General features: G+C 33.5%; 9 protein-coding genes across 14 annotated transcripts in view; 5 read left to right on the top strand and 4 right to left on the bottom strand.

Moving 5' to 3' along the window:
• Positions 1 to 7,324, bottom strand: part of byn (T-domain transcriptional activator brachyenteron) — a 15,323-nt gene extending 7,999 nt beyond the window's left edge. The window contains exon 1 of the mRNA XM_013322300.1: positions 7,228 to 7,324. The gene's annotated coding sequence lies outside the window, so the exon portion shown is untranslated. The remainder of the gene's footprint in view (positions 1 to 7,227) is intronic.
• An 8,235-nt stretch (positions 7,325 to 15,559) lies between these two features.
• LOC106125413 (coiled-coil domain-containing protein 6) lies at positions 15,560 to 19,977 on the bottom strand. Of its 2 annotated transcripts, none has more exons than XM_013322607.1 (11): positions 19,692 to 19,977; positions 19,480 to 19,609; positions 18,750 to 18,840; positions 18,408 to 18,557; positions 18,082 to 18,225; positions 17,731 to 17,870; positions 17,407 to 17,484; positions 16,848 to 16,962; positions 16,660 to 16,752; positions 16,355 to 16,477; positions 15,560 to 15,981 (listed from the first exon to the last, which is right to left on the bottom strand). In XM_013322607.1, the coding sequence occupies exons 1-11, from the start codon at positions 19,714 to 19,716 to the stop codon at positions 15,760 to 15,762; spliced, it is 1,311 nt and encodes a 436-aa protein (XP_013178061.1). In that variant the 5' UTR covers positions 19,717 to 19,977; the 3' UTR covers positions 15,560 to 15,759. The 2 variants fall into 2 exon arrangements, with proteins under 2 accessions (XP_013178061.1, XP_013178062.1); XM_013322608.1 differs by having other exon boundaries at positions 17,407 to 17,475.
• Positions 19,978 to 20,473: 496 nt separating this feature from the next.
• On the top strand, positions 20,474 to 35,499 carry LOC106125383 (uncharacterized). Of its 4 annotated transcripts, none has more exons than XM_013322563.1 (29): positions 20,474 to 20,613; positions 21,217 to 21,362; positions 21,591 to 21,803; positions 22,975 to 23,085; positions 24,171 to 24,287; positions 24,636 to 24,863; positions 24,947 to 25,129; positions 25,379 to 25,534; positions 25,786 to 25,881; positions 25,988 to 26,613; positions 27,059 to 27,156; positions 27,278 to 27,429; positions 27,831 to 27,953; positions 28,088 to 28,190; positions 28,421 to 28,541; positions 28,678 to 28,776; positions 28,927 to 28,996; positions 29,113 to 29,226; positions 29,688 to 29,775; positions 31,259 to 31,365; positions 31,476 to 31,677; positions 32,141 to 32,375; positions 32,761 to 33,230; positions 33,493 to 33,614; positions 33,790 to 33,893; positions 33,968 to 34,064; positions 34,139 to 34,261; positions 34,442 to 34,613; positions 34,805 to 35,499. In XM_013322563.1, the coding sequence occupies exons 2-29, from the start codon at positions 21,231 to 21,233 to the stop codon at positions 35,314 to 35,316; spliced, it is 4,974 nt and encodes a 1,657-aa protein (XP_013178017.1). In that variant the 5' UTR covers positions 20,474 to 20,613; positions 21,217 to 21,230; the 3' UTR covers positions 35,317 to 35,499. The 4 variants fall into 4 exon arrangements, with proteins under 4 accessions (XP_013178017.1, XP_013178015.1, XP_013178018.1 ...); XM_013322561.1 differs by having other exon boundaries at positions 29,110 to 29,226; XM_013322562.1 differs by lacking the exon at positions 20,474 to 20,613 and adding an exon at positions 20,657 to 20,877 and having other exon boundaries at positions 29,110 to 29,226.
• A 1,311-nt stretch (positions 35,500 to 36,810) lies between these two features.
• LOC106125127 (transmembrane protein 242) lies at positions 36,811 to 37,834 on the top strand. The gene is made up of 4 exons (XM_013322208.1): positions 36,811 to 37,026; positions 37,086 to 37,187; positions 37,429 to 37,565; positions 37,635 to 37,834. The coding sequence occupies exons 1-4, from the start codon at positions 36,963 to 36,965 to the stop codon at positions 37,782 to 37,784; spliced, it is 453 nt and encodes a 150-aa protein (XP_013177662.1). The 5' UTR covers positions 36,811 to 36,962; the 3' UTR covers positions 37,785 to 37,834.
• On the bottom strand, positions 37,809 to 39,486 carry Zfrp8 (Zinc finger protein RP-8). Its single transcript, XM_013322207.1, has 6 exons — positions 39,228 to 39,486; positions 38,981 to 39,160; positions 38,748 to 38,903; positions 38,553 to 38,651; positions 38,106 to 38,405; positions 37,809 to 37,974 (listed from the first exon to the last, which is right to left on the bottom strand). The coding sequence occupies exons 1-6, from the start codon at positions 39,405 to 39,407 to the stop codon at positions 37,822 to 37,824; spliced, it is 1,068 nt and encodes a 355-aa protein (XP_013177661.1). The 5' UTR covers positions 39,408 to 39,486; the 3' UTR covers positions 37,809 to 37,821.
• A 259-nt stretch (positions 39,487 to 39,745) lies between these two features.
• Dus4 (Dihydrouridine synthase 4) lies at positions 39,746 to 41,317 on the top strand. Its single transcript, XM_013322119.1, has 2 exons — positions 39,746 to 40,002; positions 40,267 to 41,317. Exons 1-2 carry the CDS (start codon positions 39,881 to 39,883, stop codon positions 41,315 to 41,317), a joined length of 1,173 nt encoding a protein of 390 aa, XP_013177573.1. The 5' UTR covers positions 39,746 to 39,880.
• A 2,712-nt stretch (positions 41,318 to 44,029) lies between these two features.
• LOC106125030 (uncharacterized) lies at positions 44,030 to 45,210 on the top strand. The gene is made up of 3 exons (XM_013322118.1): positions 44,030 to 44,140; positions 44,303 to 44,947; positions 45,169 to 45,210. The coding sequence occupies exons 1-3, from the start codon at positions 44,030 to 44,032 to the stop codon at positions 45,208 to 45,210; spliced, it is 798 nt and encodes a 265-aa protein (XP_013177572.1).
• Positions 45,201 to 48,084, top strand: LOC106125219 (gastrula zinc finger protein XlCGF7.1). Its single transcript, XM_013322328.1, has 6 exons — positions 45,201 to 45,454; positions 45,551 to 45,718; positions 46,302 to 46,522; positions 46,719 to 46,804; positions 47,426 to 47,593; positions 47,818 to 48,084. The coding sequence occupies exons 1-6, from the start codon at positions 45,335 to 45,337 to the stop codon at positions 48,021 to 48,023; spliced, it is 969 nt and encodes a 322-aa protein (XP_013177782.1). The 5' UTR covers positions 45,201 to 45,334; the 3' UTR covers positions 48,024 to 48,084.
• Positions 48,085 to 49,616: 1,532 nt separating this feature from the next.
• Positions 49,617 to 56,834, bottom strand: Blimp-1 (PR domain zinc finger protein 1). Of its 2 annotated transcripts, XM_013322813.1 has the most exons (8): positions 56,804 to 56,834; positions 55,605 to 55,868; positions 55,253 to 55,369; positions 54,974 to 55,015; positions 54,350 to 54,498; positions 54,128 to 54,228; positions 51,814 to 54,042; positions 49,617 to 51,593 (listed from the first exon to the last, which is right to left on the bottom strand). In XM_013322813.1, exons 1-8 carry the CDS (start codon positions 56,810 to 56,812, stop codon positions 51,253 to 51,255), a joined length of 3,252 nt encoding a protein of 1,083 aa, XP_013178267.1. In that variant the 5' UTR covers positions 56,813 to 56,834; the 3' UTR covers positions 49,617 to 51,252. The 2 variants fall into 2 exon arrangements, with proteins under 2 accessions (XP_013178267.1, XP_013178268.1); XM_013322814.1 differs by lacking the exon at positions 54,974 to 55,015.
• Positions 56,835 to 70,276: the final 13,442 nt, after the last annotated feature.

The following is a 70,276-nucleotide window of genomic DNA, read 5'->3' as shown; positions in this document are numbered from 1 at the left end:
ATTCTCAATTAAAATACTTTACTAACTTCTTTCTACTTGACCAAAGACCTCGTTAAAGAGGTTAGTTAGGGCGAAAAAACTTAGTGAGGTTAAAAACTGCACCCGAAAATTATAATACTTATTTGCCAACCTTTCCCAAAATAACAAAGGTTAAAATAATGTTAAATATAAATACAATTATGCAGAAATAAATTCTAAGAATTTTAATTAAATCAATGTAAACAAATTATTTATGATAATCATAAACTTTGAACTATATGACAAGTGATATTAAATATATAAAATATGACAGATTATATTTTACTGGCTATTAATTACAATTAATTTACTTAGTAGCAAAACAAAGCGTACAATATTGTATACAAATAGCTTATTAAGTTTATGTGCAATTCTTGTGATCGAATAACGTTAATTTTGACCTCGCTATTACAAAGTTCTAAGAAAACAGAAGGAATTTGTCTAAGGTATACTATATTAAAATTAAATTATTAATTTGACTTTGATCTCAATAAAGTTGTAAATTAAATCAATTTATAACATACTATAATATGTTAGTATAAAATACTTATTTGGTACAAAAATAACATGAGTTGTATAATTTTTTGCTTTTTCAGGTAATATTAATTTAAGTTTAAGGAGTGGTCGCTCACTGGTCGAAATTCAACCTTAATTCATAATCAAAGCTTTGTTTTTCAAATTAAAATCAAAAAAGTTGTTTTTTTTTTATTAATTTATAAGTATTTGCTCTTCTTGTACGCATTAACTTTAACTGTTAAATTTTATGTTCAATTTTAAAGGTGTTAAAGGTTTTTATTTAATGAATATTTTGAACATCGTCCGTCTGTTGATAAACTTAACACTTATTTAGTCTTTGCACATAATGATTTTATGTGGTATATAGTTTATTCTCTTACATAATTTAAAACAACTTTAACCTTATCTTTGTTTTTCTTATCTTGTTTAGTAAAATCGTGTATTTTAAATATTAACTTTTCTATGAAATAATATTCTAGATTTTATCACCTTTTTTAATTTAACTCGTAGGCTTACGTCAATCCTTTGATTCAAGATTACCGACTTAAAAGGTCACCGAAAAGAGGTTCCATGTGGTGTGTCATATAATTATATTGTCACACATAAAATGTGGTATCCAAATGTCATCAAGGCTTTTTTGTTTTTAACGTATGTATCTACTGTTTTTAGACTTTCAAATGTTTTGATAATAATCTATATACAGAATAGAATCTATTTGACTTTATTTTTTATAACTTAACCTTTGTTTTTCAGGAAAATCGCGAAGTGAAATTTTATCGAAGAAATGTGAAAGAACGAAAAAGATTTACTAAATTGTAATTTTTTGAACATAATAATAAACGAGTTTTATTAATATTTTCAAAACATAGGATAACGCAATAATATGGAATTTAGAGATAGCTTAATACTAACTGTATCCTGCGTCTTCGCGCGAAATTCCATCTATCCATCCAAACTTACGCATTTGTATTATTAGAAATAAGGTAGTAAGATTTTTAGGCGTCCAATAAAATTCCACAGATTCAACAGAAGCTTCTGCGTGTGTGATCTGTTTGTTTTGTTCAGATAGAATAAAGAAGTCAAACATCAAATACTTAACCTTTTAATCCTTTATATAACAAACGTCATCGTATCTAAACTTAAGATAAATCAAATATTTGTGATTGCAAGCTCATGTTTGTACAATCAGTATATGGTTTTGAGTCTTTTATAAAGTAATAATATGGTTTTAAGCGGATTACCAAAATAATGAAAAAGTGAGATCTGAGGAAAACGTACGTAGAGATTTTTGTATAGATTCTTTTACGATATAATTCGTTTCAAGGTAATTTTTTGATAGAACTTAAAATTTTGCCGAAAAACGCGCAAAACCCTTACTTGAGACTTTTGACCTTAGCATTTTATCCAAATGCGGGACCGATGACTTTTCAGCGTTCAATTTACTGTTCTTTGCGAATTATTGTAGCATCACTACTTAATTTCGCTTAATTTAACTGGCCTATGTCGAGAGTTACGTGCAATGGTAACAAGAAACGGAAACAGTAACATGTATCGTAAACACACCCCCGACACTAAATGTTGTGTTATTTGCTCCACAGTTTTTACACTTGTCCATATATGTTAAGTTTCACACTACACAAAATGTCGGTGTGAAATGTATTGCGATAAGTTCATTTACTATTAAAAGTCATAAGTGAAGAAAATAGTATTGGTAAAATGGTTTCAGAATTTTCAGTTCTTATGTTTAATACTGTTTGTATCCTGCAAACAGAAGGTCACCTGATACAGGTAATAATACTATACAGCTACGCCGTAGATTCAATGTTAACAAAACGGTTGCACAGATGTTGTATAATTGTCGATTGTTATTTTACACACCTAATTTATGTTATTAAATCGTCGCCTAAGATTTGACGAAACTTATAATACAAACTAGCTGTCGCCCGCGACTCCTTCCGCGCGGTATTAAAAATAGATGTTGGCCGATTCTCAGATCTACTCAATATGTACACAAAATTTCATGAGAATCGGTCACCCATTTCGGAGGAGTATGGGAACGAAAATTGTGACTCGAGAATTTTATATATTAGATATTACAGTTGTAAATGTAACGAAAAAATCGCGAGAGCAAATAACGTTAGACTTACGTATAAATAAATAGTCTAGTGTACACAGTTTACAATACACGTATCCACAATTTTAACTGAAAGCATCACGAATCATGATAGCAAATACGAGCCGGACATTTATTGTAAGTTTGGCTCACGATCTTCGCTTCCAATGTTTATCGTGGTCATTATCGTCGGCCGACTGCGCCGGTGTCGGTTACCAGGTTCCCGGCTATGTTAAATTTTGACAATACCGCCGGATTTTAATTTCTACTTAAATTGTATTTTTACTGTGGATTTCAATAGTTTAAACATTTCTACAAAAGTATTGTTAACCACCGCATTCTTTTTGGAAACTGAGTCAACAATATTTTTATATCAATACAATCATCATGGCAGTAGACTTCCACGGTTACTTTCCCATTCATCATCGTCAGTTAGCTGACGATAATGAATGAATACGTCCTCACTGAGGGGCTCGGAGCCTACCCTAAATCAAGGGTGACTAGGCCATAGTCCACCACGCTGGTCTGATGCGGTTTGGTTGACTTCACACATATCTTTGAATTTCTTCTCAGATATGTGCAGCTTGCATCACGATGTTTTTCTTCACCGTAAGAATGTCGGATAAATGTACATATGTCAATCGGAAATCGAAAAACACGTTAGTACAAGGCGGGATTCAAACCCAGGACGTCCAGATTGCAAGTCAAGTGCTTGACGACGCTCACATTTAAATTAAAACTTAAGTCGCAGTTTCATTAGTCGTTAGGCCGCATTTTTTTTTATATATCATAAGGTGGCAAACGAGCGAGCGGCCACCTGAAATCGCTGAAATAGCGAAGTAACCGTTGGCCATAGACATACGCAATTGCATATGCGTTGCCTATCCTTTAATGGACGGAGGAGAGGATGCAAAGAAAGAAAATATTTTCCCTTCCCATGCATCCTCTCATCCGGAAAGTCCACTTCCACTTCCCATCCTTTCCTTTTAAGAAAAAGGGTGGGAAGGGAAAGAGGACTAAATTAGGTCTCCGGGACGCACACTCATCAGACGAAACGGAATGGCTTCCACTTCACGCCTGTCTTCTGTGTGGTCGTGGTATTTCACCGGGCGAGCCGGGCCAATTCGTGCGAAGATGTTAAAGCGGGCTCTACCACTGTTATGCAAGCGTTTCACGATAGTTCATACTTTTTCTAAGATTTACTAAATTGTTTTCGTATGTGTCTTATTTGAAAAATAATTTTCTAGTTTATAACCGCGCATCAAAGATATATTTTAGAAATTTCTTCTAATATTACATCTCATCGAATAAAAAATTGTGCTTGCGGTTAATTTTTTCTTACGTATGATAGATAAATGTCTTATTTATATATACGTCCTTTTTAATAGGGAAAATATGTAAGTAATAAGAATTGTTATCTAAATTATCCTTTATTTAATATCACATAAATGATTCAAAGCATGTGTACTCATAATCTTAAGATACAATCACATTTGTTAATTTTATTACATTCTTAAAGGACATAAACATTATGGTGTCTGCTAATTCAAATCATGGTCTAATTTCACCGTTTTCATATTATAAATATGTAGATATTATTAACCTTATACTTGTTCGTAGAAAAAGTTAAAGTTATTTGTGATACATTAATTTTCTAGAAATTAAGTCGTTTTAAAATTTGCTTTTATGCAACAATTTGTTGTAGCATTTATGTATATCACAATGAGCTTTGGGCCCTTTTGATGGTAACAAAGTTTTACGTTTATTTAGCTTTTTTATAAAACAAGGTAGCTACTGAAACATGCCATTTGTTCCTATTCGGGTTCCGACACGTTAAGTGTTCGTTACCGCCCATACATTTACAATATAAATGGAACTATAGAAGCTCTTTTTTTAACGACGTTATGTCCAATTGGTACAGAAATACCGCTGAAAGCAGATCAGTACAATTGCTAGTTGTATGAGGTAAGAAGTTATGAAAAAACCGCGCAATAGTAAAATAAATTTGCAACATTAAAGTGTTTGGTGTTAAAGACACTGTATTGTTTTAAGTTTATACTTTGTAGTAAAATTGTGATCGAAATAAGTAAAGGCAATACTTTATACCTGTTCGGCTGATATTTTGTTACTGTATATTAATAAAATGTTGCTATTTTAGATTATAAACCTGGAACAAAAACTGATGTTTGGCTAAGTATTTGTTTTATTTCGAAGCATTAAGAATAGCAGCGAAGGTTCCTATCGTATGGCCGCAACAGGTACGAGTAAGTTTTAAACAACAAGAAAGCACTAGGCACTAGCGTCAAGGCGAGTACCAACAAGTGTATAAAGGCAAAGTAATTACAGCACTAGCCCACTCGTCTGCATCGTCATTATTCATCGTTTTACGACTCCATGAGGTATAAATATTAAAGTCGAGTCGTATAGATGAATTGCGAACATTTTCTTTTTAATGGTGAAGTTAAATATGGTGTGCGAGCCGAGGTCTCGCCGGCGTATCTAACTCTGTATGCGGATCTCAACAAAATATACAAAAGCGAGCGGACGCACTCGTAAATTTTTATCGCCTTTTAATTAGGGACGTGAAATTACGTCGGCGCGCGATCGACGGCGCAGCATCCGGGCATCGCTTCCCCGCGCACCGAACATCGAAATGGACTCGTGTCGACGGACACGTGGAATGTCGCTTAATCGCTTTGCAGTGCCGTCGTTTTACTGATCCCTATAAAATATTGAAGATAACAACGAGCTCGGACGGCTGCGACGAAAGGAGCAGCCATCACCCATCGAAGGTTTATGGCACTCGCTTCGATAAAGCGGACGCTATGTGCGTGTTGTATCGGGCCAATTGTCCCGCTGCCGCGGCCGTAGGTATGTAACGATGCGAGCCGGGAGGTGCTAATTATCAAATGCAAGACCGACTCGACCGAAATTGAAACCATTGAAACAATATAGCTCGTGTTGGCTTTTCCAATTTCAAAGTTTGCAGAACGGCTGCGTAATGAAGGCCGAGGAGGCTATGCAAATGGAACGATGCCGAAAACTCAAGTAAGTATTTTTAATGGTCTTGCGTCATCGACGTTTCAAACTTGAATTTTTATTATCACTCGGCGTGTATACGACCGTCAGCCTTGATATGTTAATCAAACAATAGACAAAAATCAAACAACCACAAAGCACGATCAATAAAGTTTGTCTTTACAAATCAAAATAAAATTTAAATCTTTAAATTTAAAGTACCCAAGGAGGATTTTCTTTAGGAAAATGTTTACAATTTTTTACGCATATTCGATTAAAACCGTCGCTTTATAATTACCCAAAATTAAACATCTTTCGAATTCTTGAATGTGACTTTCACAATTACGTAGACATTTCTCTTTCATACAAAAGACATAAACGCGTTCGATGCCCAAATCTAGTAGAATCAATTTTATGCCTCTGAAAATATTTTATGTAAATATTCAAATTCGGAAGCTGATAACCGCAATCAATTTTTTTGGGTTCTACATTTCAATTAAATTTTATTCCTCAGTTTTGAGGTTGTCATAAAACTTTAGAGTTTGACGAGTAAAGCCCATTGAGAAACTCCGAATTGATATTAATTCAAATAACTCGGGTTAAAAAGTCAGGGTTTTATGTGAGTTGTAAAAGTTTATTGTGGGGCTTTGTGGCGAGGCGGACGCGCCGATAGGCCTCGCCGGCCGATGACGGAAGGTCCGTCGCTTTGTGCGCCTGCGCCGGCGCAGCGCGACCGCGCTTACATTGTCTTATCTGCACGGCACAATGCCCGGTGCCCACTGCGCCCGCGCACAATACACACAGCGATAACTTCCTTTATACATTAATAACTCGCCTATAAAAATGGGCCGAGATGATAAATTGAACTTAGTGCCAATAATAAATGTGTTTACGATTTACTCAGTTTATACTACTGCACTGCAGTCGTAAAAACTGCTAAACGCAATGGTATGTGCAAATTAATTTTATTTGCAACGTAAGTAATACTGTATCAGTCACGATAACGTCGTATTGTTGTTTGTAAAAATAAAACTTCTTTAAAATTTTTGCAATTACGAGCTTTATATTATTATACGTTATTAAAAAAAGAAGTGTGAATGTTGTGGACAATGTTATATAAGTAATTTCATAGTCAGATGGTCAAAATTTCTTCATTTATAAATACTTTAAAAGAACATACATATAAATTTAAAGTTTTTAATTTATTTAAAACAAATGCAATTTTTAACAATAAACTAACAAAGATTTATTTATATTACATTATATATCACTTATCACGTATTTTAACAAGACATCTTACTTTTTCTACATTTAATAGATTACTTCTCTTAAATAGGCAAAATGTAACTTGACCAGAGTTCACGAGTTGAATTTATAAGTTAAACCCTTACCGATGATGCGCCGGCGCACCTTTTTCCAGACCATGTTCATCGAGGTAAAGAAAATAGGTTTTCCTGATTCGTCTATCATAATTGTAAGCAATAAATAAAGTTATAACTTTTCAATTAATTTTCTAAAATAATAAATGTTAATATATCTTGTTCAATTTACTTAGGACTTACCGTTTATAATTTCGTTATATCCTTATTTACGTTCACACTTTAAAAAATTAAAAACTTAACTGAAGTTCACAACACAAAACATATTGTAAGACACATTTTACACAAATAATCAATGAAATGTCAAAATAATATAGTTTATATTTTGTTTTTATAATTTTATCACATAGCAGCAAATCTGTGCAGGCGTGCCTACTGCATGAGCAACTACCACAAACTCGTCCGCACCACACTTCATTAGCATGCACACAAAATAACAAACCCACCATTAGTACCTTTCGTCATTGCAAAACCATCTCTATCTCTATAGTATAGAGTCTAAATAACACTAATGAAATGAATCATTTGATAATCGTAACTTAGACGATTATAGACTCTATTATTTTGGTGATAAGTTTTATTTTATCTGATTTCAGGTGCGGAGAAGATTTCCACGGGCATGTCGACAAGGCTCCGCCTCTAGCGTATTGACAAAGCGAGGGATTGGTGGCGCTGTCTGCCCTCTACCGTGACAATCCTGCGCAGCCTGTCGCACGGAATGTGCTTTCAAATTATTCTATTAATTTTATTTTTAATATACTGCGTTTACTTTTAAAATATGATTAAAAGTTTATTAAAAAAGTCGTATCTTTTTAATAACGCTATTGTTATACCTTAAATACGAATGGATATAAAAATGTTGTTTTGAAATTATCAAGATAAGAGCATTGATAAATTAATAACTTTAAAATACATAACAGTATATTCGTACCAAAGCTAATATCTTTTTATTTTGCTAAGATTGTTCCTATTTATTAAAAACATTATTATAATAGTATCCTGACCATCAGTTTAGACCGGTGATGATAAGAAGTTAAGAACCCTGGAGTAGAAAATCTTAGTCTTACAAAAATAAAGTTTGTGCCACTTTCAGTAAAATCAAAATTACCGAAAGTTGTAAGTTATTTCAAAACGGCGATGTCTATAAACCTCTATTTATATTTTTTTGATTTTGCAATATAAAAACATGACGTAACAAACTCTGCATGTTGTAAATTTAAAAAAATGTATTTTGTTACTATAATACCCATTTGTTTTTGATACTTTCGGCATGTTCGCCGTAAAGTATACAATTCCATAAAAAACTAGGCATAGACATCACCGCGCATAGATGTGACGTTGCGATTTGCCGATAATCATAGGTAGCTTTCACAACGGGCCGCGCACTCTATCGACACTATCTTGGAGTAGTCAGTGGCCGTCAGCCGCCAGCACGGAGTCAGCATTCCATCGCCTCACCCAGTTACGGTCCGCCGGCCGGCCGGGTGCTAATTGCTAAAGGAAACCTCAAACAACGACCGGGCTCAATGCTCTCCACAGAAACGTTTCATTTTTAAACACACGACCGTTATAACCGAACGTTACAGACATACAACTAGCACATATGAAGCTAAAGTATCATTTATTTTATGGGCATGTCATAGATTTCAAATGATCCCAAAATGGATCTGTGGAACAGTTCATTCTCCATTTGACATATTTTTATTAGAATTTCCACGTTTAAAAATTAGGTAACTTTACTAAACCTTTATAGATAGTCAGATATATAATGTTCAAGAATGTTACTAGGCATGTTGATGATCAAAATTATAATTTACATGTTGGTGTTACTGCATAGATGATCGGTATGTCCACAACGCATTAAACAATCAAATACCTGAAGCAGTGGAAATAAAATAATTTCCAATTTAACTTTAGTTGTAGTTATAAGTGTTCCAAAAGTTTATATTGAAAAATATTCAAAGTAAATAAGCATCCATAACGATGTTCAAAGGAGTTTGTACAAACCTTTCATACATAGCTTATTTAAACTTGCCTGTCCTTTCTTAGAAACTACTGGACCCCAATTTTATTTAATTCGTCTGTTTGCTTAAAACATTACTCTAGATCAACATCGGACCCGCGTTGCGGATGCTGTTTGTACCTAAGTGTATGTGGTTTTGTTATATAAAGATTAAATAAAGATCTTTATTAAAAAAAAGAATTTCAACAACATATCACAAACATGAAATTTAAGTGAGTTGAGTAAATGTTCAGTTAGGCACGTTTTTCGCACTAATATAATAGTTAAAGTTAAATTCCAAGGTGACAAAAGAAAAGTGTCGGATCGTAAGATGGTCACCGTTGAGCACTGAGGACAGCTGTACCACTGCAGCGAGGGAACACGCGCGTACTTACACGGCGCAACTCTGTTTATTCGGAGCCCCGTGCTAACTCCGCCGTTTAAACACTACGCGCTAGCAGGGCATGAATTAACTTTTCATATAAATAAAATTCACGCTACTCTAAACTCCTGAAATTAACACCTTAGCGTAAATACTATTTAGCCTCGTTATCTCACACCATATCTGTCTTCGGATTGAATACATAATAACGGCTTAGAGGATTACCCGGCAGATGAGTAAGACATCATTATGCGTAGAGTTGGAACTTTATTTACAGTTTCGTATTTTGATGTTTATAAGTCGCGCGAGTCTAAATCTGATATATACTTATGACCTTACTAGAATTATATGCCTAGAATTATAATACCTTCTAAAATTAATATTTATGTGTAATATGTGGTTCCTAACATAACTTTATTATTATTATACATAGAATGTCATAAAGTTCTACATATCATATACTTCTAGGTATTTAGAACCATCGCTATTACGTCCGGTCTATAACGTTAAAATAGATCCTATTGCATTTCATCCTAATTATCGAACCATTAAAATATAAGGGTAAAGATATGGTGATTTTATGCTTTTTGGTAGCGACCTATCTTCTACGTCTTTCCCTATAGTATAAGTTTTTAGTTTCTTGCGCTAAGACAAGCTCAGTGTGTAATCGATTTATAGTACCTTTATTTAGAAGGAAAGTTATAAACACTCGCCTAAAATGGTCATAGATAATAGAATCATATGATGACTAAAATAGTCAGAATGTATATATTTATATATGTAATACATTGCTAGATATCTTTGTCTAGACTACGCTCACACCAACTTTGTTTGTTAACAACAAATATTGATTTTAACTTGAACTAAAACCATTCAGTGTGTACTTTAGGTACGCTCTCTGCTGACTCACGACGATATCTGGAAGATTGTTTGTAATAAAAGTAGCTTTGTTTTGTGTTTTCTCAAAACTTTTTAATATTTACTAATTTTTACACTATCAGATGATATTCGTAACATTTTATAAATTGTGCTTCAATTAAAAAGCAGTATCATTTTTCAGTATTTGTTCAATGAATTGACGATTTTATTTTATCACGTATATGTCAAAAGAGATACAAGTACTAGCTGCTATGATTAGATTAGTGGTATGATTTTAACAAATAACCGTTATGTTTATTTTTGATTCGTTTAACATTTGAACGGTATCACCTAATAACCGTAAAGTATACGTGGGAAAAAGTAATTAGTTTTACAATTAAATAAATAAAGTTTGTTTGAGTGGCAACACTCTTGTCCGAATGTTTTACAGCCATTTGTCGAAGCGTTAACGACCCGCTAAAGATAGCGGTTTCGAATTTACTTGATAGAAAATCAACGTTTACCACCTATATTTTGTACAAACTCACAAAATTTAACCGTTTTTCATTAATTTATTTTAGGGACCCCGGGGACCATTTACAGAGTTTACGTGAACCATTTATAACGCTTGGTAACCATAACCGAGCTAATTACAATATGTTATTTAATTATGTATATTGGTAGCGAAATATAAATAGATAATTTGGAATTTGTAAATATTACGATCAGCAAATAATATCTTCGTTTAGTAATGTCAGCGTGAAAAATAAATTTCATCCAACATATAAATGTGATAGATTTTTCTTAAATGCTATCCTATTGAACAATAATAAAAACTCTATTATGCAACAAAACTATCTAATTGGCCTAAGTGTAGTAATTCGTGACGAATTATTTTGCATCCGGGTGTATAGTTTATCTGTATAGGTATAGCATCAAATGTTGCTTAAATTGTGACATCATCGCATGTCACAACCGAAATCAAAAACAACACACTGACGAAATTAGTGAGAATAAAACAAGGTTTACTGTACACATAAACTTAGTAGCTGACGCTTGTCCTATGTTTTGTAATATTAAAGTTCCGGGTTCAACTCGGTACTAACGTCGTAGATGTGGAAAATAAAATTGTGAAAACTTACAATAAAAGACAAGCAGGACCGAAATAATTAATTGAATTGAATTCAACAACCGAAAGAAAAATACTGATAAAGATTAACCTACTTTACTATTTATTCGATATACCGTCACTCAATCCTGACTATGAAAATTACCATCTAATAAATGTTAACCCTAATAATACTTTAATACAAAATTAAACAATATACGTATACAGGACCCGAAAATATTGAGGGTACACTAAAAATACTTTCGCGTCATCCGGCCGTCGTTTCAGCCGTCTCGTATTTTCTGTTAGCTCTACCTACTGCCTACCTCGGCTTAACGATTCCGTACGTAAACTTATAAACAAGCCCGACTCGACGCGTCGCCGCCATGCTCGTCCACTTTCGTGTTTAAACACGCGCTTAAACATGGTGACATGAAACGTGTTCGATAATTATTGGAAGGATCAATAGCACTACACCAACTATTCGTGGTTAGCAAACAATTACATTTTACGACTGTCGCCTTTCGGGCTGCTCTTTGCGTTTCTATTTAAATCTAAATTTCAAACTCGGTTCACTTTGAATATGTTCTCATGATCTTTATTTAAAATGTTAACGCGATTCTTTGTTTGAAGTAGAGGTACAAAAACCATGTTCTGATAAAATTACGTGATACTGACTTACATTTTTTATTTAATTAATGTAGGGTGACGTATTATTCATTGATATGTATACAAGTGGTCCCATCCCCTATCTATCTTGTAATATATACAAGAGCGAAAAAATAATGTTTTATGCTAAAGCTATTTATTCGTTTTATTTGTACACTTTAGCAATACTTGGTGTATCGGCTACTTTGGTCCGTCGATAGTTTGTAGACCATAAAAAATTTTCAGTTTAAAAAATCATCGTGGGAGGCATTATGCAAATCGTGTTACCTGTAACCCTAGCAGCGAACAACGCTTGCGACCAAGGTAAACACCGTCGTCCTGACTGTCTCCGGTTTGCTTAGGTTTATGACGCGTGTGTAAACCACGATTATTTCTCTGACCATTAAAGGTGCCGAATGGCGACAAAAATCAGCAACAGAGGCTATGCCGCCGACCTATGTTATCAATTTATTTATTTTGTATCCTTTGAAATATTGAACGCATTTTTTACTATGATTACGATTATTAGAGGATACTCTACGCGAATGAATATGGATTAGTGCCTCTTTTGTAATAATGCATGAGCATAAAAGAAACAATAACTTTTAAATTGATCTATTCACTAACTTTTGTAATAAAAGGTAAAGGCTGATTAATTTGTTATTCAATATAAAAACGGCATGCAATTAATTCTTTCGGCATGAATATAAAATTCCTTAGTTGTGACTCAACAGTTACCTACGGAATATCAAGATAATCCTAAATCGGCAGTTTCTGCGTACAGTATAGGAAATTTTTTTCAACGAGAAGGTCGCTACGAAATGAGGACACTGAAAAGCTGATCTCATGAACTAAGTCTTGTAGTAGCAAATTCACAGGTTGTTTAACAAAAACCTATTTTATCTTCTGTCATATGTCTATGAAATTAAAATTTTGACAATTTATAAATTGGATTGTTCTAAATTCAAATGTTAAAATTAAAAGTTATAGAATTTAATGCACTATTATAAAGATGGACAGGAATAAAATAGGAAAGTTATATTCAAACACATTATAATATTAATGCATATATTTTCTTTATTAACATTGAAAAATAATAATAATAAAACGTTTAAGTGAAAATTTGCAGTTGAATCGAGTCAGTAGGCGATGAGGCTCTACCCCGCGAGTGTCCACCGAACACAACAAAGACGCTCTTGAGAGCACAACAAAACATACGTAAAATAATCATATATCATACACCTCGACACTAGGAAGTAGCGCTTTACACGCCGAGCGCCATACATCCAATACAATACAATCTTTTACCACCTACAACCCTTATTCACAAGTGAATTTTATACACCTATAAATAAACCCACTGCCGTTTATTCAAGGCCACAGACAGAATGGTTACCATCGTATCTAAGCCATAATAATCGAGCGTACTCATTTATTCACATTAGGTGTAATAAAGGCAAAAGATCCACCTAATGTTAATACATAGAAAATATCGATCTTATATAAATAAGTTTAAATACGTTATTATCGTAATGAATTAAGATATAACGCATATAACGCATTACCAGTAAACATTTACTGGTAACACAAATAACAGTAATCGCTTTTAACGACTTTTCGCTTGCAACACGACTAAAAGATAATGTCATTCAAATGGACTTGCAAACTCCCACAAGCATATTAATCAAAATTAGCAGCATTATAAGCATATACGTTTCTAGACAATATTACAAAGGGAGCCAGCAGTCGCTAGGGCAGTGAGCATCCAGGACGTATATATTTCACAATCCAACGATTTCGCAGTTATATTACAAAATCACTATTTTGAGAAAATCGGCTTTAGCTGTTCACAGCGAGGACAATCACTAATTACAAATTACCATAGTTATAAATCATCATACATTTGATTTGTTTTTTTGAGTTCCACTTCTACATGACATTACAAGTATATTTATATTGGATTTTTTATTGTTTATTTTAATGTTTAAATCGGTAATGAGACGGTATGCCGATGCTAAATGTCTTGTCCGAATGTGTATCATATCAAAATCAATAAAGTTAAAACAATTGTTCAACAATTTCACTTAACTTTTTCAGAACAGATTGTATTGAATAACAAGTTAATTTTTATTTAAGACCATAATTTTCCATTTAAATACAATTATTTGTTACATCGTTGCTCAATAGAGGGAAGTGATTTAACACAAATCTTTTCTCTCCGTGTTTTTTCATATCATAAGATGGCAAACGAGCGAGCGGCCACTGAATTCGAAGTGATCGCTGCCTATAGACATCTGCAATTGCAGATGCGTTGCCTACCTTAAATCAACGAAGAAGGAGATGCATTGAAAGGTATTTCCCCTTCCTATACATCCCCCCTCCACGAAATCCACTTCCCCTTCTCATCTTTTACTAATCCGAAAAAGGTGAGAAAGGAAAGGGAACTAAAATTAGGCCTCCGGTAAAGTGTACAATAACATGAATCCTGGATCAGACGTAATATGTCGCTTTTCAGAGTTTACCAAAAAGAGGACGTCACATATCTAATGGACGAAAGTAGTACAGCTTCAGACGTCAGTTGATGGTATCATGTTATTGTACACGGATAGTATTGGTAACGTTCATCATGTTCGGTTAATCATCAGATTTTTTTATGTTGAAGTAAAAAAATAAGCTTGCTTTATTTCAGATGAAAATTTTAAAAAAAAATTCCAGATGAAATAATTCCCAGTATAGAATAATAGTCACATTATAATAAACTTTCAGAACCAAACAATACTAACTTTTACAGTTAAAAAGAATAACTTAAATTACACTTTTATACAAATAAAAGTTATTTAAAAAGCATTGCTGTTAAAATTCAAAATAAGAGGATTTAATTTTTAGAGAAACAATTAAAGCATTTAGCTACAGTCAAACCGCGATAAATGAGAGTCTTATGTACGAGTTTCTCGCTTATAAAGTTCGTCCGTCAAGACCGGGCAATAACTCTCGCGTATCCAGCTCTCGTTTATCCATGTTCAACTGTCTATGACTATTATGAAGTCAAGTATTGTCAAGTCCTGGTATAACAGACTGATTAGGCAATCTAAGAATTTTTTAATAGCTATGATAAGCCTAGTGAAGAATTATATTCATAATCAGTTGCCAATATTACGTTAGATGGCTCGTTTTTGTGATCATTTCAAAGCCTCCTAAATGACGCACATAAGTAATAAAATCAAACTCCTTTTTAAATATTCAGTGCTTTTACATTCAGTGATAGTATTTATAAACCAAAGTACACATTTATAAAAGGTTTTTTATTTATTTTTATCAGTTACAATATAAATCAGTTGACGTCAGAGCGTCAAAAATGGAAAGATTAATATGTTTTCAACCTTACTTTATGACTGTTTTCAAAGCAGTGAATGATCTAGCACAAAAATCATTATCGCATAGCACATCTCGTAAGACAATTTTCAGGCTCCAAGCATTTTTCGAGTTTTTTTTTATTACAAGTAATAAGTCACAGCAATATTTTTATATCTTGAAATATATTCGATGATCTAACAATTATAATGAAAATTTCGAAATCTCAGCAGATATAGGATTACAACAACGATTTGTAGCTTGCCTTTGTGCAACTATATACTTGTTTTTCCAATTATCAAATTTTATGAGAAATTCAGCATAAATAGGTAAAGAGTTTGATTTTAATTGTTGGTACGTGGTGAGTTAGTCTTTGGAGGAGGTGTCCATGGGGCTGGCGGGCTGCTGGAGCGGCGCGAGGGCCGCGCTGGGCGAGGGCGGGGCGGGCGAGAGCGGGGGCGGGGCGGGCGACGCGTGCGGGGCGTGCGGGGCGTGGGGCGCGGGCGAGAGCGGATCCATCGGCCCTCCGCGGCACAGCAGCGACGCCCCCGGCACTGCCGGCTTCACGAACCGCTCGCAGCGTCGCGTCTGCACACAAGAGTTCACACATCAAATAACTATTATATTTATAAACAATAACATAATTGGAGTGACTGTAATATCGAGAAAAAAATCATATTGAGACGTGATGTATTCACGTTGCTGTTCCGTCTGTCTGTATGATTGTCCGCAAACCGCGTTCCGGAACGTCTGGACCGATTTTAGCAGAAAGGTAGCTGATGTGCCCGGGCGTATTATAATTTTATTTTTTCTGTGTTGACGCAGTCACAAGCGACCGCTAGTCTTACAATAATTCCAGAATTTTGTAGCGAGTAAATTTGTATTATTTTCTCCATTCCAAAAAAGTATCCTTTAAGATAGAAGAATTTGGCTAAGAGGTAAATGAGTTAACATTAGTGACCTGTGAGTTGAAATGCATGTTGGGTCGCGACATGGGCAGGCCGGCGGCGTTGGGCAGCAGCGGCGAGGCGTACGGCGACAGCGGCCGCGACCCGCCCGGAGACGACACGCTGCGAGACCGCGCCTGACAAACCATATACATCACAATTAAAACACAAAATTAATGATTTTTTATAATCGAAGATGGCAAATGAGCAAGCGGTCATCTAATCCACATTAATAGTGAAGTGACTACTGTCCATTGAAATGTTATGTTTTGTAATGTTATTTGAGGATAAATGTGACAGAAACAATACAAGTACTTACGCCCATGGCTTCATTAAATTGCCTTTCCTCTTCCATTTCTAGTGAAGATTCGCTCTCGGAGAGATGTCGGCACAGAGCCTCACGTCGTTCCACCTGTATTATTTTTTTACATAAATGTATAGTTTGCCGTTAACAATTTTATATAGCTTAATGTTTAATCAACTTATTCTACTTTTAAATAATCTTACCTCCTGTTGAAGTTTTCGTTGCAAACGAATATTTTCATCTCTTATGTATTTCTCTTCCAGTGCGAAACGATGCATCTTTTCTTTGTTCTCATTCTGCGACACGGCCAATTGGTTTCTGTATGAAAAAGTAACATATTTTTTTCAGTTCAACCAAGCTTAATTACGATATCTTATCTTAATTTACCTATAAAAACACCATCCTTAACTTAGGGAAGGCTCCGAGCCCCTCGGTGGGGATGTTTAGTGAGCTGATGATGATGATAAAAACACAAGGTACACACCCAACAATTAAAAAAAACTCAACTATTGCTTATAAAGGTTAAAAAATCTTTTTACTTATCTTACACAAGTTTTAAAATCTTACTTATTACTAATATTATAAATGCGAATGTTTCATATCGGTAGGATGGATCTCGCTGAAATTTGGCACAGATGTAGCACATAGCCCGAAAGATTACATAGGCTACTAAGCTACTTTTAATTACGCGCGGACGGAGTCGCGGGCGACAGCTAGTAAGGATTAAAGAAGAGAATGTGAATTATAAAAAGATATGCTTACCTTAATTTGACAACTTCTGAGCGGAGTGTCTGGATGTGGTTACTTAGGTTAGAAGCTGTGTCGCCATTACTAATGTCCCTGACAGAAAGAACCATTCATTGTTTTATTCCAAATTACATAAAACTTCAAAATACATATAATAATACATAATGAAAATCTATGAAGAAACATTTTAATTTTTAATTATCGCGACATAAAAATGCAATATGATTTAAGAATGGCAGAGATAGGTACAATATTTTTTTATGAGAAATAAAAGTTTTAGTTAAATCCTCACATCAAACAGTGAGTGTAATTATAATAAATAAATTCTAACAAAATCACCTAGGGCTGGCAGGGTCGGAAACAGGCTGATCCAGTCTAATGTGCAAAGAACGCTTTTCAGCTTCCAATTTATCCATCCGCTTCCAAAGTCTATTAACCAGAGCCTCCTGCTCTTGTTCTAATGTGTTTTCAAGCTCTATCTAAAATAAATTTTTGTGATTATATTACCATAAATGTAAAGACAAGAACATTCATAATATAATTTGTACTGCAATGTTGTAATACTAGTAGATTTATGTCACTTACACAAATGCAACAGACGTTAAAACACCAAATATCAATGGAACACTTTACCTGTGCTTTATTAAGTCAAATAAAATCTATGGTATTATTTGTAAAATTGTCATTTACCTTCTCCCTACGAAGTCTCTCTAAATTAGTTTGCTTAGCTAAAGTTTCAGCTTCTAGTTTCTCAATTTTGCGCATCAATTTATTGACCAGACATTCTTGTTCTTGTTCCAATGTAAGTTCCAAGCGACATTTCTCTTGATGTAACTAAAAATAAAAATTATTTACAGTAGTAAAAAATATTATAATTTTATACTGTTTTTTAGCTTTTGAATGGTTATTTTACAACATTCATACTTTGAATTTATATGTTGTATAATCTTAAATTACTGAGTACATGAACAATATTTTCTTTTTACTTTATAATATTAGTTAGATATATATCATACTTGATTCAATTTCCTTGACAGATCATTAGTAAGACATTCTTCTTCCCTTTCATAGTGATGAGCCAGAGTCTCCTTTTCTTTCTTCAAAGCTTGAATTTTCTTCAAAAGTGTATTGGAAATATATTCCTTTTCCTGTTCTGCCTTTGCTTGCTGTGAAAAAACAGATTATCACCAATTTTTACATATTCCAGATAAAGAAAAGTGGACGCTTTTATTGTCAGAGGTGAAAACTTTAGGGAACATTCTAGTTAGTTAAATAGACAAAAAAAAATTAGACAATTGCAATACTGTCTTTACTGATAAGAATAATTGATGACTTTAAAAGTAAATTAAATAACTTACAATAGATACCGAAGCCTGTCTCAAAGCCCGATTTTCTTCTTGCAGAGCTTTTACACGCAGTTTATATGTATCAAGTTCCACTTTCAACACTCTGGAAAGAAACCAAAAGTAACAGTAAAAACTTTTGAAATTTTGACCGTAGTAGGCCTTGGCTATTAGTATTATAAGGTTTACAACTTTTGTCAGTATGAATACAGTATTATATAATTATATATACTTTTCACATTAACATCCATTTCTAAGTAATCCTTTGTTGAAAGTCTTATGGCCAAGACACACATTGGGTCACTGCACCAGCCAAGCAAAGAATTCTATCTAATTAAGCCATATTAATCACCCTTAACTTAGGGTAGGCTCCGAGCCCCTCGGTAGGGACATATGGTGAGCTGATGATGATGAAGCCATATTATTTGAGCCATAAATCTAACTTTTTATATTTAATCAATAGTAATTGATGCATTTGGAATTATTATTTCTATATGTCTATTTTATCATTAATGGATATTTTATACAATTTAAGAATTAAAATTCCTAATGGTTATGAAAATTATTAACACTAACCATAATATTAATGGCTACTTCTTAGGATTATGATGATCTGAATTGAGTATTAAAAAAAATCTATTCTAGGAATAATTTCTATATTTTCAGTCTTGGTAAATAATGGCTACTACTAGTATTGCTTTCAAAAATAGTGAGCAATATTTATTACATAAAGTACAATGAATACCTATTTTGCTGTTGCAAGGACTCAATTCTCTTCTGCAGCTGATCACGAGAGACAGTACTGGGAGGAAGCCTTTCTCCGCCATCGAGAGAACTGGAATCGCTTTCTGATGCTGAATCGCCCATTTTGTTACCTAAAAATCATGTACATCGTACATCTAAAGTTTTACACTATAATTTTTAATAAATTATATAGTTTCAGATGTTTTTAATTACCTGGAGAGACTACTGTATCATCCATTTGCACTGCACGAAAGAATGACTTCGGCAACAAAATGTCATCAAGTAAATAAGAAACACTGAAATTCAATTCCCTAAAACCCTTCAAATTTAATAATGCAAATGTTATAATTCGTAATTATCAGATCCACAGGCCGCAATAAGGTGAATTTAATATTATAACAAGCACTATCGTGAATATAAGAAAATAAATTTCGTTTGAATAAACATGAGTACGATTTTTCGTTGCAGTCAGTCAAGTCGTCTTTTATACTCTTTGGTCTTTGGTTGCAGTTGCAGAGCAGCACAGATGATTAAAAATAAAATCTAGATCAACGAAAACAATCTAACTGAATCTAACGACCAATCCAAATCAAAAACCCGCCCAAAACATTTTAAATTGGTATGAAAAAAGTTTACTGGACATTTTGCACGCAAATAAAGTTTTTTGTAATGATTTCTCCTCTTTGTATAAAGATGTTTCGCCGTTTCTTCATACTTCTTCATTACTTTTTAATAATAATAAAGTGTGTTTGTTCACAATTTTTTTATGTAAATACATGCAAAAAATTGGGTAAATAAGTAATAAAAATACTTAATTTAATAGGTTTAATAATTTAAAATTTAGTTTTGAGGCAAATTTGTGTTATGCATTGATGCATTGTTCCAATTTTGACAACAAAAAGATTAACAACAGATTAAAAAATAATTCAAAGGTTTATATCAGTTTGTATGGTTTTATACCAGTTCGAAATAGCAACACAGATAAAAAAACGTACAATTAAAAAAAAGTGACACACACGCCATAATGTAAATTGCTTCTAGATTTGGCGTTTGAGTTAAAAATTTAGCATTTTGATGCTAAAAGTTATATTTTACTGTATACATATGGCATTTAAAATGTCCCTAGTTAATATTGGTAAGATGCTGATGAGTAAAGTTGCTCTACTCCTTGTTAAAATATCACCTTGAATAGGATTTAGGTTGGAGCAAAAGAATCGAAGCCATTTCGTTCTGTCGCTCTAAACGGTTCGAGAGACGATTTTTGTGTTATCTATTGTATTTAGTCACTTAGTGGTGTGATTTATTAAATGTTAAAAAAATTGTGAGAGTGGATGGATTTTCGTATCGTCGCCATAGTTGGGATGTCCGCGCGATCCACGAAGTCATTGCTGCTGTTCTTGTACGTACAGTTCAGGGTGTATGAAATACCTGTCAATGAAATAGTTAATCGTCAAAATTTACAAACCTAACTGTATTGCAAGCTTAGGTGTTCCAAAATAAACGTAATCAATAATATATAGTCATTAAAACACTTAGTGTTAGTTATGATTAAAGGCTTACATTTTGTAAACAAATCATACCACTCGAGAAATATCGAAGATACATGTATAATTATAGCTGTTGTTTTGTAGAACTACATTAACGGGATCTAAATAAATAAACGGCAATTATAACACTGGTAATATTTATATACTTTGCGAAATAATAGTGATACAATAAAATGACCAATAAATTTCAGGCTAAGCATTTGCAATGGCTCAATATTATCAAATAGTTGGGCAAGGACCTTCATTGACACTTGAGGATTTACAAAGATATTGTCCTAATATATGTTTGGATGGAATTATTGTTAACCAAGAAGACCAGCAGTATGGCCAACAACAAGTAAGTTACAAATAAACCAATAGTAAAAAAAGACTCTCTTTATATCCAAAATACTATTTAGAAATATTTACTGCTGTTCAATCCTGATAATAAACATTAAACAACAGTGTGACTTTATTAGGTCTTTAAAAATATTTTAGTAGTTATTTTGGGTTAAAGGGGTTAAGTGGTACCTCACCACTGCTTTAATATTACTGTGATTTGACAAGAAATTATTTACCTCATAAGGTTGTAGTGCAACAAGCAGATACATCTAGTGATATAATAGTGAGTGAAGGTGTCCAACCTCAACTAGTTGTTGGAGATGGGTTGCCTTATCAACAACAATACATTATACGTCATGAACCTCAGCAACCCACCAGGACAGAATTCCAACCCCAACAACAACAAAACCAGCAACAACAACAGCAGCAGCAACAACAGGCCTTACATAGACATCAGGTGAGTATATAAATACAAATAATATTTGTAACCAAATTTTGAAGAGTTTTTTGAATTATGTATGTGGTCTGAACTGCACCAATTTTAAACATCTATCTCCTACACACATATAATATTGCTAGAATATTTTAAAACAAATATAAAAGAAAACATATTATTTCATATTAATTCCAATATAATACACAATTAACGAGTTACTATATTTTATTCATATCTACCTTTCTGATATTTTTTAAAATTATTATGTTCACAATCATACATATAGAATGATGATATATTCATAATCTTTATAAAATCATTAAATATTTTCCAAAACAATTTATATTTTAATTATTTGTATCATTAGAAATTATCAATGTAAAGATAATAAACAAATAGACATAACTTCCTGTAAAAAGCAACTATTTTTTTTTATTTCATTGTAAATATAGTAATTTTGGAAAAATTTATACCAATTGTCTGGTAATATTATTGGCTAATTTCAAAATGTTGGTTATTAGTATTTATATGGTTCTCTGCTGTCAACACACTTATCATTGTTAGCTCATATAGCCCACAAAGGGGCTTAAAACCTACCTAAGTTAAGGGTGACTAGGCACTAGTCACACTTGTACAAAAATATATATTGATACCCCTTTTATTCTGCTTAAATAACTTGAGATATTAATAAATTTTTTAAGCATAAAAGCATTGGAAATTTAAAGATAAATTGGAATGTACCCTTTGTTTATATGGTTTAGTTATTGATTTGGAACTGCATTTTATCATATACAAATTAAGCTTTTATTTTAACTTTTGGTTTATTTATAACATGCTTTATTACTGACTCAAAGTTTATACATTTTTAACCTAGGTGACAAAAGATAAAATAAATAATATAAGATATACAAACATAAACTAGTGACATTTGCCTATAAATTACAACAACCTATAACTTTAACAAATAATTATGTATTTTATGAAGGTGCTTTAATTACAAAACCAAAAAAAAAATGTTACAAACCTTTTAAATGAGTTTTAAAATCTAGTATATTCGTTAAGTAAATTAACAATTATTTCCCTATTTGTATCTATGGGTACATTTTTACATTTGCAATTAATTACTTTACAACAATAAGGGGTGTTTAAATTAAATGAAGTATTTGGCGCTTAAAAAGGTATTTATTTATAGGTATACTACACCTCTGATTTGCCTGTGGATGCTCAGGTTGTGTTGCAACAGGCCCAACAGATCATTGATGCATCTCTGATGCAACAGTCATCACCTCAACATCCGCAACATGTATGTCCATTGACTATATGTTTAGTACATAGGTCAAATGTCATGCACTGTATCAATAATTTGCAGCTTCTAATTTATTACTCAATTTTCTTTCATTCTAAATAATTTGCTTAGCATGAACCTTTTACTTTTATGTTAATACTAACTAAGGTTTTGAGGTGAAGTAGTTTCAAACAGTAAGGTAGTTTGCTGTCAAATCTTATTAGAGATAGTTGAGGCAAATATTTAGACCAAGAAATTCAAAAGACAATATCTAAAACATTTTGTTTAAATTAAGGATATACTTAATAGTTACCTTTTTTAATTTTGTATTTAACCCTATTTCAAAATAACTAAATAATAGTTATTGAATACTTTTACACAAATAATAATGTATTATTGTTTTCAAATGAGAAATGACTACCTAATTGGGTTACGATAAATATGAGAGCTATTTGTAACTTCTTTCTATTGTCCAAAGTTTAATGAAAACCATATTAATAGAAATCTTTAAATCATTTTTCTTTAATAATTTGAATTTTTGTTTAACATTTTCATGCTTGTTCTATGTTCATTATTGCTTTATACAGCTTCTGTGTCAATAGATGTAACTAAAACAATTATAGTTTAGAAATTTGTGGAAATTTATAACAAAAAAAAACAGTTTTTAAATAATATTAGGAATCATTAATGTCGAAAATTACTTTATTAGGATAAAATTCGTAAAATATAATTTAAAATAATTTCACAACAATTATTATATAATTTGTTATGTATTTGAAAATTAAGAAAAAAAGATGTAATGATTGTTTTATGTTTTTATGGTAAATGGAATACATTATTTATAACATTATAACATATACCTATAACTATCTATTGTGGTCCTAATATCAACAGGTCAAAAAACATCTTATGTATTATTAAGATGGTCCATGTATTTATTAGGTAGCATGTTTATAATCTTTAAAGTAGAAAGTAATAAACCCATGTTGCATATAACACAACTTAAACCATGTTATTGCTGGAACAACTGTACACTATTTACAATAAGTTTAGCATTAATTAGTGTATATATTATTTTGTTATTTTAACTGTTATCATTACAGCAACTTGTCAGTCCGGGCCACGTGTTGTCGCAGCCTACTGTGATACACCCAGCACAGCAGCCGCCGCCGCAGCCCCCACCCCAAACGGCTACCCAACAACTAGGACCACCACAAAATGTTAGTTTTTATAACCAAACTATCCGTAGACGGCGACTTTATTAGCGCAGGATCAAAAAAAGTAGCCTATACTATGTCCTAGTCAGCACTAACTTAACTTAGGGTAGGCTCCGAGCCCCTCAGTGATGACATATAGTGAGTGGATGACGATGAGGCCATAATGTGCCCATGTGCATTAGATATATTTCTGTCAAAGTCCCATCAAAAGCGTTCCAACCATTCTGGTGATTACCCGGTACAGACCAAAAAAAATTATATTCATTTAAAAAAATAAATTACTTTATAACCTGTTACTTATGTAATACAACCTGCATAATTAAAAACTCTTGTATTTGCTCTTTGTTTTAGCAACAACAAGCCCCACAGCTGGCAAGAGCCTCACCCCAACTAATCCAACATCTTCAACAGCAACACCAACAACAAATCCACTTACAACTTCAACAACAGCAGCAACAACAACTGCAACACCAACTGCAGCAACAACAACAACAACAGCAGCAGCAGCAACAACACCTTCAACCCCAACAAATACAACACCAACAAGTTGTAATGCATGCAGCATATATCAATCAACAGGTAATTTATGATTCTTTAGAAATCACAATGATAAGTGAATTGTAGAATGAACCAGATTTCTAATATAATTTTATAAACTCTAGGGTACACCTACACGGCAGCCAGCGCCTCGTTTACTGAATCAAGCACTCAATACCACTCCCGGCCTGACCCTTGTCCGCACGCCGGTGAGGACGGTGCGCCCCCGGCGGCCTCCCGCCCGGGCCGCGCTGGCGAGCGCCTCTGGCACACAGGTCGCTAGGCATCTCAACCCACAGCTACAGCAGGTAAGTCTTTCCCTAAGTATTTATGTACGTAAGTATTTCATGGTTCTTCCCTATGACTGACACTAGTTTTCAAAGCTTCTATTGTGCATTAAAAATTAACGCTGACGAAATCTGAAAGTCACCAGTTTTTAATTTTATGTACATCTGTTGATTTACATGAATTGTCTGTCGGTTGCAATTTATTAAATAATTTTTAAATTGTTCCTTTTAATACAAGTTTTGGTATGTATATTGGGTTCCTTTGTTTAGGCACAAAACAGTCCGGCGGGTGTGGGCCGCGGCGTGTCCCCAGCGGCGAGCCCGGCGGGAGGGCGTGGCGGTCGTGCGGCGCGCCCCGCCTCTCCACGCGTCATGCCCCCGCTCGCGCAGCATCGCCCACCGCGCCCCCGCACACCCCTCTCACAGGTACACATATACCGTTGAAATATTTTGGCTATATTACGCATCATTAATTAACTTTCATTAAATATTTATTGAATTCTTTTCCCTAATTCATAATTAATCGTTTATTCAAAATATCTTTTTAATAAAGCTGAGTAATTTTAGAATGTTATCATTAGGAAAATAACAAAAAGAATCTCAAGTCAAACCTGGCATACATAATGTGGAGACAATAATATTAACAACAAACATCAGTAATTATTTTTTTATTACAGACTCCACATCAGTTAGCACAACACATCATAGGCCAACAAGTTCATCAGCAACAAATACAGCAACAGATAAATCAGCTAAAACTGACTCCACAACAAGTACGTAATCATTGCAATAAACGTTTTCAACATGTTATCGCTAAATATATATGTTTATGAAATTCCAAAAATCTTACCAGTTTTTAATCATAACATTTTGTTACAGCAACAAATTATCCTCAATCAACAAAACGCCGGCATCTCGCAAGCGACGCGAATCATTACACCGCAGGGAACTATAGTGACGCAGGGACTGCAAACACAAATGTCACAGCATAATGTCGTACAAACCCAGAGCAATGGACCGCTACCTCAACAAAGCACAATGAATGGCCCAACACAAAGGGCTTCACCTCATCCACAAATACAACAGCAAGTTAAAAAAGTCGCAGTACAGCCCAACAATGCCAACGAAATGGACGACCTTGAAGAAAGTATTACAGCTGCTATAGTTCAGAAACATCCTATCAATGAGAGCATCAGCTCACCTCAGCAATTCCACACTCCGCCGCCTCAAAACAGACAGAACCACACAAGCACATCTGTACCCCAACATCAATTAACATTCAGTCCGCAACATTTCCTCAGCAGTCAACCTCAACAACAGACATTTGAACAAACCCAGTTGCAACATACGACAACTCTTAGTCATTTGTTAATGGATACAGATAATGCGGAGGAAGAAAGACAAGTGCTTACGTTTGCAAACGGTCAGCGGATAACACTTGCAGAGTACAAGCGATTGCATCAGCCCGCCCGCTCACAGCAGCAACTTGTTCCTCAGCAACAAAGGTATGTTATTATTCCTTTAGTTAAAATCAACCTGCCTAACCATGGGCTTCTGAGATCAAAATCCCCATTTAAAACATATTGTTATCTCTGTTTTGTCTAAGATAACATGGATGACTATATGTTTTTACAGAGATTTTGGTCACAGAAACTAACGATAAGAAACCATATCAGTATTTTCTGATAATGTCACCAATTAATTTGAGTAACAAAAATTGAAAATCCGCCATATTGAATTGTCAAATCATTTGTCAGTATGTGTCAAACTGGATTGTAAATTGTATTTCTTTTGGAATTTAAAATTGACACATTTTCTAAAACTTACTCATTTTATGATGATTATGCAACAACAATGAAAATGGCAACCCAAGACTGTTCACGTCACATTTATATGTGACTACTCACAATTACATGGATTTTTTTTAGTAAATTTTATTTGTGCGTACAGTGAAACTGGCCGCCAGACGTTGGTGCGAAGCAAAGAACAGCCGCGACCGGTGCAACGAGTACTGCCCATGCAAAACCAACAGCAGCCAATGCAATCCGGTAATATCACTATCAATATGTGTTTCACTATTCAAATATATTTTTATTATATAATAAACGAAACCCAATTTACTTTGGTTTTACAAAAAAAAAATAATAAGTAACATTCAAAATTTCCCAGATACCAGCGAGTCGGTGAGTAGTGGTCCGTCAGAACAATCAGCGGAACCGCAATCAGCAAAAATGTTGATATTTCTTCAGAATGGTGAACAGAGATTGATTACGTTCACTTTACCCAAAGAAAGCTGTACACTACAAGAAGTTCTTGAACAGGTAACAGACTTCTGTGAATTCTATAAGTTTAAATATACTAAGGCCCTTTGTACACAATGCAATGTAAATCATCAAATCAAATGTAGTATGGTTGCATCGCATACACACCATGGAATCGTAGACGCGAGTCGTCCAGTCAACTTGAAAATTGCACCGAATCATCTCCCAACGATTTTAACAAACGGTTGCGAGCCATTTCCTTAGACGATGACAGATATACATGTCAACGGCGCGCTGTAAGCAATAAAATTGCCGGGTTTTGAATATTTATGTTGCCTTGTGAACGAAGGGCCTAACTATTTCTAAGACAATTACTATCGTCTTCCTATAAGTCTATAATCAAACTATTACTACGTCTTTATATTGTTTAGGATAACTATATATTTGTTTATTTTTTTCAGGTCAATGTACCATTTTCAGAGGACACTCACATCCAATGCATGCAAAATACAAGTAGTGAAATTGATTATTTCGTCTCTGTAGGCGCCACAGCTAGAATAGAAGAAATGTTGGAAAATCATCCTGTAAGTGTATTTACGTTTCCACTATTTAAAAAAAATACAAATATAAATTGATGTCTCTATATTTTAAAAGTGAGGAATGGCAATGTATTGTACAAGTTTTTATCAATGGAATCTTATTGTAATTTATGTTACAGATGCTCATTGGTGATATGAGTAGTAGAACTTCCCCTACTGCTTTACCCCAACCACAAAACAGTGCAATGTCAACACCAGAAAAGAGTCAATGTCCTGATAATGGTAAATTGTTACATATTTATTACTACATCACGTATCTGTCAACTAATTTCTAAGTGTCGTTACGAAAAAGTTGAGAAAGAAGAATATAATCCTTTCTACTATTACAAGCCCGAGTATTTAAATTCATATTACTGGCCGAATGATAGAAGTTTTTCCATGATCATTCTATTATGTCCAAGTATAAATTTATATGCATTTTACTTTATTTCCTTTTTTTTTTGCGTGTTCAGTAAGCAGTAATAGTCCCGAATCTCCGGAACGGCGGTCGCCCCCGCCGCGGTATGTGGACGGTATGCTGGCGGTCTGCAAGTCTTGTGGCTATACCGGATTCGATTTCAGTCGCTGCCAAAGGTTTGTGCTTATTCTGAATAATATACAGATAGATCTATGTTAGCTAAAACAGATATTTTGTAATTTAAAAGTATCTTATTTTGTTTTTTTTTTGTAACGTTTTGATTTTTTAGATTAACCTGGTATTTTATTTCAGGTGTAAAAGAGTTTTTACCGAGGAGCCTAAGAGTGTGCCAAGTAAGAAACTAGAACAAAAGAAAAAGGAACCAGAAAAAAGTCTTTTGGACAAACAAAAGTAAGACTTTCATAAAATTAAAAACAGATATCTGAATTTTTTAATAGTATATAGAGCGAAGATTGTACTTTTTACTATTATAGCAAAATACATAATATGGTATTCATAAAAATAATTTTCACATTTAAATAACTATTTTTTTTGTTACAGCTCTTGTAGTAGTGATGGAATTAAACTAAATTTACTGAAGACTACAGTGAAGGCACTAAATAACAAAACTGTAAGTAATTCTAATATATTGTTGCAAGTAAAATTATTATTCTGTTCTAGCTGAAAATTAATAAAATAATTATTAAATAATACTAATTCACATAGTAAAAATGTTTAATAAAGCAGGATAAAAAGCCGACAAGAGTTAGGAAGCCAAAAGCGAAACCTGATCCCGAACCAGTTATATTGACATTAAGCTCTGACGAAGAGGATTCCAATAGCTCGATGCTCAGTAGTCAGGTAAATATGAAATATCAAAATTACAGCTTTCTGTCCCTGCAGCTGAACCTACGTACTGCATCTACACACAAAGAAAAGAATAGTCATTAGGAACAAAATCCAACTTTTTTAATAGATATTTTTTTAATTTTGTTGAAAGTTGCTATTTAAGATAAAAGCACCATGGAGAATGTCCAGTAAAATTGGTTTTTACCGCTAACGAGTTTTTGCGCGCGACTTCGTCCGCGCGGAATTTAAGAGTTCTACTTATAAATATAAGCTGTCTTATGGAATTATTTTTTTTAAATCGATTCAGTACGTTTTCAGTTTATTCTTAACATACAAATATACATATCTTCCCTTTTTATAATAGAAGTATAGATAGAAATAAAATTAACCTAAGTTAGTGAAATTTAGGAATTTCTCTGTTTTAGTTATTGAGTTCTTGTTACTTGTCTGAAGATGTTATTTTAAACTTTTAGCATGAAATTTCCATCAATATTAAGGAACCTACTTTGAGTGAAATTGAAGGAACCTCTGAAAATTCCTTTGGCATGGATCACATGGAAGGTAAGTACTTTCCTTTTTATTTACTTTCATTATTATAAAGTCTACGCCTTTTAAGCTAGTAGATTAAAAATCTGTGGGTCAATCCCTGGCGCAAATATCGTGGTTGGATTATTAGTCGAGATGTCTTAAAACTTTTAAACTGTAGTGGAATCACAACAGCCAAAATTGAAGTGTTGCACGTGGCAATACAGATTAGTCGGCTATTTCAAATGGTGAAACACTCATATACGATTGATAGAAATTAAAATTGAAAATGATATTCAAATATTGGCGTTTATACAAATGTTACGACAGTGGTGTAACGTGGACGAGTATCGGAAGAAGTTAGGGAATAATTTCTCGCTGGTAGCTCGTAAAACTTGTAGTCGTCTCGCCCTGTAAATGTCAAAAACTTTCCATCAGGTCTAAGTGCTGCAATAAATCTAAAAAATTCAAGAACGTTACCATCTGCATTGCATTTGCATCAGCGTTATCTATGATTATCCCGCAGACATTTTTACGACCTGCATATTCTTCAAAACAAATTTTTAGGGTTGCCATTTTATTACTTATCAATGTACAATGTAGTGGCTCAAATATAAAACATAACATATTTCATATATTCTAAAATACACCCAAATTATGTTTGCCTGTCTCTATTTTGTTGGAAATAAAATTGTGGTTTTCCCATATTAATAGTGAAAATTTTGTTATCTGTCGAGTAACCGGTTATCGCTAACAGTTATCGCAAGCGTTACAACAGTTATTTTTAGGTATCTGTATTCTGCGACACAATTCGATTGCTTTTGCTGTCAAAATTGCAACGCGTTCATGAAGATTTTGTAACGAAAATGTTTAAAGAAAAAAGTTATTTAGGTATTAAAAAAGGTATATAAGATTCTAAATATATTGAACTCTTAAATCATCGCTTGTTATACCTGACATATTGAATGCCGCATGGTTAGCAACTTGTAATTGTTTGAACCCAACATAAACTTTAATCAATAACATCGAAAATATTTATCGTCATGTTCCCGACATACTTTTTTCCTATTCCTAGTAAAATAATAATGAATAGCCATAATAATACCACAATTTACCACAGTGCACAATGTCGACACATTTACCAACTCTGTCCAAGTTGATTACTAAAATGCGTTGCGTTGCTATCGATAAGTAAAACATTAGTAATTTCGTGTTTTTTACGTCCCCTTATACAAATAATACAATTAGTATGTTGGCTATAAATAGACAAGTGTATATAGAAAAAATAGCCTTTGTATCTATAATGAAAAAATCTATGTTCGATTTTATGGTAGCTAGTATTTAAAATTGATGTGCAATGTAAAACCAATACCCTTTTAATAAAGAAGTGTTAAAATTTCTTACCTATATTAATAGTGGTGTTTCACAATATTCAAATTATCAGAATAATTTATTCCAAGTGTAGTTGTAATTATTTTATTAAAACTTATATCTAAAAAGCATGTTTTAATATTTTTAGATGGAAGTAGAGAAGAGATTAACCCAAGCTCATCTCAAGGAATTGTTACATCTCTTAACTGTCGAACTATTAGAATTGGTTCTTATAGATATACACCAAAGGAAAAGGTTTGTCCATTTTATAATAATATTGCAATCATAAAAATTATGAAGTTAGTTTACCTTTCTTAAATGAGTATGAATACCTTATTAAAGTGGAAATTTATATTTTATTTCAGGTATACATATCATCTAAAGGTATTAAAATTGTTGCACCCTCCTTAAAAAATGAATCACGAGAGGTAGCACTGCAAATACAGTTAAAAGAAATTGTTAGAATATTAGTCCATTTTGGAAAAGGACTGCCTGTTATTTTTTTGTATACTATGAGTAAATGCGGAGCTTATGTAAGAAAAGCTTTGGATATGATAGATGATACTGGTGAGTACTTCATTGTTCTAGATTTTAGTATTTATTTAAGTTTAAAATGACATTATATTTACCGAACATGCTTGCAGTAAATGAAATTATATGATGGTCATGTAGTTTCAAAATTGTTCACACAGAATGTGCACTGTACAATAATTTTCATTAAGAATTTCTGTTCGATTTAAATATTATATGAATAATCCTAGAGATGCACTTTAAATCAAAACTAAGTTATTATAAAATTATATCTTGTTGTTATAATAATAATAAGTGATGTGGTTGACATAACCTTATATATAACTAGCAGTTATTCATCTGCATGGAATAAAAAAATCTCATAACAACCCGGAGATAACAGTTTCCCAATATTGCTTTTTTCAAATCAATCGAAATAAAAATTAGAATAGTTTAAATAAATATAATATAAAAGTAATGTGATTTTTAAAAGAAATGTCTTTAATGATTTTATTTACAGGACCATACTACAATCCTATGTCTGTAGTAGATCCATATAAAAGGATAACTTTGTTACCCGAGTGTATATCAGATGATGCAAAAAATGCCTTAAAAGCTTTATTTGGTAAGCTAATGGATGAACTAAATGCCCGTGAAGCTAATGATATTTTAGTAAGGACTTGTCCTAGAGATAGTAATAATGTTGCTAAAATTACAACTAGGTCAATGAGCACCTCCAATTCTGGAGCTAAGAGGTAAGTTTTAGCAGTTGACTCATACATTTACACACAGTCACAATGATTTTATTGTACTGGTTTTCTTAATTGGTCTATTCAGTTACCATTCACACATTACTCAAAAAGATAAACATTTAAATTATTAAAAATAATAGTTAAATATCAATTACAAACAGACAGCATTATTAAAATGTTACTGACAGCTTCAAGCAGTAGGTGTTTATAGGGAAGTTTACAGTTACTGCAAACTGCCATACAGGATTGGAAAACTTATATTATATATGAAAACTGCATATCACTCAACCTGACCTAGTGAATGTGTTAATACCGACTGTAAAGCAACAGATTAATGTATCTTTTGATGAATAATGTGCATGTAATGAAGTTTTTGTTTTCTTTCCAGTGCGAACCCCACAGAAATAAGACAGATCTTAATTTATCCACCTGGTAAAGGTGGTATACCTATAAATACTGAAGACTACATGTGCCTGGCGCAAGATCAATTTTTAAATGATGTTATCATAGATTTTTATTTAAAACATTTAGTACACGATATTTTAACACATGTACAGAGAGAAAAGACTCATATTTTTAGCACATTCTTTTATAAAAGGCTAACAACCAAACCTAGTAAAGTAAACAAAATATCAAATCCACATGAATGGGATAGTAGTCTAACTCCGGCACAAAAGCGACATGCCAGAGTTAAAACATGGACTAAAAATGTGAATATATTTGAAAAAGACTTTATTGTAGTTCCTATTAACGAAAACTGCCATTGGTTTGTGGCTATTATTTGTTTTCCCAGCTTAGAAGGTTGTAGAAGTATGATTGACAATAGAACTCTTAATCCTCAGCAAATTAAAAAACGAGGTGAGTTATCATATTTTATTTTACATATGAAATTGCAATTGTAACAAGATTACAACTATTTTTATTTTAATAAAGTAATGAAACTACTGTTTGTTATAATATTGTAGATTTTCCACTCATAATGTATTGAAGTTGTGATAAAAATGTCATAATAAAGATAAGATTAAGAATAAAACAATGTTCTGAAGTACAACTTAATAATAACATTTTATTTCATATAGTATTTACTAAGGTTTGTTATATTAAATTGTTTATATTGTAGAACGACGGCCTTCAATACAGATTGGTAATACCACAATCACCCCTTTGACTAAACAAGAACAGCAGCTCACTTTGAATTGTGATGCTGATAATCTGAGTGAACGTGATGAGGCTGAGGCTGATGTAAGTACTTACACAAAAATATTGAATTTTTACAATTAAAACTTGAAACAACCAGTATTTAATTTCTATTGCCAAAAAATTTGTAATATTAGGCCATCTTAAAATTTCATTGATTACTAATGAAAACTAGTACTTAACTAATGTAATGTATTAATTCTGTAACAAATATTTACAGGAAAGTGATTTAGATATGCAATGTGATTCAGATGATGATGAAACTGAAAAAGCGGAAAAAAGAGTAGAACAAACACCAATTGGCAGAAATGAACCTATAAAGCAGTGAGTTACAATATAATTGTAGCAAATCTAATATTATTATGTTACATACTCTAACTTGTAATATTTTTTTACAGACCCTGTATATTAATTTTTGATTCGTTAGCCGGTGCCTCTAGGTCAAGAGTTGTGGCGACTTTACGTGACTACCTCACATGTGAATATCAAGCAAAAGTATGTTATTATTCCAGTTATTATTTTAAAATAACTTTTTTTAGACTACTTTCTCATGTAATGTACGTTTTCAGATATGTAAAAATAAAGTTTTTAACAAAGACAATATTAAAGGAAGCTGTCCGAAAATACCTCAACAAAATAATTTTACTGATTGTGGCCTGTATTTGTTGCAATATGTAGAGCATTTTTTTAAGGTATGTTTATCTGTTTTTATTTAAAAATGGCAAAAGCTTCAACTTCACATTCTTTAAAATCTAATTTTATTACTGTGATACATAATTTCTTAAGAAAAGAAGTAATTCGCTGATTAATTCACAAATTTCTTTTTAGTCACAATCTACTGTTCTTACAATATGTTTAAATTTCACTTCCAGGAGCCAATTTTGGATTATACTTTACCTATAAAACAGCTGACTAACTGGTTTGATGAAATTGTTGTGACGAGGAAGAGAGAAGAAATCTCCATTTTATTAAAAGCATTAATGCACAGATACAATCCAGAGTCACATTTAACTTTACCTGACATCACATTCCCCACATTAAATGGTAATGTTATTTACTTTTAAAAATATATAACAAAAAATTGCATAATCTGTAATTATTTATTTGATGCACAATAATGAACTAATGGAGATTTTCTGGTATTGACTATGTCCATGAGTTTTAAAAAATTATAACAGTTAATTCTTAAATATTATTTTAATATGACAAGTTTTAAACTTATAATTTTGTTGAAGGTAAATTAATTGAAAATGAAGAACAGCCAGATGAAGCATCCGATGGAGACAAAGGAAATTCAAGTAAAACCTCAAAACCTGACAAAGATAGTGAACAACAACCAACACTAACATTAGTGAAACAAGCCACTGGTGATATAGTGGTTAAACGCGGTTTTACAGACGCGTCGGATACCATACATTTAAGAAAAACTATTAGGTTATCCAGTGATACTGAAAACAAGACATTGGTTCCAATCAAGAAGAATGATACTGAAAATAAAATTTTTATTCCTCTTAAATTGCACACAAGTGATGTGGTTAAAGACTTTCAAAATACGTTATTGGTAACTAAAAATAAAACTCTTGGTGATAAAAAATATGGTGTACATAATCAGAATGTATCAAGTGTGAACTGCATACGACAGAACCCTAGTGACAGTGATGGTAACATGTTTCTCAAGACAAGACGGATTAACAAACTGGAAGATATGAATGAATCTAGCAAAAAGTTCAAAAGAAATGAGTGTTGAGAATGTGGCCTGTCCATTTAACCCTTATTTTAAATTATTAATAATTTAATAAAATGTATAGATGTTTGAGGGACTTGTAAATATTAGTTAATGCTATTTTACGACATGTATTTAATACTGTACTGTATCTGTTTTATAATGATAATGTAAAGGTTAAAGTTTAAATTGTGTATTATATTAGCTTCCATTAAAAGAAAACGATAGTAAGTTAAATTAGCTATGTGATTTTTCTTTTGTTTGTCTTTTTTATCTTATAAGCTCTTAGACAAGAAAATAAACTAAAATGAAATCTCTTAATAATGTTTATTAACTTGGACTTCCTAATCTTTAATTAAGTAGTATCTATGTATGTTAATATGAATAATTGAAAGTAAAGATAGAATAAAATGGCTGTGTCTACATTTATGTAATGACATGTCTTAATTCTTGATGTTAATGACATTAATTTTTAGACAAAATATAGTTGCTTTAGGTGTCATTTATATTTGATGTATTTGTGAACATTTTATAATCAGTATTAAATTTTGGGAAAATAGTTTTATTAAACAAGTCATGCTACTAATTTTAGTTTGAGAGTTGAGTACCTAAGTAGTAATTATTAAGGCTATTAGTAATAATTTCACCAACTCACAACAAATCACCTTTTTACCAATGATTACAATCATTGATTTGATAAATGCATATCAACTGTGTCTTAGACAGTGAATTAACTGTAGGGTTCCAATGACAAAACAGCCTAAAAATATCTAATTCTCTTCAGAGTGAGAGAGATGACTGATTTTTATAAATATTTCGGCTTCGACTAATTTTGTCTCAGAATAATTTACTTTAACAAAGGTGAGACCCGCAACTTTTTGTAGGTCACTACATTTTTTAACACACTCACTATTTGCCTGTCCAGAAAATGATTTTTTTTTAATTTATGCTGAAGATGGATTATTGGTAACAAGTATGGTAAGTTGCATTAAAAATTTGTTGCCATTTGGAATAGTATTGATATTGATGAGTGTTGTCAAGTTTTAAAGTATTTCATACACTCTGATTATAATAATAGCCGCAAAGAAAACATATAAGAGCAGTTAATTTTGAATCCGTCTAAAATACGAGGGTGATTTTTAAATGAAGTTTGTTAAACGCATTGACGTGATGTAAAAAGAATGTAGCAATGTAAGTGGACATTGTGGCGCCCTGAAAACAAGGTTATATTTTTGGTCATGCCAAAAATGTATGAACAGAACTTACAGAATTCCCCAGGGCATATATATTTTTCTGGGGTTACAGTAACAAGCCCTTGTAATTCGTCATCAAAAATCACTGGACGTCTTTTATACGCAGTCCCCTGCCTGTGATGCAGAACTGATATTGCTATTCATTATTTTTATCAGCAACGAGAAATGACTCCTCGAAGGAATTTAGTCACAAACCATAATTTATGAAGCAGGCAGGTTGTTGCAAATTAAGCTAATCTTTGATACAAATAATGACAGTTGACATTGACAGCAAAGTCAGTGTGTTTGTGTGTTGTTTTGATCTTTTTTGAGATAAAGAGGTTATAAAATAAATTCCTTCATAAAAATAAACTAAATTAGGCAATAAATTGTTTAATAAATATAAAATGGAAATTTAAAAACGTTACTAAAACATTCATGTGCCTTATCATTGCTTACCAAAATTCAATGGCAGACGAAGAGAGACTTCAGCGAATTAAAGGTAATAAAATTTTCTGTGTTTTTAAGGGAATAAAATAATAAATATCTGCCTTTTTATAGCCGGTGCATTTCTCGCATCTGTAGCTGGGATTTCTGCTTTTGTTGGTTTTGGTGCCACCTTATCAGCTGCAAAAAAGTCAGATCCAAAATACTTTAACAAAGGTAATTACAAAATGTAATAACATGTCAAATAATATTCATATGGACATGATTAGATTTGTTACAGACACTTTAAACCTAATCTTTAAAATAAATAGTATTTGAAGTGGTGTATTTGGAATGTTAAAACTTTTAGTTTCTTCATTAATTACTTATATCAATGGTGGTACTAAATGTTTATTTAACTATGCTGCTGACTCATTAGCAGTGATTGTTTTAACATTATCTAAAACAACTTTTATAGGCTTACATAGTAGTGTGGAATTAGCGGATGCTGGAGCAATTTTAGCATTGCGTGCCTTGGGTTGGGGTACATTGTATGCTGTTGCTGGTACCTCATGCTTGTGTTATGGCATATGGAAGCTTTCTGGAGCAAAGGATGTAAGTTTTTTGTTCTTTCTTTTTTAAAATATGTTGATCTTCTTTAGTGTAATTGTTACTTTGTTTCAGCTTAAAGATTTCAGAATAAAAGTAGGAAACATGCTTCCAGTTCTTCCTAAGAATAACCCCCCACAATCAAGAACTGAATTTAGTGGCCTCAATGATCTACTCACATACTTAGCTGAAGATTATGGAAAGAAACCAGTGAAAGAGAATTAGATAAGTAATGTATATTTATTTTGTTAGAAAATAAACTTTATTGACATAAATCTTGTTTTATTACAAACTCTTCTTTATATGAGGGACCATCATTGCAGCTGTTTTTGCAAGAATATATAGCCAATATACCCCAATCAATGCTGTTAAAGTCAATACCAACATTGATAAAATTCAAAAGTTGTGGCATTACCTGAAACAATATGCAATAGTTAATTTAACTCTGCTTAAGAACATTACTTGAATAAGACCTCTCTAAAACAATCTTGGTATGTGAGAAGAATATTAAAACTTTGTATTATTAAAATAAGAAACTGAACATACCTGAAATTCAAACTGTCTTTCTCCACTACAATATTGGCAATTAGGAATGTGAGTTAAGGCACCTTCAGTGTTGCCAGTGATCCACAAAGGGGTTCCACCCCTGTCATACCTTAACACTTGTTCAGGATGTCTAGAAATCCTTTTACTGAATTTATTAAATACTTTGTCCTCTGGCATATTTCTAGTATATTGTTCCAATTCACTTTCACTTATATTGCTTAAAGTGCCAGCTCTCTTTTCATTCATCATCTTTCTCAATTTTTCCATCTCTTGATTTTCATCCACGACATTGTCATCCTCCTTGAAAAATTTAATAATATGTTTACAGTTAATTTTCTAAGCAATGTTTAAGAAAATGGTGAAAAACAGTATTTGAGGGCTTCTGTCCAAAATCTTTAAAAACACTAATTTTACTATTGCAAACAAGTATAAACTGGTTATATTTACCTCATCTTCTGCATCTACAACAAGCTCCCATTCTTTGAACAAAACAGATTTTCCTGCTTCTGTGACAGTAAAGTTGGGTAGCGGACAATTGTCATCTGTCTAAGATTTAAATAAATTTATTATTTATCTGTGGCAAATAAATACATATTTTTATCCATTACTCTGCTTACAATTGCACAAAGAAAAAAATTATACCTGTAGCTTTATACAATTTTCTTTATGGCCCTTTTGCCAATCTAATATTTGGTGTTTTCGACTGCAGTAGTATGACTTCTTGCATTTTGAACAATGTGAAGGTCCTCTTACTCCACAAACATTACATAGCTTTGGCCACTTTTCCATAGAAAATCTCTGTAAAAACACGATTGTATTATATGTAAAGCTTCTTACTTATTATGTTAATAAATTAAGGCTTATTTTATAAATACCTCAAGTTCATCTTCCTTGTAGGGTTCAAATGAGTAGAAATCATTTTTACGTGGCAATTGACAGCGTAAGACTAAGAAGTTATCACTACAGTTTGGTCGACAACACGAACCATTTCGACAAACAAATATGAAAATCGTTCGATGAAAACAATCTTCTTTTTCTTCATAGGGTGCATAAACCTTGAAACATAACATTAATTAAAAATGTTGAAGTTATTTTGTAGATATATAGACTATAAAAACGTACTTGGCAAAGAAAAATTAAAGGATCATTACACTTTTTACAGGTTAGATCGGTTGGTGCACATAAATTCTTGAGATCTAACCATGCCGGTTTTCCACCTACTTTACTAGGAAAAAACCTTGGATGCAAAAGCCAGCCGGGCTTCTCTTCTAAAACACCTATATCGATGGTATTTTCCGTCATAATATAAGTGAAAGATTAAAGTATTTAAAAAATCTTATGGAAATGGATATACAGATACAGAAATTGCAATTTATTTGGTGTTGATTGACTTGATTGTTCTTAATGGTGACAACACACATGGCATTAACATGACACTTCCTTTAATGTGTTTCTAGTTAATATAATACATCTGAGAAAAACGGCACAACTGTAGCCACTCCAATTTTCTTTAGAATTGTGGAAATTACCGAAAATTTGTTTTCCTTTACTGGAAATGTTTCTTATTGCTTTTTTTTCAGGGATATTAAAAATAAAGGAAAAAAGGTGCAAGAAGTGTGCGTGTCATGTCTACGAATTTCCACCATTCCACAATGAAAAAGTTATTCTGGGTCTTGTTTTTGGTGTCAACTTGTCAATGTCAAATACATTACTGGGTCCAAGAGTTTATAATTTTGGATTGGTGGTCATTTTATTAATGACAAAATCACAATAAAATGAAAGTAAGAAACGATATTTCACAATTATTTACTATTGCTAAAGCTAACCAGAATTATTTAAATGTTTGTGCGCCTATGGTCAGATACAGTAAAGTTCAATTTCGAACACTCGTGAGAAGGTTTGTATTGTTAATCATATCTATATCTATTACTTAACTTATTTAACTTTAAGATAATTCTTGCGTTTAACGCTTTTCTAACCAAAATTTAACTAATGAAACTAAATGTAACACGATAATTTTAAATGAACTGCTTGTTGACTAACTGTGATAACTTAATTTTTTTATATCATAATATGTATTTAATTTTACATCTATCAATACACTGAAAATTTTGAATGTTAGTCTTTTTTTCAATAAAACTTAGTATTTTTTTTCTTTCAGTTATGATACAGATTTGACATTCACCCCAATGATTTTAGCTGATTCATTTTGTCAGAATGCTAAAGCTCGTTCAAATGAATTTACGACAACTGTAAATGATTCTCCTCTGATTGTACAATTTGCGGCTAATGATGTAAATGATTTTGTGGATGCCTCAAAACTGTTGTATCCCTACGCAGATGGAGTAGATTTAAATTGTGGTTGTCCTCAAAGATGGGCAATGAAGGACGGTTATGGTTGTGCATTATTATCTAAGCCAGAAGTAATTCATGAACTTGTGAAAGGTATAAAGAATAGTCTTCCTGCTAATTTCAGTGTGTCAGTAAAGATAAGAATATTGGATGAACAGAAAAAGACTATCTCATTATGCCAACAATTAGAGAAATGTGGTGTAACATTTCTTACAGTACATGGAAGAACACCTATTCAGAAAAGTAGTGAAAATATTGATGTTCACGCATTGAGGACTGTTTGTGAATCAGTAACAGTACCTGTAGTTGTAAATGGCGGTATAAAAACATTATCTGATGCAGATTATTTGTATGATCAAACCAATTGTAATGGTGTAATGGCAGCAAGTGGATTATTAGTCAATCCAGCTCTGTTTAGTGGAGCAAAAACAACACCAGCTAGTTGCGTAAAATTATGGATGGATATAAAAGATAAATATAAAGATAAAATAACATTTCAATGTTATCATCATCATTTAGTTTTTATGCTTGAAAAAGTATTGACAAGAAAACAAAAGCAAGTGTTCAACAACTTAAGTACATTCGAAAGCGTTGATCAGTTTTTAATTACTAATTCTTTACCTTTGTGTGATTGGGATGTGCCTGTAAAATGTAGTATCGGTGATTTTATTGAATGTGAATATGCAGATGAAATAACAATGAAACACTCAAGTAAATGTAGAACTTGCGGAAGAAGTATATGCTATTGTATTTGTAGTAAATATGACTGTAATACAAGTTCCGGTAATTATTTCAATTCATATGTACAAAATATAGATGATTTAGATTATATGGACAGTAATATGTTCAATGAAACTTAATTGATTTTTTTTCTTACGTTATACCTCTCTCCCTTACACTTTGTAATATTTTCTCACACTTGAAAATTAAAAAAATAAGTTATAATCCACACTATTAACATGTGATCATCTTGAAAAAAATAACCACACATTTATCGCTATTCATTTGTCAAATGGAAATAGTTGAAAATACAATGAGGGCATTATAAGATACTACTGTAAAATGCTTTGCAGGACTAGCGTCTTTTAATTGACAAGCTATTATGTTACTTCTGCTTATATATTATGTTACTGCATTAACCAACACAACAATATGTTTATAAACGAAATAGCCTTCAACCTGACCGATGTTACGAGATTGATGTAACATGTTTCCGTAACACTATAATCTGCTCGTATGCTCGCCGTTTAACATGTTACAGTACACATCGTAACGTCAGTTTGTAACCCGGTCTGCAAAGAGCAAAATCGATATATTCTTACATGATATACAATTTGTACAATATGGAATCCGACTCTTATCACTTCAAGCTTTCCCAACCAAATGTTTGTGTTTAAATTATATTAAATGCCATACTAGACTACTTAATAACATCAAGATTTTATCATTAATATATGCTTATACAACAAGCGCGTTCCAAGAAACTCGACATAGACATTAAAACTTTAAGTTCTTAGCAAATTACCAATTCCAGTTTTTACTTAGTAAACGTTTCGTTATACAACACTTATGACTGGCCTTTGAACTCTGTGCTTTAGTTATTAATGAGAAAAGAAAGCTTAATTACATTTAAGCACGTATTTTTTTCTCAATGTTTAATAAAGTAAAGGACTGAGAAAATATACGTACCGTAAATATGTTGTAATATTTTATATTGTTTTAATGTTTAATCATGCGTTTATTTTGGTACTAATGCTGGTATTTTTTTTTTCGAAAAACGAATTCTGGCAAATATTATTTGTATATTATATAATAACTCAAAAATATATAACTAAAGTATGTCAGAGTTCTCGTAGGCGTTCTAAGAATACTCTGCCAAAGTAAATCACAATCTTCCGATCACCCAATTCAAAGATGTACAAAGGATAAACATTGATTTTTATACATTTAATCTAGAAATAATACTTAACAATTAAAGTCACAGATTCAAATATTTGGTACTATTTTAAGACATTATTGTATTATATTTTACATTAAATTGCTGTTCCAATTAAATGAAAGTCTGACCAGGTTCATTGAAATAATTGGATTTAGACCAGTGGAAAGGTTGCGGTGGATTCTATCGTAGAGCTTGGCTCAATCGGCTTACAACCACCGAGTGCAGTGGATGGAAGTTGTCCGCTCGTTTAAGTTTCCGTGCGGTGCCAAAGTCACAAACAAACTTAGGCGCGTAGACCTCAAGTAAAATATTAAAATGTGCGATTTTTAATTTTAGAAGTTAATGGTAAGCTTCAACATATTTTAAAGTATTAATTTAGTTGTTTATAAGCGATTATCAACGAAGTAATTTATTAGTATATTTTTAAAGTGTCAAAACGTATATTTAAAAACTTAATAATTAATAATTTCATGTTTCTATAACTTACTTTAAACTTAATCCATTTAATTACGTGGACACGAAAAAAAAATCTTCAATCACCCAATAATGTAAGTTACGATGAATAGCTAACCTTACACGGTGACTGCGTAGCGACTGCTACAATTGAAAAAAAGGATGAGAGAACTTAATTATAAATAATAATATACGAGTATTATATCTTTAAGATTGATGTCCGTTATTGTATACCTATTACGTTATTTATATAAAGGATACAAAATAATACACACAGAGTACTAGGTCGCAGGGTAGTTACGTTAGCTTTTCATTGCTATTTTTGTGCAATAGCTATATGTAATTTGTTTCAATTACATAATTCGATTTGTGTAAAATAATCAACGCTTTGGAACGCCTAGCTTAGTTTAAGGTAGTCTTATCAAGTGGAAAGTACTTTCAATACCCTTATCTTAAAATCGTCAAGATCTTTTAATTTGCCAATATAGTTTGGTCTTTTTTTTGAACCTAAGTCTAACTAACCTAAGTCACACGTAAGTTTTATAAAGTTTAATTTTACAATTATGTTAGAAAATTTAAATATTAGGAATCGTTCAGATTACCCTTTATTTGAGAAGATTTATTTGATCGACGCTTTCACATTTGGTGTCACTTTAAAAACGTTAACCTGGTTTTACCTATGTGTTTATTTAATTTAGCTGTGATGACGTACAAACTCCAGCTAGTTGTTGGCCGCATCTCAGTGCCAGCCAGGGGTAATGTCTATTTGTACGAACGACGAAGAATTATTAAAGTGTGCCGCAAACATGGCGTGTTTGTTCACGAAACGACACCACGCATCTACCGATCGCGGTCATCCGGTACAAATTTCTATGTAATAAGACAAAAAAGAAATAATTGTATTTAAAAAGTTTATTTCCGGTGTTATTTTATTAATACATGTTGCAGATCTTAATTCGAAACGTGTGTCTATAACATTTAGAAGTTATTTGAATTGCTAATCGATGTTTCGGATTAGCTTTATTTCGCTACCCACAGTCATCTCAAAGAGACTCGAAAAACAAGATTTTAAATAAAATAAAGAAATTCTGTAAAAAAAAAAAATATTTTGTTCTGTAAACTTGTGTAATCTATCTGTGTTTGTAATATTTTTTGAGGCATTCTTTGACAATGGCTATAGATGTGCGAGTGGCTATCCCGGGCTGAGTGGTGCGACGTGCGGTTGCTGTGCGGCGGACGTAGTTTCAGCGCGCACCGCGCAGTCCTCGCCAGTGTTAGCTCCTATCTAAGAGTAAGTAATTGTAATCGAAAAATTCAAATAAGATAGACATTGACATATATTCTCTGTCAATTGTATAGCAATTTTGCTCCACGTGTAAGACGCCAAATCGTTTCCATGATCTAACTTAGTTTACTGATAAAAAAATGTTAATATATTATATTATTATTTTAGGAAGTACTTCTCTCATGTCCAGCAAAAGACTCGCCAGCGTATATTATCTTGCCAGAATTTGATCTCGATGCTGTGTCATCCGTTTTGTATTATATTTATCACGGCGAAGTTGTTATTGAACGATGTCAACTTAACGAATTTTTGGATATCATTAGAAATTTGGAGATTTATATTGATCCGCAATATTTGTATAAAATTAGTAATGGTGTGGAAAAATCAGATTTAGATATTAGTTGCAAGTATAAAGAAAGTAATTTGTCGAAGAATGATGATACGACGTGTTCTGATGTGAATAGCGAATGCATGTATGCTAATAATTTGAAGAAAGGCATTGAAAGTATCATGTGTAACGTACAATGTTCATTAAATGGTTTAGATTTCGGAGATAAACAGATTCGGACTTCAAGTGAAAAGTTTAGTTCATCTGCTGGAGATTTAGTGCGATGTGAAGACCGACAAAGAGGCTCGTTGCTACGTGATTTATTTATTGAGACATATGCTCGGAACGGTTGTAGTAACGGTCTGGGGGCGGGCGTGCTGGCAATATCAAATGAGCGTTATCACGGACCGACATCAGTTCTTTTCACGAATGCTAATGCCGCCCATCCTAACACACTAGTTGAGACACATAAGATCATGTCTGAAGTAAGATCATTCACATCACAGACGTCCAACAGACCTCTCTCTTCTTATGAAAACAGTCAAGATTTAAAAAACTGTACGAAAAAATCGTTTGCCGAATCATTTGTGAAAATTAATAGTCGTAAAGTTAACGAAAAAGTTTTAACTGGAAATAGGCACAAAAGAGAATTGTGGATAAAGAATTTACATTTCCCTTTAAATTTCAATAATAATAATTCAATCAGATCAGAAAGTTCTACGCTAGATTTAAGAATGTCTGTACCTAATTCAGACGGTATCAATTGTCTCTTGAAAAGAAATAAATATACGAAGAGTTCTTCGATAAAAGAATTCAACGAAATAAATACCAAAAACGATATTAATTGCAAGAACTTGAATATAAAAAGAGTAATGACACGAGAAGTTATTCTAAACGAAGTACTAGAAAGTCCATGGATCCCTCGGTTACCTTATTACTACAAACCATTTCGTAGAAAAACTGTTGAAACTGATCCAATCATTACGGCTAAGGTAAGAAACAAACTAGCTTTGGTTTATAACTTATCTACATTTTATTTTAATATGAATCACCTCTAAAAATAGAATATTTAATCTCTGCACTTTCAGAGTCAACTCGATGGAAATAATGATAACAATAATAATATAAACGAAAAACTTCCCTCAAGCACCACTGAAGATACGAAAAACGATTCAAATAGTGAAATTAGAGTTGCAGCAATATCACGTTCTCGTCGTCTGAGCGCTAGAGACTTGAAATGCACAACTTGTAATCAGGTCGGTATTTTCAATGTTTTAAAAATGTTAGTTGCCAAAGATTGTTGCATTAGACCAGACATTAAGATAGAGTTTCTACTTTTATTTCTACACGGATGTGCAGAATGGTGTCGCCAGCCGGTGTTCTAGGCTAGATCTATGGGATAGGGGCTAGTAGGAAAAATTACTGACAAATATTTTTTCAGTTATCAATTAGGATTGTAGGCGTTTTAATATTTTGCAGTAGTTTATATATTTATTTTACAAATTTTTGATTCTTTAGGGGGAACAACAGACCCCTTTACTCTCCCTTTGGCGAGGCCCATGAAATTTCCAAACGTCTACAAGTTTCTTATTTTTTTATTATGGATATTCCAATTTTAGAACCCACTAAATATTATAAACCGTCGTATAATATGCTTGGCGGATGTTTTACGTTTCTTAGTCTAATAGTTTTGTTGATGATTTATGAAAGCTTGTCTACTGTGAAAGTTATGTCCACTATTATTTTCCATTCCAGTACATTCCCTTATTTAAGTTTTATTTGATTACGCAGTTACCACATGGTCAATAATTGTACTTGATTTGTTTATTTGTCCGTCAGGTGTTCACGAATGAGGAATCTTTTACAACGCACATGCGTCGGCATACATCTATGACTAGATACAGTTGTGGAGAATGTTATAAAACCTTTTCACAGCTTCGCAACTTCAAATATCATATGTCGGTGCATCGCGGTACTAAAGAGTTCGCTACTACTTGCCCGGTGTGCGGGAAATATTTTAACGATAGAGGATATCTGAGTAGCCATATGAAAATACACAGGTAATATTTAAAATGTTTTACATTAAAAAAATCATATATAGAAATTCTTGGGAAACTAGGGAACACGCACTGTTTACTGATTCGAAAGCTTTTAAAAACAATACCCTATTTAGCTTCGGAGCTTTACACTACTGTCTGTGATTCTTGGCTACTTCTTTGGTCAACAAAATAAAGAAAATATAAATATTTGTTTCAGGAATAGGAAGGAATACAAATGTTCAATCTGTCCAAAGTCGTTCAACCAGCGAGTGGCTTATAACATGCATGTTAGGATACATACAGGTAAATACACAGTAATTAAATTTGTACCTCTTTGGGGGAACGCATGAACGTGAAAAATATAATTAAAAATAATGTAGATAAGAAGTGCATAGACATTTTAACAAAAAACAAAACGATTATGAATTTCGAACAATAGACGATCACTACCAATAGGTAATACTTAAATTCATTGTGTGTTGAGTACAAGAGAGTGTAAATTTGAGGTCTACACGCCATTTCAAGGCAATTAAGTTTAATAAAGCGTTTTGTAGGTTTACAAAACGTGTTTGTTAATTCATGGTGAATGTTTCTGTTGACGGCATTTTAGCATGTTTCCATAACACCAATATATTTTTTAAAGTAATTTGATTGAAATGTATACTTTAATGTAGGTGATGACTTAATAATTATAAAAACTATGAGATGTAAAGCGTAGCTTATAATTGTGTCTAAAACTAATGTAATGATTAATAATTAAGCTCTAACAATGTTAATTGAATAAAAGAAGGTTGATTTAAAGAGCACCCGTAACCGAGCAGCTAGTTTCCCAGATGTTTAAAATGTGGCAGAGTCAAGACAAGTGTGTGGGACTCTATGATACTTCTAGGCCACGGGCCTGAGTTGTTTATTTGTTACTTTCAGGAGTAAAGCCACATGTGTGCGGGGAGTGCGGGAAAGCATTTTCACGTAAGATGTTACTGAAGCAACACGCGCGTACGCACTCCGGGGAGCGGCCCTACGCCTGCCCGCACTGTGATCGTCGGTTCGCTGATCGCTCCAATATGACCCTTCATTTAAGACTTCATACTGGTCAGTTCAAAAGCTATTTACATTAAAACTATAGAAATACTACTTAAATGTGTTACTTTGAAGTTAATTCAGCGATAACAGAGAAAAATAATAATTCGTACATTCGTAACTTTGCTGCATTACTATCATCAGGCGTTAATTCCGTAGGCTCAATTTACTTTGCTTCATAATAAAACTTCGATGAATATGTAATAGATTGTAAAATAAATTTAATTTGTTTACAGGAGTCAAGCCTTTTTCGTGTTCTTTGTGCCCCAAATCGTTTACAAAGAAGCATCACTTGAAGTCACATCTTAATTTTCACACCGGTGCTAAGCCGTACTCTTGCCCGCGATGTAAACTCGCCTTTACACAGTCTTCGAACATGAGAACTCATTTCAAAAAATGCAACGTGCCTGATACAACTCTCACACCAGAAGTTTCTTCCTAAGTTATGCAAATGTAACATTTCGTGATTCAATAACTCAAAGATTATCCAACCAGATGGCAACCCTTGGACAATACAGGCCAAAAGGCTAAGAGCTAAGAAATGTAATATTATTGTTTTTATTATATTTTTGAAGAAATAAGTTAGTTTAAAATAAATTATTACTACAGTATATGTTTTTTATTTGCATATTTGTTTGATTTAGTTTAATCATACAATTTTACTTTAGAAACATTACTGGCCAGTTTTAAATGAGTCACACGAGGATGATGAAGATTTCAGTTGTTTTCGTAAAACACTCATTTTTTTATAGGAGAAGAGAGCAACGAATCGCCTAATATTATTTGATCCGACGCCCATGGTCATCCGCAACGCCAGAGGAACTGCAGATGCGTTGCCGGCCTTTAAGGAAGGTGTACGCTCTTTTTTAGATAAAATAAAAATAAAGGTTTAAAGGAAACTATTTTTAAAGATTTATCATCTGTTTTAATTGGATTTGGTGATGTAAAATAATTATCGATCGAGGTGTACAAAATTACAGGCCTTTACAATATTTATAGATATTTGAGGCGTGTTAAACAATTACAATTCACCCCAATAAGGAGGTTTACATTTGCTTCGTATAAACAATCGTAGAAGTTATTAATACAATGTTGTGATAAAATATTGCTTACGCTGATGTACCATAGTTGAGTAAGTTGTACTTAATAAATGTTATGTAAGAAACGTCTATATCATTTAAGATTTAGAAAGTTTTATAAATAATAGTATATAGGTACATAATATATTAACAATATAAGAACTGATGATATAGATAACATGCTTCGATGGATTTATTTACAATTACAAAATTTCATTTTTATTAAGATGGTTGAATTTTTCTGCCAATACATTGTCCTTTGATTTTTTAAAAGAGCTTAAGCTAGCTTTGATGTTAAGAACTATAAAGATATTATCATATATCATTAATATATCTAGTTTTGATGTAAGAAAAATGTCTACAAAGGACAATGACATAGGTGAAAAGGGCTCAAACATTTTAAACATTATTTTCGTCACCTAATTTATTTTTTTCAATGTTTCGCATGTTTATAATTTTATTAACATGATATAAATATGTTTTGTGGGCCATTTATATGTAAATTATATTTTAACAAAGACCTATTAAGTTCACGGTTTGTTTATGTGATAACCAAGGTAAGTGTAGTATAATATATACGTAATCTTTATTTGTTTGCTACTGGTTATATTTTGGTATGATTTTGTGCGATATTAAACAAGATTTAAATATAAAAGCCCCACATTTACAGAAAATATAAAACGATTCTTATTTTCGATTTCAACACACTGAGATAAAACATAAAAGTACAAAAATATGTGTCTATAAAATTTCAACGAAAATATATATAACTATGAACAAGGAATGGCGAGAAGTTAATAACAAGATTATGTAATATGTAGCTTTATATTTGAACCTTACCTGCCATTTTAAAGTTTATTCTTAACATTTAATGTTTGTGCCATAAAAAAAAGTTAATATTAATTTTAATTTAAGGAAAATTAAAACAGGAACTAATATGCCACAGAATAAAATTATGCAACTTTTCAAAATAATAAACTAAGCAACGTTAACTATTTGAAAACTATAAATCTAAATTTTCTCAAAAGATTCTCATTAAACATTTAGTTAAAAAATTAAAATGACAGCCAAGTCAATGTTACTTAGACAAAGTACACTTACCGTGGGTTTCTATGACCAAAATCTCCATTTAAAACATAACTTTTGCTTTGTCGTAAATGACAGGGATAACGATATGTTATATACAGAGATTTTGCTGTCAGAAGCCAACGCTTAGACAATTATTGTGTGCTTAATTTATACACGGTCTTTACCTGCGCACATTTATTATATTTTCAATATATTTTACATGCACATACATAATATTAATTGAAATGATTTAAGAACATTGCGCTTCAATTTAATACAAAAATTGTTATCTCTGTCGGTAAATAGTAGGTATAAAATATACAGTAAATTTATAAGTAATTGCGTGTAAAAATCTTATTCATACAATAGAAATATAGAAAAAGCTATCGTATCTACATCGTACACAGGTTACGAACATCGTTTGTATCACGTAACTGACCTATGCACCATGCAGTTAATGCCTACAATAATAATCGCCAATCGTTTCATTACATATTTTATCTCAGCCTTTTCGAGTAGGAGAACCGTAATTACTTGAGACTTGGTTTATAATATAGTACTAGTAAAGTCGGTGTATTAACATTACGATTGTGTAGCAAATCAGCCGCCGCGAGGGCGCGCGTCACTACTCTACCACGTGAAGCACCATTTGTTCTAGCGTAGGGATAATGTACACGATTTGTCCATTCTATTCTAAATAACATTAGAATTAAATTGAAGCATACACGCGCTCACTCTCCACTATCCATCTCCAATCATTATATAGGAACGATAATTTTAAAAATACTACACGAATTCATTTCTCATAAAATAACCTAAAAAAAATTAACACATACAAACGCGCTTTTGGCACCTAATGCTAATTTGAGATTGAGTAGTTTCGTTTGTTTGTTGATTCCAAAACATCTAAGCCTAAAAATATTTTCGAAAACGCGGGCGTTGAAATATAAAAAAAACGCCAAATATAATGGAGAGTTGTTAACACTTTCTTTGGTGAGATAAAAATATTGAAGATGGCAAAAACATCAACAAACAAATCATTTATAGATAAAGTTAAATAAGAATAACATTCATCAAAATTATTTCCGAGTCAACGGGCAGATATAAAAATATTTACATGCAAACGTCGGTTAATATGTACACAATAGATATTTAAATTAAATAAAGTTGACGTGAAATAAATTTTATATACAATAGAACTCTACTAAGACATAAAAATTGAGCATTAACGTAAAGGCAGCGAAAACCTAACTTAAGTACTTCAAAGCCTAGGGAAATACTTATTTAGTAAGAAGTTAAGGTAAGTACTTAGTACTTAATGACGTAACGACTACTTATAACTATAGTTTACAAAAATGTACAAATTAAAGTTCATATCATAATCTCATAGCCACTGAATGAGACGAGTCGAAGTGTCACTCGCACGATTGTCTCTTTCAATATAAAAATACTTTCGTTTGATCACAAGACTGGAATCACATGTTGCGGCGGGGAATCTCACGTCCGAGAGTGCCGCGGCTGCGCTCAGGTGCACTCAATAATGAGAGGCTGGCTCGATTCTATTACGCTGGGACGCGTCTCACCCGCCGAGGAGTAGTGCTGCGATGCCGGCTCGTGCTCCTGCGCCTGCCCATGCAGCTTGCGGTAGGGCTGCGCGTGTTGCGCGTGCTGAGCGTGCTGCGAGTGTGGCGGCGACAGTGGGCCCGGCGCGAGGTGTGGCGTGGTGGAATGAGCGTGTCCACCAAGCGCGCCCTCGCCGGCCAGCAGCCGAGCGCCGCCCACTCCTGCGAGACCCGCTTGCGACGCAGAATGCACCTCGTACGCCTCGTGCCCCTCTCTATCGTGGCAGTCTTTGTCGATGGAACCTGCAAAGTGCACGCGAAAATGAAATCGGTCGCGTTTAGCGAGAGCGCAAGTGAAAGTTGCGGTTCACCTACGAAGAGAAAGTGCAGCGCACTGCAGTCGCTCTCGGCACTCCGGTCGGTAATATTCACTCTCAATATAGTGATTTGTGTATTAATATGAAAATTATATTTTTTAAATTTGGGAAAAAATTGCAAGTGAACTTAATAAAATAATACATACCCATGCATTCAGTGTTCGCAGCGTTGGTGATTGCTAAAACTTCTTCGATATTATTGGGTTTACAGCTTGTGGTTTTCCAATGTGTTCTTAGTCCAGAGGCGCTTATATATTTTTTGTCGCACCCTTGGCACACGTATGGTCTGTCGTTCGTATGCAGCCGCTTGTGAAGTTTCAGATGGACAAATTGAGTGAACTTTTGCATACACAGATCACAGGCATAAGGTTTTTGACCTGAGTGCAGTCTTAAATGTGTCTTCAAATTTGAAGTGGATGAAAACCTCTTCTTGCAGATATCACACTGGTGTGGTTTTTCTCCGGTGTGAACGAGATGATGTTTCTGTAAGTGCGCAAGCTGCGTGAAGGACTTATTGCACACGTTGCATTTGAACGGCCGTTCCCCGGAGTGTGTCCGCAAATGCACTTTCAAATTCGAGAGTTGGCCGAACGTTTTACAGCAAACGTTACATTCGTAGTGCATTTTTCCATCTTTCTTCTTTAATGGATAAGGCAGGCTTCTGTAACCGCGAGAGGACTGAGAGTTTGGACTCATTGGGGCGCCCATGAGACTGCAAGTACCATCCGGACTCATGCTGCCGTGTTGTGGTACCAGTTGACCATTGACATTTGAGTTTTGTATTAAACTCAATTGTGAACAGTTTTTAAGTGTTATAACGCTGGTCGACGAGGGATAGTGGTGATTGCTTTGAGCGCTTTGTGACCTTTCGTACTGGTGAGTGGAAGACACGGTTGGGGAATAAGTGCTAGGTGGTGATCCAAGTTGCGTTATAATAGTAGAGTTTGGTGGAGAGTATAAATTGTATGAGTAATTTGGGTAGTGACTCTCATATCTAGTCTCTCTTATCTCGCGTATTTCTCGTATTTCCCGTATTTCTGTCGTATGTGGGATGGCATGGGGCGGCGACGATGAATAGACTGACGTAGCGTTGGGAGCCGGTAGTTGTTGTGGTAAAGGCAGTAGTGATGGCAAGGGTGTTAAATTAGAACTAGAATCAGGACTGCAAGCGTTCCCGTACCTTTGACTCTTTTTGTAAGAATATGCCATTTCAGTAGGAGACGATGGTGGTGGCGTCGCGTTAGGTTGACGGCGATTAGGATCGTTGTTATTTGTGTCGATTCTACTACCAGTTAATATGGTTTCTAATATCCTTGTGTCAGGCGGAGAGTATCTCATGAATGCCGGTTGTGGTGTTGGAGATATTGTACCATCTTCATAATAAGGCTTGTTAATAGGAACAACTGTGTTTTGTGATGACTCCAAGACTATAACAGTGGAAGTAGCCGGGTCACGTCTGGGCGGAGATAAGTTCTGTGGTGATATGTTAGCTACATCTTCGGCAATTATCAGTTCTTTTTCACTGTCGCAGTCCATGTCCTTGTGATGCTGGTATTGGTATGCCCTTGGCATTTTTATTTTAACCTTTCTGTATTCATTTCTGTGCATATCTTGGTCCATTTTTTGCACTATGACAGTTTCTTTTGGTTCATTTGTTTTATTCGAGCAATCAAGAACATAGTTGGAATCTACGTCTGAATCGCTGGAATCCTCTGGTGGTGTAAATTCGTCATGATATCCATTACTGTGGTAACCTTCATCTGATCTTACCGATCCGTCATTGGGTGTTAGTTGATGTTCATAGTGTTGAGCGCTGCAGTGCGTTAGGCCCGGCGACTTGCTTCCTAGTTTGTCCTGGTGATGTTGTAACATTGGGGAAGGTCCTCGCATATCCCTCATATGTATGTTTTGTCCTGGTGACCTGTTGGCATGTAATCTGGGATTATCAAGTTGATGTATTACTAAATGCGATGTACTCTCTTTGTGTTGATGAATTATTAAAGTCTGATTATCTCTGTGGTGCATTTTAACTGGTGATGGAGGCTGCATGAGACCATTCGGTGATATCGTTCTATGTTCACTGGCCATTTGAATATCATTTGTTGATTTGTGATGCATAATATTACTAGATACATCGGTTCTTATAATTGTCCTTTCGTTCTTATTGGTAATTCGAGGATCTTCACGTGGTGTATAATTTTCAATGTGTGCCTTTTCAATAGATTCACGTTTTATTCTTCGGGTGGGAATATCAGCTTCTAGGAGTTCTTTAGGGTTCGTTAAGCCGAGCACGTACTTCATGTGGTTAAATGCAATCTCGGGATGAACTGGGGCAGGGGGTATGCCATATGCTTTTTTGATAGTTTCTTCTTTGCCTGTGAAAGAAAAACGTTTTATAGTAATTGTTGTTTCTCCAAAATGACTCCGAATATAGAATTTTAATTTAAAAAGCGTGCTTACAGATGGAGTAGGTTGCTCTTTCGGGATCGATGTCATATCCTAGCCTCGTCGCAAAGTCTTTGCAGTACCAAACCATTAATTCTTCATTTGGCATAATATCTCTGTAAATAAAATAAATGAAAAATGTTAAAGTGAGATTAAATGAATTACGGAAATGTGCAAATAAAGTGATACTTGAAACATTACAGTGATATAGTAAATAGTTCTGTAGTTGTGTGTTACCTGATCGTGTAGAAGTATATATGCTCTTGATGCTGGCAAGCCACGAGGTTCATCACGGAGAGGGAGTAGGCAGAGGCCACGTAACGCATCCAGTTCGCAACACTCGTATCAGATCCATCCAGGTAATAATAATCACTATCCTTAAATATCTGTAAGAATAAAATTAAGGTAATTAGAAAAAATCGATTTTTAACTTTAAATTTAAATAGAGACTGTAAACTTCTAGGCTTTGATCGCGAAAGTCCTTGTGCTGTGCACAATTTCGAATTTGAAGTTTTAAAACTAGTAACAGCTATAATGTACAAAGGTAGTGTGAAGATGTTATCATAAGCAATATAAGCACGTGGCACGTGTATAGTATTTGCAACGCGCGTGCAACTGATAGCGACTACTTGCGATGTATCGGGAGTCAAGGACGAGATGCAAGTTGCGTGTGTAGACGAGGAAGATAATACTTATTGTAATGTTTATTCAATGCATCATTTACATCATTAAAATAGTTTAAAATTAATCTAATAAGTTATAATTATGCATGCGTTTTTTATACATGGGTATACTAAATCGTAATTGTATTTGTTGGAAAAATACCGCCACCATATAAAAAGTTTTAAAGCCTATTCTCACCTTAATATTTCCATAAGTATGATGTCTGACAGTTTCCTGTACCTGGCCCAACATAGAGAGGAATAGGTTAGTTAGAGAAGAGAGTTGTGCATTTTTATATTAAAGCTTTTATTTGTTGTAGTTTTTCGTATTTTGCGCTTAGCCAAGTAAGCTGCGGAGAGGAAATTAACACTATTTACAACTAGAAGCCTTAACCCTGTTTGAATTGGGGATAGAATATTTAAATAAGCAGAGCATAAATATTTGCGGTTAATATTGATAGTATTATATGAAACTCACCCTCCAATAGTATCGCCAGGAAACTTTGTCGTTAGGTTTGTTTGGCGTTCGGGTGCCTTCGAACGGGCCGAAGCGAGTGCCACGGGGAATAACGCCGGTACTCCATACTCCTTCGGTCTGTAATAATTGCTTATGTAAATTTTATAATACAACTAACGATTAATGAACCAAATTTTATTCCCGATGCTACAAAGTCAGCCAACAGCAGCTAAGGACGTAGAAGCATATATTCTACACTTGGTGTAATTGGGAATAAGGATAGCTAAAGTTGGTCGCTTACAATCTGGTGAACTAGTATGTTAGTTGGTTTGTAACTTGCCATATCTTTGTTAGATATCTTCACTTCTCTTACCGGTGTGTTAGGTGTCGACAGCACTACGGAAGGTCTTAGTGCGAGGCTTCTGGGTAAAGTTTTCTCTGCTCTGTTGTGTGTCCCTCTCTCACACGGCACGTCGGGCACTATGTATACAGTGAGCCGTTCAAACTCCTCCTCCCTCATTCTCGTCACATCGTAAGCTCCGGTCCCGACCACTGCTGCGGCCGATGCAGCACCTCCACCGCCAGGGCTACCGGTGCGGCCGACCACAGTCGTGCTCGGAATTTCTTCGCTTGTTGACTGTAAAAAATATTCATATTCTAGAATAGAACTCTAAATTTGAGTGATGTCCAGATGGTGCTAATAAGTTTGAAATTAGATTAGAAGGATAAAACACTTTCTTCTTTTTTAGTTTCAAAGCCAAATATAAACATCCAAATAAAGCGTACTGATTATGTTACTTTTACGATGATTTTTGCCTAATTTTCAAAATATGCATCATTAATGTATATTTTTTGAACAAAATAATAATATAAATAAGTTTCAAAAACAGTTGAAGAGGAACTAGCTTGTTGTTCGACGAGACATATTGTTGGTTTATCATTTCCGCGTTGTGGCGAGCGACACTGTATTAGTTATATTAGTGTTGATGGTCACTCGACTAGACTGAGGTTTTGTTTACATACGTCTCTACATATTCATTGTATTATCTTGGTCGATGTTAGCTACCTACAATCTACAACTATCCGTTGAAATGGAAAGTTACCGCACGATATTAGTTAAATCCTTTTTTGATGTTATTTCGCGAGCGAATTGTGGCATGTCATAGGTTAAAAGTAAAAGAATAATGTTAATTCAAAGTATTTTTATGCAAAATAATAGGTCAGGCAACGAATAAATTTGGATTCTCGAAAATATGCAAACGAACTGCATTTAACCCTTTTCCATCTGCACTCTTAAAGTAACAATAGAGTCTGAGTCGTAAGGTCTGGGGCAAAGGGTTTACTTTAGCTAAAAACAGTCGAAGAGTACTGTTCGATAAATGGGCGGTGCCACTACTGACCCAGTTTTGTGATAAGTGCGCACTTTCCAGTGCGCACCGACTGCCTTGTATGCCTATTTATATTTTCCGCAAAATTTAATTTATTTCTAACATATTTTATTCTCAAAGAGAATTTAAAATTTGGTATATTTTTTTTGAATAAAAATTACTGATATAGAAAGTAAATCCTTACCAGTCTCATTTTGAAAATAAATAGCTCCCTATTTCAGGATTTTCTTTTTGTTTATTGTAATTATGTGTACCTGGAAAGAAAAAAATATATTACCATTTTTAACATTAAAAAAGGTATTGGAAAAAGGTTCAATATGGTAGTTTAGAGCAGTTTTTATAAATTGATTTAAATCTTCAAAGTACAGCATTGAATATTTGCCAAATTGGCACGTTGAACACGGAATCGAGTCTCGCTTACAAAAGTACATAATATTCTAATGATATAACTGTAAAAAATATAAATAATTAAACAAAAACCTTCCGTAAAAATAGAAAAATAACTTTTAATAAAACAACATTATTTTTGATTCGATTGATTTTTTTTCAACTTTAGTAGCGTACCGAAATGTAAATAAAGCACAAAATGCATCGTTAAACAACCAACAATGTTCAACATTACGCAATCGTGTGTAATAATCGGTGTGAAACACAAACATTTACATTCTCAGAGGAAAGAAACATAGATCGAAACCCTATAGCATTGCCTACAACAAATATATATCGATTGGTAAACGAGTTATAATACTTTTTGGTTAAATCAGTTACCTTGCACCGGAAAAGTCAGAAAATAAATATTAACTTCATCATCATCATCATCATACTCAGCCTAAACTTGTCCACAGTTGGACGTAGGCCTCCCCCATCGATTGCCACAATGCTCGGTCCTGTGCCGCTTAATATTAACTTACTTATGAATATTTCTAAATGAAAAATATTACTTGTGTTAGGCTTGTACCATAAAAAAATAAAAATCACATTTAATTGTAAGTTAAAAAACTATTTTAATAAACTATTCCATAATATTGTACCAATCACATCTAACACTTTTTCTTTTTTTTCTCAAGCACGTAAATTAAACTAGAAAATATTTTTATTACTTAATTCATTGTGTTATTTTGTTATTTAAAGTTAAATATTGTTTATTATATTTCATCTTACGTCTCTTAAAGATTGAAGTTAAATAATTTCCAACAAATAATAGAATTTCATCTATTGCCGTTTAAACAATATAATTTTCTTAGTTCATCGTTTATCAATACAAATAACCTTGAACGCTAGAGCAAGATGTAGATATACCTATGGGGAATATGATAACATGTTTATATAATACGACTTTAAAATCTTGATTCCACAACAAATCTCTTTAATTGACACCACAGGATAGTTTTCTATATATATAGATAGTTGTAAATATAATTCCATACATTCTTACTAAAATTAAACTTAAAAAAAATTATATCCCAATCTTTACAATATTTTAATAACCTTGCCCATTTATTCAATTAAATTGCACAAAAATTATAAATTTTAAACGGAATCTCACTCGCTCGATCTTCATAGGAGAAAATTTTGAAATGATATATAAAATCATTAAAAGTTATAAACATTATTTGTCTCATCAAAACAAAAAAAAAATAACAAAAGAAAGATCCTTGGCGATCATGCAAAGAATTGAAATTCAGATCAAATATGTAATGAAAATAATTTTAATAACAACCATTTTAAACTATAACCATTTTATATCAAATTATCACATTACAATCCTGAATACACAGTAATTTTAAATTCCATTGTTAATTAACAATTTATTGTTATTTAATTATAAAAACGTTAGCTATGTGAAACAAACATATTAAGACATACTTATTAAAATTTTATTTTATCAATAAATTAAATGTTTAATGTATCAAGTTCAATATAATTACGTTTAGTTAGCAGTGTCGTCAATTATAATGTCTTTATTAACACAATAAGTGCATCTGTAGGGCAGATAGTCGCACGTGACCGGCCGGGTTGCATAACCTGCGTCACATTAACATAGCACGCGACTCGATCTGCGAACTCTACCTCATAGAGATTTTGCACTTTACCTTAGCATGAACCGTTCCTTGGAAATCTTATTAGAGAAAAAATATAGTTGTCTTTTGTTTATTTATATGTAAAAACAAAAGTAAAACGTAAAACTCCTTAATTTAAGTAGCATACATTTTTCGTAATTATCTTCATTGGTAATATTTTTTAAGTTTCCTTTTATGTATTAAAATATAATATATTTTTGGAACTCTACTACTGTGTAATATGATTAGTTAAGCCTAACGGCCGGTGGAAATAATTAATATGTGTATTTTTTACACTTTAATCTTTTGGCGACTAAAATGTAATCGTAATATTTAAAGAAGTTTGTGTAACGTTACCTACATACTAAGCATTAATTGCTAAACAAAATAGTAAACTAAAAAATCGCCAAAAACGTAGAATAAATTCTTATGCAAATCGCGGATAAGCCTTTTTTTTAAATTATTGCGCATGATTGTATTATAATGTCGCATCAGAGTTTAAATTATGTAATTCATTTGTTCACGGTACTGTATATCTTATCGATATTAAATGTTTAGTATCATTCTGTTATGCGTTAATGGGGTGTCACTGTGGATATTGTACTTGTATTAATTCATATTGTCATCCTTTTTACCCTCTTTGAAAATAGTAGAGACAACAATATACGTAGGTACAAGTGTCACGGCAGTGGAACTTTACGGTTATGATAATGAAATGCATCGCGATATCGCTATATCGGCGCGCGCGCATCAGGAAGTTAGGCCTTGGTGTGTTCGTGAACTTGCCCTATGCGCCGCGCTGCGCTGACGTCGGCTGTACTGATGCGGTAACATGGCAACACGCGATCGTTTTTTTTATTCACACATTATGTAAGGTTATTGCAAGTGTGTATATTTTATTTCATTCATTATTTTACTTTATCTCATTCATTTAAAATATAATGAAAACTATTTATAGTAATTTTTTGTGTAATTTATTTTTGGTTATGGAATGATTTTTTCTTATATTAATTCGCTTGACATAGTATGGGGGTATTGCATAAAATATTAATATTTTCATGGTATTTGGTACCTTATGAAGCGTATAAATAGAAGTTATAATACAACGACGCGATCATTAATAGTAAGAAAATTAAAATGACTGATAAAGTTTTCAAAGTTTTAAACAATTTTATTTTTATGATCTCTTTATATCCATAACTATTCTATTTTAATGAACAAAGTCTGAAGCACTATTAAATTTAATAATCTGAATAATTTAACAATAACATGATAAATAGCTAAAAAGGATTTTAATAGGAACAACTTTATCATATTTATAATATTTATGCAATCGAAGAATAATTTGTGCCATAAAAGGCAGTTAAAATTTTATTTATTTAATAAAATAGTTTGTCATATTTCTTTGGTATTTTTACCGTGGTAAAAAAATAGATAAGATTTAAGGAGATTGTATAAAAGATATGAAATCTTACCTTTAAAAACAAGAAGTAATTCGATTTGTCCATGATATTGCTAAGGAAATTTGCACATGCAAGTGTGCAACGGGAACTAACCTTGCAGTCTAATAATAATTTAATACGCCAATGTTTCCACTACAAATAGACGGAGTACCGACTAGATAAAGACCGTATGTTGCCTACCGCTGATGCGGTATTGATACGTCAGCTAATATCAAATAATAACACCATGAGAAAGTAATTTAAAAAAAATTGCCTCGATGACTTATTTGAGCTCTTAATTTCCTGACTTTGTCACGATTAATGTGGGAAATATATACCCTAAACTTTAAATTATCATTGAAAAAATTGAAATGTATGTTATTATTTCTCAAAGAATGCGAGCAATCCTTACCTTAAAAATATAGTATTTTTTAGGGTTTTTAATTTTTAAAGTAGATAAATGCAGAATTAATTAAGGAATCAATGTTTTAGCTAAGAAAAGTAAGCATCAAATATTCGCAAAAATCTAGCATTTTGGATACTTACAAAAAACTTTGTTTAACGCATTCTTGATTTAAACGTTAATTGTTAGTTTTGTTATTGGTAACAAACGAGGGTTGTTGACCGGCGGACGTTGAGGCGGTTGTCGCGCGGCATGTGATGGTGCCGATGGCTGGCACTGAGAGTAGCGGGCTCGGCGGGCACAGCGGGCGCATGGCGCGCGGCCGCCGGCTGGGCTAGCGCGCGGGCCGCGGCCGGGCGCAGCGCATCGCACAGCTCCGACCTGCCCCACGTCTAGCGGCGGAGCGCTTCGCACTAACCGCTCGCCGCGCCGCTACGCCGACCGACCTAGATGCACTTTTACGACGCCGAGAATGCAATCGACACACATATTCGCGTCTCGTTCCGATAAACGCATCGACGACGAAAGCAGCCCGTGATGGAGAATGCGGACGAATTTGACAGCGAGTGCAGCAAGTGCGTCACGCTCGCGCCTAGTGCGCGCTAGCTAGATGCGAGTGGGACAGTGGCGGCGTCGCGGCGCGACTCGGCGATGCATTCAAGTTCATTACTTCCGTAGTTTGGCGAGCGGCCGCCGAGCGCCCTGACCGTGCTCCCGATCTGAGCCCGCACTATATTGATGATCGTCGCGTCGTCGCGGGAAATTCAATTCCTTGCAAACTTTTCTAACAAGTTTTTCGTCAATTTGAAGGCCGATATTTAGGCAAACTGAGCAAAACTCGCCTAATGCGCACCGCTTTGAATAACAATCAGATGCAGAAAAATGCTTTTTGTGCATCAATTCACTTATAAAAATATAGAAATTTTGAAAATATTAGATTTAAAAAATCAAGTAGTAATTTAAAAAATAAAAACAAGGAGCTAGGCGGTAGCGTGAGAACGGTAGCGAAAGCCGCGCAGGGCGGGCGGCGTGCGGCTTGGCGGGCGGCGGGCGACGGCGTCTCCCCGGAACACGCTTTCACTCTCGCAGGTCGTCGACACAGCCTTCACGCACCCTTACCTTCGACTCTCGAATCATCCTTAACCCCCCCATTCAGCTCCTTATTAGATCTCACTCGATGGTGGTGGATGCAAACATGGGTTCAAAAGTCACTCTAACGTTTTACATTTCGAACTGTGGTAAGGGTGTTTTGCCTCCTCGGGAGGCTCGCCACGCCGCACCCTGTTACCTACCATTATCCAATATTGATTTCACTATTTACAGTCTGTAATCTGTTAACAGCCTCAAACTGTTCGGACGTGGAATAAAAGACTCGACGGCTACTACGCGTACACCGCTTTATATTTAGTATTTTGTTATAAAAGTTATGAAATTAAATATTCATTTTATTTTAAGCGTTTTTTCTTTCCAGTTTTAAAATAAATATTTTATATAAATGTATTTCCTCGAGATAGTGAGTTAATCACATTTTACGCCTACACATCATAACAAACCCATTGAATATAAGATAGAGAGGACCAACATTGTTTAAAAATGACTTAAGATAAAATGTAAATGGATATTGAATATTGGTTTAATATTATCACGTCACTTTAAAGGATACTAAGTAGACCGCTAGCGATATTTTTACTTGGTTTTCTGAGCCATTGAGGTGTAGTTAATTTTAGTACAGCGATAAATTTTACTTATCGAATATTACTTAATTTAAAACTACTTATAATATTATTAATGATTTAATGTATAAAGCGTTATAATTAAACAGTTTGAGATTGTATTATGAGTAGTACATTAGTCATGTTACCAGGGACCGCCAGACAGTTAAAGAACAATTTAGATTGCGTATTCGCTTAGGGGCTAGGGGGGACCCCGACCTATCCCAATGTCTGCCCTTTTCTGGCAGCTGACGACCTATCGCAATATTTAAACTGTTAACTGTCTATATGCACGCAAATCTACTAAGCCTAATACTATAATATTTTTTTATTTCTTGTCCTTTACTTGTATTGTGTTTTTCGATGCTTACTACAGTAAGCATCTCTACAGAGAGAGGTATGGATAAGATGTTTTAAAAATTCCAATTTGATTAATTTTTAAAATCTCAAATTCTAGATTTCTTGACTGACGTTCAGTCAGTCATATCAAAGAAACTGAAGTTTTCTGACATGGAATTGTGGAGTATCATTTTATTGTTAAAATGTTTTGATTCTAATTAATATAATATCGGAGTAATTAATCTTACTCTAAACCATTTCTAATAATAAACTGTGAATAGATGTAATGTCATTGTAAAAGTACGTTAATACTTTAATATAAAAATCACAACCAATTGACGGTCAATTAGAGCGTGAAAAGCGAAGCGCATCAAAGAAAATGCAGTTTTCCAACGTCGGCAGAGGCTTGTGCGCGGTATCAAAACACTGAATCTTCCGGGGTGAACGGCCGACGGCGGGCGCCTCGTCCCACCGCACCCCCCGCGGCCCACTGCGCTAGGCCCGCCGCCCGGCGCCGCCCGCCGCCCGTCGCCCGCCGCAGCGTCCTCTCTCGCTCACTCGCGCCGACCACCGCGAATAAATCGCACGCTCGTGTGTGCGAGGAAATGCGTTCGCTGTGCTAGTATTGGGTACACGGGTCGATGACACCTTCACCAATTTTCCTTAGGCTTACGAAATCTTTTCAGATTTTTTGTTTTTATTATGGTTATTAATTCACGCAATTTACTTTTTAATTTTTTTTTCTGAATAAAGTGAGACTGAAATTCAATGATCAAGCCTTTTTAATTAAGTCGCCTTAGTGATATTTGATTAATTACATTGCAAACTTTTTTATAAATATCATCTTTAAATTATAATAAAAAGTGAAGGGGGTGACTAAAAGCTTCTTTGTTTAAAAATCGTACGGTTAAATTTTCCGATTCCAATCAGTCTACAAGACAGCTTCTTTCTTAATCTGATTTTGGGAGTTATTTTAAAAGAACAAAGTTATATTTGTACAAGAGGCGTACAGTGTATTTATATTTTTCAATTTAATAATTAGTTTAGTTAGACTTGTCATATATGATACGATACGAGGAGTGCTTGATGATAGATATATCATATGTTAAAGTTATAAGTGAGTACGGATGAATGTCCTGTGGTATAACCAATATTGATCTGAGCGGGTGCAACGTATGGCGTAGGGCCTGTCTATATCTGTGCAAGTGGTGCCCGCAGTGCAAACTCTATTTCCCCCTTCTTGGGTAGGCTTCAATACTCATTCATGCCTTTTTTCCCGCTCTATCCGGCCGCTAGCTCATAATGCGCTCCCGCTCGGGATGCTTCCGTGTTGACGTCTCTACATACGCGCATGCACTAGACCTAGCCCAATGCAGCGAATTTTGCGTAGGGTCGTTGTCCTCGCCTGCCTATATCCGTACCAAACTTTACAGCTGCCCGACAAAATGTCCCGATGAATTTATTCAATATTCACACTTAAATCTACACTTATTTGCTATTACCTCCTATAAACAAAGTTTCTAACGTGATATAAACAAAAAAAAACATTTGTACGAAACGTGTTTTATATTTTGCGCAGTTTAAATATAATTACAAGTAACGTTACAGTTTGAATAACAACGGTCCTTACGTTTATTGCGGACCCCAGAAGACAATGACTCGCTAAAAAACGCCATTTGTGCAAATTGTACTTTTTTCGCTTAAACTAAATTTGTATAGCTTCAAACCTTTTTAACGACAAGATAACAATAACAAGTAAATGCGCAAAAGGTTCAAGCAATAATTTAAACAAAACATAATGAATACGAATAAAAAAGTTGCCTTGACTTTTTGCTCAGTTACAAGAATTCACCAGGCTGATGGTCGAAGTTCCATCATAATGTTAAAGCAATAAATGGGACCCAGGGACAAATTCTAAGACTACTTTTTACAAATGTAAAGGTGTGTGCACCATTTTTATGCAGTTGTAAAACAATTACCTAATTTACTTGTGTTTATATTAAACTGTTGTAGAAACGATTGAATTTTTATGGAAAACTTATGATAATATTATTCTGAATTCTAATCAAATTTACTTGTTATCATAAAGCATGTAGTTAAAGAGATAAGGGTGAGTCTTCGTAAGAGGTTATTAGCCAGTGATCGTGGGCATGTAGATAAATCCAGTGCACAGAGGTGTGAAGTGGTAGTCTAGAATGTGGCTAGGGTCAAAAGCCGCGCAGTATGTCAGCGTTTAGTATTCCGTGAGCACGGGCCCCGGCCGGCTAACGGGAATTCTCGCCCGTCTACACCGGCCTTTACTTTCATCGATCGAACGAACCACGGTTTACTTTCTTTTGTTAGTTTCGACTTCGAAAATATTGTGCTCTATTTAATGACATGTTTGTATTTTATTAATTAGCTAATTTTTTTATACGTGAAAATTAACTATCAATTCTAATATGCTTTAGGCTGTTATTTTTTTAATATTACACATTTTATAGTAACCTTAATAAGATGGGAAAGGAACATACAAGTCACCTGCAGAATAAAAACCACAATGACAATGAAATTAAACGGTTGTCATGGCAAAAAAATGTGAAAAGAAAGGAACAAGTGTTTGGTTAGAGCGCAGGTAAAGGCGAGCGAGGCGCCACACCGCATTGTGAGATGACGTACCGTTAGATGCATTTGAGCAGTTTTTAATCAAATGGACGAGAAATATGATCGATGGCTTGTAAAGCTTTTGTGTTCCTTTTTGAACCTGCGGATATCTTAAAATGCGTTTTGAAATATTCAATTTGTCTAGTAATACTTCGGTTCTGGCAATGATTGTGAATTATAAATGTTTATTTTTATACCACTAAGCATTAAAGTAATATCTAATAAGTCAATTAATGATTTTGAGTTAAGTAATGAATCTCTAATATAATACCTTCTCGTTAATTTTAGTAGTTAAAATTTTTGATATTATAATTTATTTTTATGTCATAAATAAGATCTTAAAATATTTCTCAATCTTATTAGCCTTTTGGAGTCAGTTAAACTAAAGCAAATTTTAGAACAAATATATTAATCCTGATAGATTGTTTTATCAAGAGTGAAAGATATTCGAATCTTATATTTCAATTTAGTAAGGTTGTATTGCAGCGTAGTTAAGTAAAATGAACGTATTATACGCACATCTCAGTTTATAAAATAGTGATGTTTATATCAAAAAGAGCAGGTAGTTCCTGTATGTTCTATTGTATAATGTTACATATGCACCGTTAGAGTGCAGCGCGGTGCATGTGAATGCGGCTGCGGGCTACCGTTAGTTGGCGGTCATAAAAAATAAAAAAGTAGGGGTGATATCTGTACCCAGCGGATCGGCGTAAACTTTGATTGAAATTCATTGTACTATGATAAAAAGGTTAGTATTTTAAGTGCAAGGTCAAATCTTATTGTAAACGAAGTTTGGAATAAAATATGAAAAGATAATTATTGGAAAAACCTTCAGAAATGTTGACTGAATATGTGTATTTAAAAGGTAGGGTCCTAATTTCTAATTTAAAATTGTCACCGGTCATAATTGTATTTAGTTCTGGTAGAAATATATCATGTGTCAGTATAAAATCCAATTTCGAGTACCAAATTAACCTATTATTTGATGCCATGATAGTATTTGCAACATGTGAACGTTGCGTAGAATATGCATTAATTAAAAAGTGATATGTAATAGGTTATGGTACGATAACCTTTAGCTAGGCCTCTACCCACCGGAAGGCGTGCGGCATACAAACTATAAATACATTCATCGAATCAAATGTATGTGGAACACTTCACTATGACATCGATAGCTTTATGACGCTCGCCCGCGCTGCACTTCCTGCGAATTTTGTTCCATATATCTATCATTATTCACACATTGTAAGAAAAGAAATAAAAGAACCGTTCGCTTTATTGTTAACTATTATGACAGTTTCGCGGACGTACGTGATTCGTAAGGCTTATTAAATTGTTTTGCAACATTGAAGTCATTATAACAATTTTTAGTTATGACTCAAAAGTTTGTACATATTTAAATATTATAACAGCTTTTCTCCTCCGACTCCCACGATCTGATTATTTCTATTTCTTTAACAATAGTCGTCACATTTAAGTCTTTCAAGAATTACTACTACTGCTTCTATGGAAATCTAAATGAAAATCTATTAGGTATTTTCTCTATTGTGTATTGATTATTAGCAGGGGACTCTGTGTATGTAAAGAGATCGTATCACATCAATAAATTTTACCTAGGGCATAGCAACTGAAGCTTGAAAATAGTGATTACATAATAGATGCGTGGTCGCCCCGGGCGCGAGGTACCGTTGTCCGGACAGGTTCCAGGTTCCACGCACTACCTCTCCCCGTCCCACCCGCGTTGACCCCGCGCCACGCGTGCCCGCTGTTTACCGAGCATTTACTTTCTACCCATCAAGGACCTTCCTGCTTCTCCCACGTAATCCGAGTGCAAGTGATAATGTAAGCGAGTGGACGCGCATTTTTGTTTTCTTTCCTCTTAGAGCTGTAACTTGTTAGAATTTCGTAGTTGAGGGATATTTTGAGATGATATAAATGTATAGATCGTACATTAACTTAATAGTACAGGTTAATTTGGAAATTATCTAACTTGATGACATATCATTGTATACTTCATTAATAAAATCAATGGTAAAGAGTATTCTTACCAGGAAGTATTATTTCAATGCATTTTACCATAAGAAAATATGTATGTGTGCTTGCGTCATAAAGATTCGAGAACGAATCTTAACTGTATAAATTTATAAAATACAAGGCAAGACTAATTCAACTTTATTGTGAGTGGTGTAAACACAAGAATCGCATAAGCGAAAGCTGCGGCCGCGCGCTCGCCGCGGTTCAATGACCGACTTTTCACGGGTTTGTCAGCCCGCTGTTATATCATCGGCGTAGTCAGTGTCATTGCCGAAACATCGCCATGCTTACAAGCTAATTTGCATCTTTTACTGATTCGCATTGAGTTCACTTTTGTTTGTAATTCTTTCGATCTTTTTTGTGGATGCTCGTATATATGCAAGTTCACGTCTTTTATGTACAGCAGCTATAGCTGAGTGTTTTACATGTAAATACTTTTTAACATAAACGAAAATAAACCTGTTTTAAGAGTTTTAAGTTCAGCATATGTCTTCAGATTACTGAAAAAGGGTATCGACAGATCGTCTGAGACATTAAATGTGTTAGAAATAAAGTTGTATTTCTTTATCACGTAAAACATCATTGATAATAATTGTTAGGAAGAAACTTATTAAAACACACATAATATCACAAAAGCTCTTGGTAAAGAGATTTGATACAATACTGGTATGTAAAATTTATCAATTACATAGTACATAATAGTGCTAACATATTTTAGCAATTAGCTGCGCAAGCGCATGTATTACTTAAGGTTGCAATTCAGACTGTCGTAATAAGCGCGGGGTTATGTAAGCTCGTTGTGGGTAGATCACGTGTGCGAAATATTCGCCTTGAAATTGAACTCCCAAAAGTTCAAGGTCTGCTTTTTGCAGAGCGCGCGGCTCACAACAACAATAGTGAGCGATGTGTGCGTATGTGATGTCCATGAGTGTGTGACGCTAGGACGTGATTTTTTATGTAATTACAGCCCCGAAAAAATGCCAAATAACATGCTACATCTGAGAGCAAATATAATTTCGTTATGTGAAAGCTTTGACAGTTTCTTGACAGTTATAATAGAATGATTTTCAGTAGTGAATTGAGGTCTCAATAGATGCACGTGCTCGCAGAGTTCATATTTTTATTAAATAACAATAATATATAATGGAATAATATATAAATGTCACTTTACTTTAAATACATATGTATATTACGTAAGTTAGTATTATGTATTGTATACAGCTGGAATAGTAATAGTAGAGCTTTTACAATTTAAATTACTATTAAAATTTTTTTAGGTGATAAGACACAAAATATTACATTCATAAACGTACTACATAGTTTAAATATCTTAACAGTAATTATAATCTAATTGTATATTAAAAATCAATTAAATCATAGTAATTATTTTAAATTCTATAAACAAGTAGCTTCCATGCAACAATGTTCTGTATACAAATACTGAAAATTACACTGAACAGTACAATGTAGTATTATATAAAAACAAATTAGTAAATATTTTTGTTAAAGCTTAACATACGTACAAAATTCTTTTGTCTGTTAAAATTAATAAAATAATACGATATAAAAAGACAAGCAACGTAATATATGTAAGTAAACAATGTTTACATTACATTCTGTTCACTGGAAACGTCTTGACAATCAGTCACGCGTTGATGTCTTTTTACTGAAAGAACGTAGCTAGTACATTTTATTACGTATGTAAAAAAATTACGTTAAAAATTCTTACCGAAAACAGCATAATAATCCAGGTGATTAGCACGTCGAAATAAATCCAGATTCAGATGAGTAATAAATCCACAGGAATTGTTTTTTGAATTATTTCACTTAAACTTAGCCACCTCACAGAACCGTCACTTAAACAATATATAAAATTAAAAAAATATTAAAAATAATAAGTCTTATTTGAGATCTATGTTGCTTTCAGTGAGACACTGTCGAGCTAGAGGTTCATGTTGGCGGAGCGCGCATCGAGACGGCGTAGCGTGCCGTTGGCTCCGGATAACTGATAAAATGTAGCTCGGTTCACGGTCGGCGACGTCCTTCCTGCGCCTGCGCTCACCCGCGGCCCGCGCCCGCGCAACCTCTTCCGCACTGCGGGTGAACGAACTGCTGCGCAAGAGCGGGACGCCTAGCGCTGACTCCAACGCCAATGCCACGGCCGCCCGCCTCGCTACGATAATGCTCGACACACAACTTAGGTTTTTCATTACAAATTGATACTGGCCAAACCTGCAAAGACAATAAAATAAATTGTAATAGGTTTCAGCCACTACTGAATTTAATAATACAAATTACTGAACAGTTTTCTTACAAACACACAAGAGTTTGCCTATAGATTATGTATTTAAGATCAAACCCATGAGGGTTAAACCTAACGTGTGTGAGCAGTTTAATTCGCTTGTCGTTTCACAAACACTTTTTACTAATTCTATTTTCCTAGGCAAGGTGATCTAGTACGGACTATGGATTATGATAAATAATCAATTAAAGCAGTAGGGAGATTTTTTGTTACTTATCTTTACTAATAGTAGTTAGTAACTTGTAGAAAGGTTTTTTGATTTAAATTTGAATTTTTTATCAAATAATTATTGACAGACTATACATACATTTACTAAACTCATCTTTAAACACATCATTAAATAAACATAGAGTTTTCTTAAGATGAAATATATATTTGATGAGATCTTATTTTGAATTGAGTAATTCTAAAAACCAAAAAAATAAAATTCTAGATATTATGGATTTAGTACTGGTGAACGCATAGGTGGTTTATATCAAATAATTAAAATAATTATTTTTTATTTTAAAACATTTGAAACTCTATCACAATATTTCTTATTAAAATTTAAACATTCCTGTATGGTAAAAGAAAATAAATATACAAGCTGACGTTCTAAGGTATTTTACAGGTACCCTAATAATCATTTTAAAATAAATCATCATTTAAAAAGTACAAGGAATATACAAATTATATTGTTTCCATCACCCCGTTAGGGTTGTGCCATTATAATAGTTTATATA

The sequence above is a fragment of the Papilio xuthus genome, unplaced genomic scaffold (assembly GCF_000836235.2).
Source record: "Papilio xuthus unplaced genomic scaffold, Pxut_1.1 DF825928.1, whole genome shotgun sequence".
NCBI lineage: Eukaryota > Metazoa > Arthropoda > Insecta > Lepidoptera > Papilionidae > Papilio > Papilio xuthus.
This window is presented reverse-complemented; position numbering and strand designations above follow the sequence as displayed.

Bases quoted from the DNA above. Each gene is read 5' to 3' on its own strand.
- LOC106125413 (XM_013322607.1), bottom strand. From the start codon at position 19,716: ATGGATGATACAGTAGTCTCTCCAG. The intron at 18,558-18,749 runs GTAAGTTATTTA...GTTTTTTCACAG, and splicing joins GACAGGCTTCGGTATCTATT to CAAGCAAAGGCAGAACAGGA. The intron at 16,478-16,659 runs GTAAGTACTTGT...ATGGTTTGTCAG, and splicing joins AATTTAATGAAGCCATGGGC to GCGCGGTCTCGCAGCGTGTC.
- LOC106125383 (XM_013322561.1), top strand. From the start codon at position 21,231: ATGGCTCAATATTATCAAATAGTTGGGCAAGGACCTTCATTGACACTT. The intron at 27,430-27,830 runs GTAACAGACTTC...TATTTTTTTCAG, and splicing joins TACAAGAAGTTCTTGAACAG to GTCAATGTACCATTTTCAGA. The intron at 28,542-28,677 runs GTTTGTGCTTAT...ATTTTATTTCAG, and splicing joins GATTTCAGTCGCTGCCAAAG to GTGTAAAAGAGTTTTTACCG.
- LOC106125127 (XM_013322208.1), top strand. From the start codon at position 36,963: ATGTGCCTTATCATTGCTTACCAAAATTCAATGGCAGACGAAGAGAGA. The intron at 37,188-37,428 runs GTAATTACAAAA...CAACTTTTATAG, and splicing joins TCCAAAATACTTTAACAAAG to GCTTACATAGTAGTGTGGAA. The intron at 37,566-37,634 runs GTAAGTTTTTTG...ACTTTGTTTCAG, and splicing joins AGCTTTCTGGAGCAAAGGAT to CTTAAAGATTTCAGAATAAA.
- Zfrp8 (XM_013322207.1), bottom strand. From the start codon at position 39,407: ATGACGGAAAATACCATCGATATAGGTGTTTTAGAAGAGAAGCCCGGC. The intron at 38,652-38,747 runs GTATAATTTTTT...TTTAAATCTTAG, and splicing joins AAAATTGTATAAAGCTACAG to ACAGATGACAATTGTCCGCT. The intron at 37,975-38,105 runs GTATGTTCAGTT...ATATTGTTTCAG, and splicing joins AAAGACAGTTTGAATTTCAG to GTAATGCCACAACTTTTGAA.
- Dus4 (XM_013322119.1), top strand. From the start codon at position 39,881: ATGAAAGTAAGAAACGATATTTCACAATTATTTACTATTGCTAAAGCT. The intron at 40,003-40,266 runs GTTTGTATTGTT...TTTTTCTTTCAG, and splicing joins TTTCGAACACTCGTGAGAAG to TTATGATACAGATTTGACAT.
- LOC106125030 (XM_013322118.1), top strand. From the start codon at position 44,030: ATGTGCGAGTGGCTATCCCGGGCTGAGTGGTGCGACGTGCGGTTGCTG. The intron at 44,141-44,302 runs GTAAGTAATTGT...TTATTATTTTAG, and splicing joins GTGTTAGCTCCTATCTAAGA to GAAGTACTTCTCTCATGTCC. The intron at 44,948-45,168 runs GTAAGATCATTC...TAATTCAATCAG, and splicing joins CACATAAGATCATGTCTGAA to ATCAGAAAGTTCTACGCTAG.
- LOC106125219 (XM_013322328.1), top strand. From the start codon at position 45,335: ATGACACGAGAAGTTATTCTAAACGAAGTACTAGAAAGTCCATGGATC. The intron at 45,719-46,301 runs GTCGGTATTTTC...TTTGTCCGTCAG, and splicing joins AATGCACAACTTGTAATCAG to GTGTTCACGAATGAGGAATC. The intron at 47,594-47,817 runs GTCAGTTCAAAA...ATTTGTTTACAG, and splicing joins TCATTTAAGACTTCATACTG to GAGTCAAGCCTTTTTCGTGT.
- Blimp-1 (XM_013322813.1), bottom strand. The intron at 55,016-55,252 runs GTGAGTTTCATA...ATGTTGGGCCAG, and splicing joins CCTGGCGATACTATTGGAGG to GTACAGGAAACTGTCAGACA. The intron at 54,499-54,973 runs GTGAGAATAGGC...TTATTCTTACAG, and splicing joins ATACTTATGGAAATATTAAG to ATATTTAAGGATAGTGATTA.